The sequence below is a fragment of the Lycium barbarum genome, chromosome 8 (assembly GCF_019175385.1).
Source record: "Lycium barbarum isolate Lr01 chromosome 8, ASM1917538v2, whole genome shotgun sequence".
Classification (NCBI taxonomy): Eukaryota; Viridiplantae; Streptophyta; class Magnoliopsida; order Solanales; family Solanaceae; genus Lycium; species Lycium barbarum.
Genome location: NC_083344.1, coordinates 66,691,618 through 66,763,706, shown reverse-complemented (window position 1 = coordinate 66,763,706; position 72,089 = coordinate 66,691,618). Strand labels below are relative to the sequence as shown.

Sequence of the window (72,089 nt, the reverse complement as noted above, 5' to 3'; positions counted from 1 at the left end):
CTCCTAGGGAGGTGCGGACCCTAGTGCAGGTGTGCGAGCCAAGTGTTCCTGTAGCCATGCGCGATACCCTGGGTCACACCCTGCTTCGAGCCTATCGAAAGCTAGAGTATCTGGGCCCCAGCTCACGCGGTCATTCCATTCCTGAGGATCACCCCCGCATGCTTGATTTTTTGTTCTGTGTACTCAATGATGAACTGCTCGGAGTTTCCTACTTGAGGTATCACTTTCCTTCTACCAAACTAACTCAAAACCAGGACGGATAATAAGGACGGACCTCTCGAACCCCAGCTAGTGGCACAAAATGGCAATTCTTGCCTCGGACTACCACAAGTTCAGATATAAAGTAAGGAAACATCCAATGGATCCGATCTTCAGTCAAGTCAGTGAAGAAATCAACCCGAGCATATTTGGACATGAACTCGAGAGTTGGACAGTAAATCACGAGGCGATCTATCTGATTTTTTCGACTCCAGCCCTGAACCTCTTTGGCCATGTTAAGGTGTTTGATAATGTTATATCCCGCATTTTGTACATCCGGATAATTTAAGATAGTTGCGAGAAGTTAAGGACAAGGCCATATTGTGATCTTGTTTAACACACAAGTTGTTTATGAAATTTTTTGAAGTGGAAATGTTAAGAATGGCTAGGGCTAAAAAGGGAAATTCGCAAGATGACTCATAGAAATGTGGAGGAAGGCTAAGGGCAAATTTGGAATTTGAAAAATAATTTTCATGAATTACAAAAAAAAAAAATGGGCTTGTACAAATAGCCAAAGTGGCCAGCCAAGGGGGTATGGGAAGGCCCATATGGAAGCTCAAAATAAGTAATAAAAAGATGACCCAATTCTTCATATTATCATCTTCAGCTTAAGAACTTTCAAGAAACTTTGAGAGAAAAAGAGGGAGGCCTATTCGGCCAAGGGGTCCAAAAATTGAAGACCAAGAATCTTGATCAAAAAAATTATTTATTCTAGTATTCCTACTAATTTGAAGGTCCTCTTTAACATGGTATAATTGTTGAAGCAAGAATCCCTCTTATTGTTGCAAGTTCACAACCCTAGCCAAGTGAGAAGTTGAAGGAAAAAGGTAAGATTTAATCTTCTTTTTATATGTTATGGATGGTTGTGTATGTTGTAGTATGTAGAAATGGATGAAATTTACAAAAATATGGATATTATGTTGTGGCCGTGCATATATGGTATTGTGGCCGTGTGTGTTGTGTAGGATTAAGGGACCAATTTTACTTAGTATTTTTGTTGTTGTTATGGATTCCATGTTGATAATGAAAGTTTAATGATCCTAGTGAAGTTGTAATGGTTGGACACTTGTTTTAGAAGTTAATGTGAATTGAATATAGTGTTCTTGTATTTATGGAAGATAATGTTGTTAGTGTGAATTGTTGGTGTAATTCATGAAGTTGAAAGAAAGAAATGTGTTGTCATTATTCTTGTTGAGTTTGGAAGATTCCAGGTAGTGTGTTGGTTTGGCCGTTTGAAATGTCGAGCGGACTGTTTGAAGCGTTCTTGAATATTGTTTGAATGGTTTCGGAGTAGTACTTGAATCTGTGAGCAAATATGAATTGAACATAAGTGAAATGTCGTTGAAGTTTGTAGAAAGAATGTTGCTAACGTTGGAACGCGTTTTGAATTGATTGTTGATGTTGTTAGAATGACTGTTGGTATTGTTGTCGATAATTTGGCCGAGTTAAATTCTCGGATTTGTTGTTCATGATTGGCCGAGTGGAATTCACGGGGTTGTTGAATTTACAGGGGAAATGCTGCCAAAATTTCTGTAAATAAAGTCTTGGTTTGGAATTGGACTCTTAAGTGTTTATGGATAATGTTTGGTATATACTAATATTGTTGTAGATCTTGCGAGCCAAAGACTCAAATTTGGATTAGCGTAGAAAGCGGGTAAGGTAAGTAAGGCTTACCTTTTCTTTCTTTTGGCATGATCTCTATGAAACGAGCAAATGACGTATATTTATGAATTCAAAGAAATTCCTATTCTTAGAGCCACTAGGATGGCTAATACCCTGGATCTCCATAAGCCACTTCATATGGTTTCGATAAATATCCATGATTCCGAAGCTCTATTTGATGAGCTTCCGAGTTTGTTTACGATTCTTATTGGCCTATTGATATGAGTATACTTAGTATGGTTGACATTATGACATAATTGGATAATGAGCCAAGTATAAGAGTTCCTGTCCTTAAAAATGGTTCTGTAAGTATTAATGTTTCTAACTTTTGCATACAGTCTTGGATCGGGCCGAATGTTCCTCGGCAGGAATATATTTATGGATCAGGCTGCACGTTCTGCAGCAATATATTTATGGATCAGGCTGCACGTTCCGCAGCAATACACTGTATGATGTTCTATGTGTATGCATGCATGAATCGGTTATATGTATATATGATGTCGGCATATTGACTTGATCCCTAACGATATTCGAAGGGTGCCTAACAAGATTGTTGCTTTGATTTTCCAAAACTGGCTTCTGAAACGTTTGTAGAAAGTTCTGTACTTCAAATGCTCATAACTTTCTTATACTAAATCCGATTGATCCGAAACTTGTTCTGAGCCTTCAGGTTTCGGTAAGTATACTTGTCTATCGAGTCTTGTTTTGTGTGCATATGGTTTCGCACTACTCTGTTCGTGCAAGCCTCAGTATGTCCTTCACTGAGCCTGGGCCATGATATGTTCTCGTGCGTACTTCTATGCATTGTTCACCGCGTCCCTCTCACTTGCGGGCCGGGGCACGATATATATGATATGATGACATGATGATGTGATGACGGGGCGGTGGCCAAAATGGCATATGATGATTCTATTCACCGCGTCCCGCAAAAGAGGGTCGGGGCACGTTACATGCTTATATGATACATGACATTGGCATACATGATATATGATTTACCGCGCCCTCACTGGAGGGCCGGGGCACGTTATATGCATACATGATATATGATTTACCACGTCCCTCACTAGAGGGCCGGAGCACGTTATATGCATACATGATATATGATTTACCGCTCCCCTCACTGGGGGGCCGGGGCACGTTATATGCATATATGATATATGATTCTGACATGCATGATCCGTGTTTGGAAAGTAAGCTCTTTTGGCACTCTGGATGATTCACTTATTTTCTGTATTTCTTCTGACATACGACATCGGTATACATGATTGTGTCAGGAAGGTAAACATTTTGGTATTCTGGATAGTGTACTTACTCTGGTACTGGTTTTTTTCGGTTATTGTTCTGCTTTCTGTATTTCATGCCTTACATACTCGGTACATATTCCGTACTGACCCCCTTTCTTCGGGGGCGGTGTTTCATGCCCGCAGGTACAGACTCTTATTGTGGTGATCTGCCAGCCTAGGGTACCCATTCTGCTACTTTGGAGTGCTCCTTTGGTCCGGAGCCCACACTTTTGGTACAGATCTTTCCGTTGTACATATTTATGTGTATATGACTATTCAGGGGTACGGCGGGGCCCTGTCCCGTCATATGATTCTGTTGTCTTTGTTAGAGGCTTGTAGACATGTATGCGGGTCATGGGTCGTTGTCGTTTGGTTATGTCCGTGTGATATGTTTCATAAGCGATTCCATATGCTATGACGGCCTTAACGGCTTGTATGTGTATATACGTATATATATTTTGGGCGATATGTTTTATGACAGCCTTGGTGGCTTCTACATGATATGTAGGTTATATAAGACCGCTTAAGACGACATCCTCTCTTCGTGTCTACATAAATTAAGGTATGCTGAATATGGATAAGTCGTTGTTTTGTCGATTTGGTAAGTGAGTGTGTATGGGTGCCCAGCTCGGGCACTAGTGACGGCCCACGGGGTTGGGTCGTGACAAAAGTGGTATCAGAGGTGTTTATCCTCGGAATGTCTACAGGTCGTGTCTAGTAGAGTCTTGTTTATCGGTGTGTTGTACACCACATCTATAAACAGGAAGCTACAGGACATTTAGGGTGTTACCTTTCTTTGGATCTTAGATCGTGCGATAGAACTGTGCTATTAGGGTGGCTGTTTTCTAACAGACTGTTATGTTTTCAGCGATGCCTCCAAGAAAAGCGACAGCTGCCCAGAAGACCAAGTCAGTAGTAGTTGGAGAGACTAGCTAGGCCCAGAGAGTTACCAGGGCCCGTGCCCAGACTATTCCTGAGATTATGCCCCAGTCAGCGGGCTCTTCTACGCCGCCATCATCAGAGGAGCTTGGAGCAGCAGCAGCTGCCGCTATGGATTAGGGGGCGGCTCCACCGTTAGCTCCGGAGGCTCCAGCGCCCGAGCCTCTAGCTCCTCAACTAGGGGCGGAGGATAGGGAGATGAGGGATGTCGTACACTTGCTGACTAGACTAGTAGCAGGGCAGGCTCGCAGACGCGGGCTAGGGGGTGATGATGTGGATAGACGTGATAGCTGGAGGGTTCGTGACTTCTTAACTTGTAATCCCCCAGAGTTCTACGGGTCAAAGCCCGAGGAGGATCCCCATGACTTTGTTCGACAGATGCAGCGTACGCTGAGGTTAGTCAGAGCTTCTGAGACTGAGTCTATCGAGCTGGATTCATATCGATTATGTGATGTAGCTGTTAATTGGTACGAGTCCTGAGAGCTGTCTAGGGGTGAGGATGCTCCCCCTGTGGTGTGAGATGAGTTTACAGAGGACTTTCTTGGCCATTTTCTGCCTCCAGAGATGCAGCGAGCGAGGGTCGACAGATTTTTACAGTTGAGACAGAGGGGTAGAAGTGTTCGAGAGTATAGCCTAGAGTTTGACTCCCTAGCCAGATATGCACCCACCATTGTAGCTGATATGACTGATCGGGTGCATCGATATGTGATGGGGTTGGATGATTATCTGATCGATAGCTGTATGGCGGTGGCATCCCAGCCCGGGATGGATATTGCTCGGGTGCAGGCATATGCCCAGGGGATGGAGGATAGACGTAGGGGGCGTCAGCCCGACAGAGATTATGACCGGGGCTAGCCCAAGAGGGCTATATCAGCTGGTTATTCTGGGGAGTTTCGAGGCGGGCAGCCTTAACAGTATGTTAGACAGTCTTCTCAGCCAGCGCGAAGTGCACCCCCACAGTCTACCGGTGAGGGATTTGATAGCATCAGATATTCAGGAGCTGGTGAAAGCTCTAGGGCTTCGGGTTCGCAGGCGAGTAGAGGGGTCAGCCAGACGAGGCCACTTATGCCTCAGTGCCCTCGGTGCGGCAGGCGCCATCTGGGAGAATGCCGTCGCACCACCGGTGCTTGTTTTTCCTGCGGCCGTCAAGGCCATGTTATGAGGGAGTGCCTGTCTAGGGGTTGTACAAGTGGTTCAGCCCAGCCCACTGGGTCAGTTGCCGTTTCATCTTCCCCTTCTGTAGTCATGCGCCCTACAGAACAGGGTATGCCGACACCAGTAGGTCGTGGTAGAGATCGTGGCGGAGCTCCCAGTTCCAGCGGTCCTTCGAACCGCTTATATACGTTGGCCAGCCGACAGGACCAGGAGGCTCCACTAGATGTGGTTACAGGTACATTACTAATCTACTCCCGAAGTGTATATGCATTGATAGATCCAGACTCTATTTTATCATATATATTTTTCCCCTCTGGTTGATAGTAAAAATGGGATAAAACCCGAATCGATAGAGCTAGCTGAGGTAGTCAAACATGCAGATGAAAAGTGAATGTTAAGGATTTAAAAGGCTAACCCGATAACTGTATAGTCGTAAGAGTAAAAGATTCTCTCTAGATCGGAGTGAGGTATGTTACGAGAACCTTTCGGAAGTTGTTAGGACCCCGACTTACCCTAGATTACGTGATAAAGGTCGTGTGGGGAAGTGGATGCAATTATACCAGCATTAACGCACCGAAATTCATCAAAGTTTCGAGGTTAAGCGTGCTAGGGCCAGAGAAATTTTAGGATGGGTGACCCCCTGGGAAGTATACAAATTTCTATAAATGTAGATATAAAAGACAGATGTGAAAGTTGGGTAACCTGAAAGAAATTAGAATATATGAAGTAGTTAGAAACCTTAAAGAGGTCGCGTAGGCTGAAACGGACTAGACTAGTGAAAAGGGAGAAAGCGCAACACAGCTCTAGAATCGGAGTAAGTTTGAATAGTATTAAATATGTGTGTATGCATATGATACCTCATTTATGACTGTATCGGTCGATAGGTGAAACCTAGCAACTAGTGTTGCGATATACGAAAGACATTAACGGAACAGAATTTAAGAGACAAAGCGAAACATATGGTACAGATGCTACAAAGTAGACTGATACTGGTTCCACCACTAGTTAAGGCTGGAAAGTCCTAGTACAACGATGTTCGGGAATGGAAAGAAAGCGAGTACGTAAAAGGGGATAGCAATTGTAACGTTTGGAAAATTTTGAAGGAAAAAAAGAGAGACCTCCCCAAAGTATGATGAGACCCCATAAGGTCAGCTGAACATTCGAGGACGAATGTTCTAAAGGGGGGGAGGATGTTATATCCCGCATTTTGTACATCCGGATAATTTAAGATAATTGCGAGAAGTTAAGGACAAGGCCATATTGTGATCTTGTTTAACACACAAGTTGTTTATGAAAATTTTTGAAGTGGAAATGTTAAGAATGGCTAGGGGTAAAAAGGGAAAATCGCAAGATGACTCATAGAAATGTGGAGGAAAGCTAAGGGCAAATTTGGAATTTGGAAAATAATTTTCATGAATTACAAAAAAAAAAAAAATGGGCTTGCACGAATAGCCAAAGTGCCCGGCCAAGGGGGTATGGGCCAAGGCCCATATGGAAGCTCAAAATAAGTAATAAAATGATGACCCAATTCTTCATATTATCATCTTCAACTTAAGAACTTTCAAGAAACTTTGAGAGAAAAAGAGGGAGGCCTATTCGGCCAAGGGGTCCAAAAATTGAAGACCAAGAATCTTGATCAAAAATATTATTTCTTCTAGTATTCCTACTAATTTTAAGGTCCTCTTTAACGTGGTATAATTGTTGAAGCAAGAATCTCTCTAATTGTTGCAAGTTCACAACCCTAGCCAAGTGAGAAGTTGAAGGAAAAAGGTAAGATTTAATCTTCTTTTTATATGTTATGGATGGTTGTGTATGTTGTAGTATGTAGAAATGGATGAAATTTACGAAAATATGGATATTATGTTGTGGCCGTGCATATATGGTATTGTGGCCGTGTGTGTTGTGTAGGATTAAGGGACCAATTTTAGTTAGTTTTTTTGTTGTTGTTGTTATGGATTCCATGTTGATAATGAAAGTTTAATGATCCTAGTGAAGTTGTAATGGTTGGAGACTTGTTTTAGAAGTTAATGTGAATTGAATATAGTGTTCTTGTATTTATGGTAGATAATGTTGTTAGTGTAAATTGTTGGTGTAATTCATGAAGTTGAAAGAAAGAAATGTGTGGTCATTGTTCTTATTGAGTTTGGAAGATTCCGGGTAGTGTGTTGGTTTGGCCGTTTGAAATGTCGAGCGGACTGTTTTAAGCGTTCTTGAATATTGTTTGAATGGTTTCGGAGTAGTACTTGAATATGTGAGCAAATATGAATTGAACATAAGTGAAATGTCGTTGAAGTTTGTAGAAAGAATGTTGCTAACGTTGGAACGCGTTTTGAATTGATTGTTGATATTGTTAGAATGACTGTTGGTTTTGTTGTCGCTAATTTGGCCGAGTTAAATTCTCGGATTTGTTGTTCATGATTGGCTGAGTGGAATTCTCAGGGTTGTTGAATTTACAGGGGAAATGCTGCCGAAATTTCTGTAAATAATGTCTTGGTTTGGAATTGGACTCTTAAGTGTTTATGGCTAATGTTTGGTATATACTAATATTGTTGTAGATCTTGCGAGCCAAACAGTCAAATTTGGATTAGCGTAGAAAGCGGGCAAGGTATGTAAGGCTTACCGTTTCTTTCTTTTGGCATGATCTCTATGAAACGAGGGAATGACGTATATTTATGAATTCAAAGAAATTCCTATTCTTAGAGCCACTAGGATGGCTAATACCCTTGATCTCCATAAGCCACTTCATATGGTTTCGATACGTATCCATGATTCCGAAGCTCTAGTTGATGAGCTTCTGAGTTTGTTTACGATTCTTATTGGCCTATTGATATGAGTATACTTAGTATGGTTGAGATTATGGCATAAATGGATAATGAGCCAAGTATAAGAGTTCCTGTCGTTAAAAATGGTTCTGTAAGTATTAATGTTTCTAACTTTTGCATATAGTCTTGGATCGGGCCGAACGTTCCTCGGCAGTAATATATTTATGGATCGGGCTGCACGTTCCGCAGCAATATATTTATGGATCAGGCTGCACGTTCCGCAGTAATACACTGTATGATGTTCTATGAGTATGCATGCATGAATCGGTTATATGTATATATGATGTCGGCATATTGACTTGATCCCTAACGATATTCGAAGGGTGTCTAACATGATTGTTGCTTTGATTTTCCAAAAATGGCTTCTGAAACGTTTGTAGAAAGTTCTGTACTTCAAATGCTCATAACTTTCTTATACTAAATCCGATTGATCCGAAACTTGTTCTGAGCCTTCAGGTGTCGGTAAGTATACTTGTCTATCGAATCTTGTTTTGTGTGCATATGGTTTCGTACTACTCTGTTCGTGCAAGCCTCAGTATGTCCTTCACTGAACCTGGGCCAGGATATGTTCTCGTGCGTACTTCTCTGCATTGTTCACCGCGTCCCTCTCACTTGCGGGCCGGGGCACGATATATATGATATGATGACATGATGATATGATGATGGGGCGGTGGCCAGGATGGCATATGATGATTCTATTCACCGCGTCCGGCAAAAGAGGGTCGGGGCACGTTACATGCATATATGATACATGACATTGGCATACATGATATATGATTTACCGCGCCCTCACTGGAGGGCCGGGGCACGTTATATGCATACATGATATATGATTTACCGCGCCCCTCACTGGGGGCCGGGGCACGTTATATGCATATATGATATATGATTCTGACATGCATGATCCGTGTTTGGAAAGTAAGCTCTTTTGGCACTCTGGATGATTCACTTATTTTCTGTATTTCTTCTGACATACGACATCGGTATACATGATTGTGTCTGGAAGGTAAAAATTTTGGTATTCTGGATAGTGTACTTACTCTGGTACTAGTTTTTTTCGGTTATGGTTCTGCCTTCTGTATTTCATGCCTTACAGACTCGGTACATATTCCGTACTGACCCCCTTTCTTCGGGGGCTGCGTTTCATACCCGCAGGTACAGATGCTTATTGTGGTGATCCGCCAGCCTAGGGTACCCATTCTGCTACTTTGGAGTGCTCCTTTGGTCCGGAGCCCACACTTTTGGTACAGATCTTTCCGTTGTACATATTTATGTGTCTATGACTATTCAGGGGTACGGCGGGGCCCTGTCCCGTCATATGATTCTGTTGTCTTTGTTAGAGGCCTGTAGACATGTATGTGGGTCATGGGTCGTTGTCGTTTGGTTATGTCCGTGTGATATGTTTCATAAGCGATTCCATATGCTATGACGGCCTTAACGGCTTGTATGTGTGAATACGTATATATATTTTGGGCGATATGTTTTATGACAGCCTTGGTGGCTTCTACATGATATGTAGGTTATATAAGACCGCTTAAGACGACATCCGCTCTTCGTGTCTACATAAATTAAGGTATGCTGAATATGGATAAGTAGTTGGTTTGTCGATTTGGTAAGTGAGAGTGTATGGGTGCCCAGCTCGGGCACTAGTCACGGCCCACGGGGTTGGGTTGTGACAGATAATCCACCACTGCCGCAACATGTTTGATAATCCACCACTGCCGCAACATGTTTGATAATCCACCACTGCAGCAACATGTTGCATCCCTGGAAGTAATGAAAATGATTTTGACATTTGTCTAGAGCCCAGAAGATGTTGGCCAATATGGTGGGTGCTAGGTTAAAATACCTCGTCTCTTGATCTTTGGTTATGTCATGGAAGATTGCATGGGCCAGGTAGATTACTCGGGTGTCTATGGCCAATGACCCATCCTGCAGAAATATTATAGTGCCTAACAAGGTCTATGGCGAAGGCTAAAGGCCTAGTGGTCTCCCATTCTTCTTGGCTCTTGAATTTCCTTTGATATAGAGTGTACCCGGTGATATCTCCAAATCTCTGGTATAGATTTCTAAAGGCTACGATGGGTCCTTATGCCCAGGGCACCTCAGTCAAAGCAGGAAACCACATGATTTAGTTGACGGTGGGCCTCTGTGGAAATAACAGATTGCGATTCGGCTTGTGTCGCCTCCTCACAGGTTCCATTGTTGTCTATGGCACCCCTAATTCCTTCTGGGGTAGGATTCATCTCAATCACACCGAAATGGAACAACATTTCTTTGTCATCCCAATATCCCGCCAATACCTCTATCAGCTCCGGGCGACCTTTCATTTTCATTATATAGGGAAAGTGTCCTAAAGTACAATTGATCATTCTCTGGTGAGTATTACCCAACCATTCATACCAAGCCCTTAGCAACTCAGGTGCCTCTGTGATGATGTAAAAATGGATTCTTCGTTCCATGTACAAAACAAAACACGATTAAGATTTCCCCGTCCTCGTAGGATCAATGGTTCATCACATAGGCATGAACATGTTTCCACATAGCATATAAATGAGATGCGGTATTCTTCGGGTCATGGACCGTCCGAACACAGGGTAGACGCTCTTAATGAGCCTTAGGTAGGTCTGAGAAACCCAAGGCCCATCTAAGTATAAATGCTCTAGTCCACTAGGGATTTAGCTTAGCTCTATCCTAGTTTTCACTAGAGTGGCTTTTTCACGAAAGACCGGGAACCCAAGCAGACGACTGGGCTTGAACCGTTATGGATGTTGGATGACCGCGTACCAAACCCACCTCATAACAGTTCCAAAAGAAATTTTTGGTTTTATAGTGAAGGAACGACGGCATGCTCCGCGAAGTCGCCTTTGGGACAAAGTGTAAATAAATGCCAGGAGTGGCAGAGTTATGATATGCATGCAATGATAGTTAATAATTACGAGGAAGTAAACAAATAGGCAGTTAAGGAAAATATACTCTTATATTAGAATCCTTATGGTTAGAACCTTTAAGTCCCCAGCGAAGTCGCAATCTATAACGGTTCGCTTTTTTGAGCGAGTTAAGGTATAAAAGCTACTACGCACTCGTTGGTGCTCTTTCAGACTTGTTTTGAAAAAGAGTCACCACCTAATTTTAGGAAATTAGGAAAACCGGGGATGAAGGGTTTAGTCAAATACAGTGAAAAATCCTTCGTAATCCAGAGTTCTAGTTAAGGGTTTTGATGATCCCCTGGGGAAGGTGTAATGCACCCAATATTAAGGATCCGTACTATACGGTTGACCTTCGAATTCCAATGTATGAGTATTTGCATGAACTATTTATTTAGTGTTTATTCGCGCAAAAATATTTTCATTTGCATTTCATTTGAGAAAAAGAATTTGAATATGTTCCCTTTATATATAGGGTACGTAGATTTGGATTTATGATATCCGGATAAAATAATTTCCCCTTTTATATATAGGGATGATGTATTTCGTTTGAAAAATGAGTATAAAGTTATCATCTTTATTTAAAAATATAAACTTATTATGTTTTGCATCTTTATTTAAAAATATAAACTTATTATGTTTTGCATGTCTAATTTTTCCCATGCTTAACTCATACTTTATTTGGTTCGATCTGTATAATACATTTGGAACACTTTATCCGAGAACTTATGTATACGAATGTTTTTTGGGAAATACGTTATTTTATGACAAGTTATGAAATTGGTCCCGTGTTTGGGCTTTGTAGCCAATATTGTAATTTTGAAAGAGGTCTGCCTATTTTTGGCCCAAATGAGTTTGTGTTAAACGGCTTTGGGAAGTTTACATCATCTCTTTTTATTTGTGAATGGGCTTTGGCCCGAAAGATACTTTTTTTGTTTTGGCCAGTTCTGGCCTTGTCCAGTTTCTACTAAAATTAACGGAGTTTTGGCCGCAATACACCCGTTTTGGTCATTTGAAATTGATAAAAAAAACTTATCTATTTTAGCCTTAATTTGAAAACAAAACTTGGTTTGTTCTTTACTAAAATGCTTCAACTTTTGAAAATCAGTCCGCTTTTCTTGACACATTCCAATATTTGTGGCTTTTGAAATACTATTTTGTTTCTTGTTTTTGAATTTTAAAACCTTGTCAAATAGTTTAACTAATCCTCTCGTTAAGTTATAAAAAATCCTTACGCTAAATCTGGGTTTTTGAAAGAAAACGGTTTTAGAGACTTAGAGTCAATCTAAACGGCATAAGTACCGTTTTCCTAAGACTACTAGTTCACATAATAAGGATTCCACTATGACCTGAGTTTTTACAAGTTTACAAATACATGAAAACTGAAAAAATGGAAGAAAGACAATAAGCAAATAATGTAAAGACTAGGGGCGTACCAAGCCCCTAGCCAGCCATTTTCACCCATAGCTGGGCCTTCTGCGCACCAAGTTATTTACTTCGTCTTTGCGGACCCAATATCTTCGAGGAAAGACTTTTCCTTATTGGGCCTGAGGCCCAATAGGAAGGCTGACCCAACCTGAGTGGTCATGTGGTGAGGGAGAAAAAAAAAAGGGAAACAAGTTATTTTATAATCTTCTGAACTTATCACGATTGTAATGAAAAGAGGCAATGTATGTCAAATATATACATATATATCAAACAGATTCTACAAGTCAAAGAAGTACGGCGGCTGTGCTAATGCTTATATTTGAATGCCACTAGGCCTATTGGCTGGTCTTTGATAACAGGGAGGAAGGGTAAGTCGTTGTCACGACCCGACTAGGGGCCATGACGGGTACCCGGAGCTAACTACCGAGCACCACTCATTCTACTACCCATCATGATTATCCTGCATTCATTTATTATTCTCATATTTCTAATCATAGGGAAACCCATTATCACTTCTAAAAACATAACTACTTTTATATACATAAGCCCTTCGGCTATCAAAAATAATAAATCATACTATGAGGAAATCATGAGACCATATTACCCACACATATGTATCTACGAGCCTCTACTAGATTATTAGACATAAGGACGGGACAGGACCCAGTCGTGCCCAAATATGTACACAAAACAATAAATCAAATAGCACCTCCGAAATAATCGAGTGCTCTCGTGACTCTGCTGATCAGCTCTTATGAGTCTGGGTCGCCTCCCTGTCTACCTGTGGGCATAAACACAGTGTCCAAAAAGAAAGGACGTCAGTACGAACATTATACTGAGTATGTAAGGCATGAATAAAATCGACATAATAAAGAAATCACGAAACATAAGACGAAGATATAACCTGCTGAACCTTTTAAAGAGAACACATGCTATACATATCATCTATATCAACATATCCTGTATACCGTCATCGTTAACCCGCGTCTGGGTAACCACGATACGCTGCCCACCAGTGGTGTCATGTCCGGCCCTCTAGGCACGGTGTAATCATAAGTAGCCCGCCTTAGCGGTGTCATGCCCGGCCCTACAGGCTAGGTGTAATCATAAGCAGCCCGCCTTAGCGGTGTCATGCCCAGCCCTATAGTCTCGGTGGATTCATATCATCGTATACCCATTATGACTTATCATCATCATACATTTGTCATAAAACATGCATTAGAACCTAAAGATAATCTATAACCATATCGGGGTGACATAAGGTCGGGAACCCCTGATGGCATTATGGAGTGATCATATTCATCATACCTCACCTTGAAGGAACTAGCATGGTAAGGTGAGTGTAACACAATAAACAACATCGAGGGATCGTAATTAAGGTCATTAGCTTTGTAGAAACATCATATCATGAACTTTAGACTAAGGCTCATCATTATCATTATCATACTAGCAACATATCTCTTTTCTTTATCTCATGTGAGGCTCTTTATAATCATAGACTCATAATTTCCGGAATGTAAGAAAGTCATGGAAAAATAGGAGGATTCATGCCATAGGAATCATGCCTTAGAAGGAAGGCTAGCCTTACATACCTTTTCATTTAGCTACTCTATCACTTGAACGTTCTCCTCCAATATTCACGTTTCTACCTTCAAGAGAGTTCATACTAACATTAGATAATCGATAGCTTAAGCATACTTGACCAAAGCTAGAGAAAATTGGGCAGCATCTGCTTTGTTTATACAACTTTCTCCATATCATATGTCAACTCCCAAAACGTCAATTATAACATTCATAATATCATAAGCAACAATCTTCATTCACCTTACATCATCCAAGTCTCCCAATTTCACTTCAAATCATCCATAACCATGGCCATAGCGCAATGTTACATTCATTCTTATATAATGTTCCTCCCATGCTCTTAATATCATTTATAACGTAATTATAATCTCAACATATCAAGAATCATGATTCATATTAAGCTACTACTCAACTCTGTCACTATTCTTATATTTGTAACCTATTTCCTATTCCCTTCCATAATCCAAGTCTTTCAACCTCTCAATACTTTAAATGACATGAATTGATCATAAAACTTACCTTGGATAGTGTGGGAATGAGCTTTAGGTGGAAACACTTCACTTGAGAAAAACCCTAGTTCCACTTCCAAAGGGATTTCTTGTCTTGGATGAACCCTAGAGAGCTTTTTGCACTTAATTTTCTTGGTTTGATGAAGTTGATCCTTAAATTCTCTTGGATTCTTGTAGAAGAAGTGTAGAGAGTGTTCTAGAGAGTTCTTGAGGTGTGGAGTGAAAAATGAAATGAAATAAATGAGGTTGGGGTCCCTTATATCAACTTAAAAATCTGTCCCGACTCGGTTATACGGACACACATACGGTCCGTATAATTTATATGGGCTGTATGTTTGACCGTATCTTTAGTCCAGTGAAGGCTCCAATTCTGGGCAGCTTATAGGGTCTAATATACGGCCAGCATCTTTTATACGGTCTGTATAGTGGATCGTACGATCCACAGTTTTCTGAAACTTGTTCTCGTCGACTCGTTTGATCTCCAATCCTTATGGAACCTTCTTAACACTTGTTTAACTCTTCATTAACAATCTAAGGGACATTATAACTCTTCTCTAAGACACCATTAAGCTATCATTAACTTGGTACTTTGCAAATCCATTCCGATACACAACTTATACCTCGCCTTTCTTGACGAACTTTCTTCTCTTGCGTCAAACATCTTTAAAATCTCAATTAGGAACATTAAATACTATTTCTTACTTATGGAAACATCATATACTTCGTACCCTTCATTATTCTATTCACTACACAACGACATGAAATTTTTCGACGTGTAACAGTCGTCGCCCCCGTATTCCTGATACCGCACAAGTTCCAAGGGTTTTCACGAACCCCAGGCATGGCTAGTCACTAGGGAAGGCTAAGACTAGACCCCACTCCAAATTACATTGTCCCACACCAATTAGCCAAAAAACATAAGCAGATCCCAGGTTAAAGTACTACATAACTGTCCAGGTTCGCAACACAATGCAATTCAAGAACCAGAGCAAATAAATTCATAGACTTGCAGTAGCAAAATGTGACCGAACACACACAGATGAAATAGGCCCAAAGCAGACTGAAATAAATCAAGGAGGCAAACAGCAAAACACACAATCATGGGGATAACACAACTGCATCTTACCAATGCAACATAATTAAGACAAGGAACCGAAGAGGTAAAAATAGGACACATAATCATAGAGGATTAACACAAATACAGCCTACCAGTGGACCATAGATGGGACAAGCAGTAAAGTAGCATGATCATGGAGAGATGGCATGAATTGCAATATACAAACATGGGATGAGCAAGGATAATAAATCAAAGACACACCAACATGGGAAAACAGACAAGCTGTGACATACAGGGGAGGCAGATAAGCACTAAAACATGCCACCATGAAATGAACCAGAGCATTTTTGCATCTTGCCAGTCAAAAAAGCATACAGAACCAAAAAAAGGATGTGGACATGGCAAGAAAAAGGGGGAGGGGGGGGGGGGGGGTTCAAGACTGAGGTCCTCCTATGTCTGAGTTTTATGTACTAAACCTGGAGTCAGCTAAAGGCAGCTAGCGCACTTTTAGGAACAACTAAACAAGACCAGGTCAAGGAAAATGAGCAACCCAGTTTTACACTTCTGCCTACCCTTCCACTTTGTTTCTAACTTGAACACATGTGCACAATTCGTCACTTGGTCAAAGTCACAATTAATATTGCTAGGACACCTAACTCTATCCTGGAGGGTGTCACTAGGCATAGGAGCAGAATCCATGTGGTTCCAAAGTTCATAGCAATGAACACCCAACCCCACAAACCACAAAAGTGCCATGGGACCTCTTATCTGAAGGAAAATGTTATGAGCCAGGCTGGGCCTGGCCTTCCTTTTCTCCTTTCCCCAAGGCCCCTTTAAAAGGCTTTTCTAGGGTCATCTTTAAAGCTACTTAGCCTAGAATGCAATCAAAAGGGTTTCCAAGTGCACCTGTTCAACTAAGAAGACCTATCCATTTGTACTAAGATCGGGACCATTTCCTAAAATCCAGGACAACTAAACTAATTCCAGTGATAGTATGGACCAAGTTCAGCCACTACAAGTAATTCAGGTTCTCTTGGCTTCCCAGCTTCATCCCAGGTAGGTCTATATTCCTCATAGATTCAAACCATGGCATATGTCTCATTCAAACTAGTCCCAAGGGTACACACAACCAAATTAGTAAACAAAGCAGATAGAGCATTCTCACAGAGGCCTGATGCCCAAGACAAGCAAGGAATGACACCAACCACATAGGCAAGTCACTAGGACCCCCGATCAGAGGTACAAAAGGGCCTAAGGAAGACACACTAAGGAATTGAGACTTTAGACAGTATTTACTTATTCCAGATGAAGAAAAAATCTTGGCAGAGCCTATGACTCGGAGCATACATTTAAACCTGGTAGCTTTAAAAAGTTACCTCTACTTTATCAACCCAAGCACACAACAGACATGTTAGCTAATTAGGATTACTGCTAATTCACATATAGATGAACTCTTAAGACCTTTAGTAAAAGAAAAGGGATTTCAATAGGCATGTTATGTGAGCAGTTAGTCAAAAAGGTCTTGAGACAATTTTGGTCCCTAATAATGGCCCTTCAAATACTTATTCTAATCAGAATCTTTTCAGAAAAAAAAAGACAAATTTAAGGCATGATCTGGTTCTGGTAAGCAAGAGGATTCAATCATCATAAAGGAAAAAGGCTACAATAGCAAACAACAAACCACGGGGACAGATTCGCAGGTGCAGGTCAGGGATGAACAAGCTAAGAAAAATTAGAAAAAAAAAAAGGACACATGATCACAAACAAAAGCAAATGATAAGCAACAAAGTTGGCACTTAGTTTCTTGTGTAGTTTCTTGTGATATGGACTTAGACCAATACCAATACACTATTCAGTCCTACCTCCTTACAAAAAAATCAGTTCAAAACAATAAAAGACTTAAACAGGCAAACTCTCCAAATAAGGAAAAAAAACCTTTCAGGAGACATAGTGAAAATCATACAACACTTAGACTTTACAAATGTTGACTCTAGGTGTACCACCCCCCCCCCCTCTCTCATTTTTAGATGTAGTTAAGTTCTTCTAACCCACCTGAGCCAGGATCATGAGGAAAAATTCAAAAGGGATGAGAAAACAGTCTCAGGTTCCTGAAAGGGAAACATGACAGGGTGGGGTCATCACCTCCCCATCTCCTTTTTCTTGAGTCTCCTATTAGTAAAAAGGAATCCTGGGTTCCACTGGTCACTGCTTCCAGTTCATGCCAGGCTCACTTTTTACTCACCCAAGACTCTTCCCTTGTCCCATGGCCCCATCTTCATATTCCAGTGACAGCACTAAGAACCATAACATGGTTTGGAACAACCTAACTCAATCACAGAGTTTCCCTAGTTGACTCATGAAACTATGTCCAACCTTTTAAAGACTCTTATTGCTAATTTCCAACATAAGAACTAGGATAGTCCCAACATAAGCATTTTAACACTAATATCAGGCTAATGTTCATAAGCAACTTCAAACAAAGGTTATAATTATGAAAGGAGTTTTTCTCTTAATACCACACTGCATCTCAAAAGAAACACGCATTTTCTTCTATCAGGACCAATTCACACAGAAAAAAGCAGAAACTGACTCAAATCCCAATTACTCAAGCCTTAGAAAATCTTGAGACATTATCCTTGTCACGACCCAGCCCCGTGGGCCGTGACTAATGTCCTAATTGGACACCCAAACCCATTCGCTTACCAAATCGACATATCAAGGACTTATCCAAGTTTAACATACGTTATTTTGCACAGATACTGAGAACAGACGTCATCTTAAGCGGTCACCTGTAACAGAAATATCATACAAAAGTCGACAGGCTGGCGGAATACACATCGCCCGAATATACATACATATATAAATATATGGGCCGTTTCGGCCATAATATCAAACGGGACCGCTTAAGGCACAAGTCACAGACATAATCGGACAAACACGACCCATGACCCACATATATGTCTACAGGCCTCTACAAACCATAACAGAAACATATGACGGGACAGGGCCCCGCCGTACACCAAATAGTCATATATATAGAAACATGTATAACAAAAGATATGTACCAAAATATGAGCTCCAGATCAAAGGAGTACTCCAAATAGCAGAATAAGTGTCCTACACTGGCGGGTCACCAGAACGAACGTCTGTACCTACGGGCATAAAACACATCCCCCGAAGAAAGGGGGTCAGTACGAAATATGTACTGAGTATGTAAAGCATTAAATACAGTAATCCAAATCAGAATTGAAATAAGGAGTATGGAGAATGGATACAGAATTAGTATATCAAAACCTGTACTGAAAACATAAATAATGCAAATAGAAATCATGCATAGGGCTCAGGAACGTGGTCGCCACTCCGACGCTGACGCCAAAACACATCATACTCCAAAAGGTTTCAAATCTCCGTACAATCCCTGAACATATCGTATCATCAAAACATATCACAACGTCAGATCATATCATATGCCATATCACATCATAATGCCGTATATAAGCGGTACCCGACCCTATGGCGAGGAGCTCGGGAACCGTAACACATCATACTGCCGAATATATCATAGTGCGCACGATCACAAAACCGGCCCGGGATCCGGCGAACTATGTAATAGTAGTATGCACGAGCGGAGTAGTGAGAAAATCATATGCATATAAATAAATAAATTTCAAAACTCGAGGGACAAATATATTTACGACAACCGAAGGCTCAGAAATCAGTTTCGGGTCAATCGGAATTAGTATACGAAAATTACGAACTTTTGAAGTACAGAATTTCTAAAAACGTTTCAGAAGCTCTTTTTTTTTGAAAAATCAAGTAACCATCATACTATGGAACTTCCAACTATCGCTATAAAGCAAATCAAATGGAGCCTTTTGAATAATATGTACGTATCAAATATATATCCAAGACTTTAGCCATATCAAATATTTTTCGAACAACATTCGGAAACATATCAACTAGAATCTTCGAACATCATAAGTGCGTATCAAACCATATGGAATAGCTTATGGAGGTCAAAGACATCGGCCATCCTAGTGGCTCTAAGAATAGAATTTTCTTTAGAAGCATACATATATGTCATTTGTTCATTTCATAAAGGTCATGCCAAAAGAAAGAAAGGTAGGCTTTACATACCTCGATCGCTCGCTAACCAAATCCAGACTCAAGTCTCGGGCTCCCAAATATCTACAATAACGTTATCAATTACCAAACATGAGCTACAAGTACTTAGAAATTCAATTCTAACTAGTACTTGTCTACAGATATTTCGGCAGCATCTCCCCTGTAAATTCAACATCCCCGAGAATTTACCTCGGCCAAATTCATCAACAACTATACCAACAATACCAACAACCATACTAATAACATCAAGAATCAATTTAAATTGCATTCTAACATTAGCAACCTTCTTCTCTACGTAGCATATCACATTCAATCCAACTACGTACATTCAAGCCAATATCAACGCTCACATATTCATTACTAATCCAAGATCATTCAAACACAATTCAAGAGCATTTCAAACAATCTACAAAATATTCAAACGATTCCACCAACACCATACTCCACCCGAAACCTCTACAATTGCAACGAAACTACAACAACGCATTATCTTTTTCCAAATTCATCAACAATAACAACAATTCACACTTTAACAACTCCACTTCCATAATTACATAAAAACTATATTAAAATCACATAATTTCCTACAACAACTTACAACCAATTTTCATGCCAACTTGAACCATTAGTCTTTCACTTACATTATAAAGGCCACAACAACACAACTAACATACTAAATAAAATTAATTCATCCTTCCTCCACCAATTTACACCACACGGCCACACACACAACACACCCACATGGCCCACACACAACACCTAACAATTCCGTGATTTTCATTCAATTCTACTCACTATAACATATATAAATCTTCCATAACATGTAAAAGATTAGAAATTCTAACCTTTTCTTCAATTTTTCCACTTGAGTAGAATTTTTACACTTGTCACCAAAGAAATTTTCTTGCTTCAAAAATTATACCACGTTGAAGAGGGTCTTTGAATTAGTAGAAATACAAGAAGAAATAAATTTCTTGGATCAAAGATGGAAGACTTCAATTTTTTTTCCTTTTCTTGCTCTTGGCCGAATTCTCCTTCTTGTTTTTGGTCTAACTTTTGTTTTTCTTGAAAGTTCTAATGGATGACAAATGCTAGGCCCCTCTTTATTTATTTATTTCATGGGTCAAATTTTCCACATGGGCTTGTGCCCTTTTTTCCCCATGGCCGGCCATCCACATAGATTGGGACTCTCCTTTCTCTTTTTTTTTTTTCATTTTTCCTAGCCCATTTGCTTTAATTAATATTTGTAATTCATGAAACTAATTTCAGAAATTCCAATTTTTTCCCTTAGCCTTCCTCGATATTTCCGCATCAATATTTTTCATGAACAACATATGTATTAACTAAAATCAAAACATTGTCTTATCTCTTACAAGTCACAATTATTTCAATTTATCCGAATGTGCAAAATTACGGGATATAACATCCTCCCCCCCTTTAGAACATTCGTCCTCGAATGTTAAACTAGCTTTATAGGGTCTTGCAAGCATTTCGGGGGAGTTTCTTTTTATGGACAGCACATATAATTTATTCACCGATCAATATAACCAGTTTAAGGAATTTAGATTACCTGTGGGCATAGGAAACAAGTAAGGGTACTTCTTCTTCATCTCGTCCTCCGCTTCCCAGGTCATTTCTTCTCGGTTATTGTTTCGACACAAGACCTTAACAGAAGGCACATCTTTGGTGCGCAATCTCCTCACCTGGCGATCCAAAATAGCTACAGGCTGTTATTCATAGGACAGTTCCTCTGTTACTTGGATATCCTCTATAGGAAATATTCTTGAAGGATCACCAATACACTTACGGAGCATTGATACATGAAATACCGGATGCACTGCTTCCAGATCAGATGGTAAGTCTAACTCGTAGGCGACCTCGCCTATCTTTCGAATAATCTGATAAGGCCCAATATATCGCGGACTGAGCTTCCCTTTTCTGCCGAATCTCATTACACCTTTCATAGGTGACACTTTCAGAAATACCCAGTCACCAATCTGGAACTCTAAAGGTCGACGTCATTTATCTGCATATGATTTATGTTGACTCTGGGCAGCTAATGACCGTTCTAGGATGAGTTTCACCTTATCGACTGCTTGCTGGATCATATCTGGACCAATCAATTTAGTTTCACCCACCGGGCTTTTGATGCTTGATCTTAACCTGTTGACAATTTGGACACTGAGCAACGAACTCTGCGATGTCCCTTTTCATACCATCCCACCAATATAAACATCTGAGATCATGGTATATTTTTGTTGACCCCGGGTGAACAGAATACCGAGCATAATGTGCCTCTCCCATAATCTGTCGCCGCAGCCCTGCAACATCAGGTACACATAACCTGCCACTATATAATAATACCCCGTCAGATGAAATCTCGAACTGGGTCTTCTCTTTATCAAGGGCTGCATCTCTATACTGTACCAGAATAGGATCCTCGTACTAACGTCGTTTTACTTCTTCCATAATAGATGATTCAGCAACTCCTCGGACAGAAACCCCAATATTTCCCAGAATCGGCCAAACGGACTCCAAGACTGGCTAGTTGAAGAATTTCACGAACTAATTCTTTCCTTTCTGGCTGTACGTTGGTCAAACTGTCCATAGACTTGCGGCTAAGTGCATCTGCTACAACATTGGCTTTTCCAGGATGATACAAAATATCAACATCATAATCTTTCAATAATTCGAACCATCTCATTTTTTTTGCCGCAAATTCAACTCCTTTTTTTAAAAAAAAAATGTACTGAAGGCTTTTGTGATCCGTATAAATATCAACATGAACTCCATATAAGTAATGTCGCCATATTTTCAAACCATGAATTACCGTTGCTAATTCTAGGTCATGAGTAGGATAATTTCTCTCGTGCGGTCTGAGCTGCCGGGAGGCATAGGCTATAACTCGACCATGCTGCATTAATACACAACCTATTCCCACACTGGAAGCGTCACAATAAATAACATACCCGTCTGGCCCCTCGGGGAGAGTCGAAACTGGAGCTGTAATCAACTTTTCCTTCAGCAACTGGAAGCTGCGTTCTTGCCGCAACTTTCCTCGTTTCCTTTCTTCAAGAAGTTATTAACTACCATCCGTGGTTACTTTATTGTGACAGTTGTCATCTGAGGCGCTCTTGGGATTTGTTATCCTCTTCATTGCCCTTGTGGATTTGACTTGTATACTTTCCTTGCTCTCTTTATTACCCTCTTGGGCACATCTTTATATATCTAGATACTACGCAAGCTCCGCTCTGTACGGGAAATTAAAACCATGATTGAGTAATATCGAGGCTCGTGTCAGCATAAAGTATTCTCTCCACGTATCTTCCATATTTTCTCCCTGTATCTACCCCTTAGTACACTCGTTGTCAATTAATTTCTATGTCCTTTCGTAACCTTTACGATATGCCATCATACCCCGAACTCTGGCCCCGAGTTAATAAGTCTCCTTTTTTCTGGAGTTCGAATCATCATAATTCATTTTAATTCTAGTATGTTCTCCCCTCCCCCCCCCCCCCCCCCCCCCTTTTTTTTTTAAGAGGGTCCACACACGTCTATGCCCTTTAAGTAACTGTCGCTTTCCACGACCTTCTTACAATTGAAGCTCTTTTATTGCGGAGTCTGTCTTGTCTATCTCCTTGCTAACTACGTTCTCGTATTTAATCGGAATACTCATAAGGGCTTCCATTCCCAACACTTACTTTTCTTTCCATTCTGACATATCTCTGCCTTTTACGTCTATCAATGTCATCAACCTCTTGATGCATATCCGTTTCCGCTTATTTTCTTCCTAGCCACTCTCTTTTCCGTTAATCAAGCCATCAGTATCTTTAATCTTTCTTAGGGAATAGCTTTCTTCTCTTGTTGTTTGGTAGCATCGGCTTCGAAGCTCGCAAGGTATTCTTTTATACACGCGAATCGATCCCATTCCTATGTCACCCTCCAGGAAAGCTTCGCTTGTTCAAAGCAACTGTATTGATACGGCTGCACATTTATCTTTTAGTTATTTTATATCCTTCCTCAATGGAAGGTTCGGCCAAGTCATCCTTTCCTTCATATTCGTTCTGTTTCCTCGAAAATCAAATTCCTCAATCTTCACATGATTCATCATTCCATGTCATAAGTTTTCTTATCGACTGCGTCAACTTATTATCTTAGTCCTTCCTTAGACAAGTAATCAGTTGGCTATCGCCAACTTATTAGAGTATCCTCCGCACTCCCATATGCTTGTCCTATTTCCTCCGTTAACCTTTTTCAGGTTTGTCCCTCTTTTGTCCTATACTATTTCATTCTAATTCCTTTACAGATCTGTCCTTCAAATTTCTACGCAAATAGTTTCATGATTTGCCCGTCGGTTCTTTTAGAGGCTTTGCTTAATTATATTATTACTTTTTCACTTTTTTCGACATTTTAATCTCTTTGTCTTCCATTTACTCGCTCTCTTTTCTTCCCAAATATCGTTGTATTAAAATCTCCCACTCTTAACCGGTAATGAAATCAGTATTCGTCTATTTCATGATATCTGTACCATACCTTTTGCTTGTCTCTTAAATTCCGTTCAGTTAGTGTCTTCTATACATCGCAACACTGGTTACTATAATTCACCGGCCAATCGATCGATATGGTCATAAATAGGATGTCATATGCATACACATACATTTACTACCATTTCGCTTACAAAGCATTTCCCAAATGCTCATTCAAACTTATTCTCATTCCAAAGCTGCGTTGCGCTTTCTTCTTCTTTACCAGCCTATTCTACCTTAACCTACTCGACCTCTTTAAGGTTTCTAATCACTCCGCATACTCTAATTTCCTTTAGGTTACGCCAAATTCCCATTTGTCTTTTATATCTATATTTACGAAAATTATGTATATTGCCCAGGGGGTCACCCATCCCAAAATTGCTCTGGCCCTAGCACGCTTAACCTCGAAACTTTAATGCATTTAGATGCGTTAATGCCGGTATAATTGCATCCACTACCCCACACAACCTTTATCACATAATTTAAGACAAGTCGGGGTCTTAACAACTTCCAATACGTTCTCGTAGCGGGTCCCCACCCCGATCTAGAGAGGATCCTTTTAGTTTTCTGACTATACAGTTACCGTATTGCCCTTTTAAATCCTCAATATTCACTTCCATCTGTACATATGATTACCTTTCATCCGGGGTTTCTAGATTCACACTGGCGGCGGAGACATCTCAGTCGCCGTTACTTATAACCATTGGGTCATCGACCCTTTTTTTTTTAAATTTGCGTTTGCCGCCATCAAATGATACTCTACAGAAGTTACATATATATAGAAATTCCAAAGAGAACTCATATACCTGTAGCCGATCGGCCTCGGGGCTAATCTAGGGAGCTGCCATGCGAAGTGTGCTCCTCATCATCGTCTGTCTGCCATCCGCCCGTCTGACTCCCATCATAGCTCGCATCTGAATCGGAGGAGTATAGATAACCAGGCAATTCCTTGTTTACTGACGGCCAGGATAGGGGACTGGAGTAGTCCGTAACACTCACCGGGGAGGCCTGTCTAACATAGTGCTCCACCACAGGAGCAGCTGGCATGGGCCCAGAAATCTCCTCCTCCAGTGTCACAGAGAAATGCTCAGACGGATCTGTATCATAACTATCCCCCTCCCTAGAGGTAAGAAACTCTGGAGGTATCGTCGTCGGGTCCTCCGAGGGATCTGTATCATAACTGCCCTCCGTGGGATCCTCTGCTCTGGGGGCCAAGAACTCTGGAGGAATTGTTGCGGGGTCCTCCGAAGGGTTAGTCTCAATCGAATAGCTGAGGCTCCTCTTACTTGGTCCTGGAGATACCCTAGGGGCCTTCTTAGCACCTCCACTATCAGAAGCTGTCCTCTTCATCTTGTGTCCATCCACAATTACCTGCAGGAGGAGGGTCAGAAACGATTTCCCCATAATACTGACGCTATCGCTCTTTGGAGCCTTGCTGTAGACGCAACAGTTTATCAGAAAGGAACCATCCTAACCATACAGCTCTATCGCACGATCTAAGATCGAAAGAAAGGTAACACCCTAAATGTCCTGTAGCCTCCTGTTTATAGATGTGTTGCACAACACACCGATAAACAAGACTTTACTAGACACGGCCTGTAGACACTCCGAAGACAAACCGCTCTGATACCACTTTTGTCACGACCCAGCCCCGTGGACCGTGACTAGTGTCCTAGTTAGACACCCAAACCCATTCGCTTACCAAATCGACAATCAAGGACTTATCCAAGTTTAACATACGTTATTTTGCACAGATACTGAGAACAGACGTCATCTTACGCGGTCACCTGTAACAGAAATATCATACAAAAGCCGGCAGGCTGGCGGAATACACATTGCCCGAATATACATACATATATAAACATATGGGCCGTTTCGGCCATAATAGCAAACGGGACCGCTTAAGGCACAAGTCACAGACATAATCGAACAAACACGACCCATGACCCACATATATGTCTACAGGCCTCTACAAACCATAACAGAAACATATGACGGGACAGGGCCCCGCCGTACCCCAAATAGTCATATATACAGAAACATGTATAACAAAAGATATGTACCAAAAATATGAGCTCCGGATCAAAAGAGTACTCCAAATAGCAGAATAAGTGTCCTACACTGGCGGGTCACCAGAACGAATGTCTGTACCTACGGGCATGAAACGCAGCCCCCGAAGAAAGGCGGTCAGCATGAAATATGTACTGAGTATGTAAAGCATGAAATACAGTAATCCAAATCAGAATTGAAATAAGGAGTATGGAAAATGGATACAGAATTAGTATATCAAAACCTGTGCTGAAAATATAAATAATGCAAATAGAAATCATGCATAGGGCTCAGGAACGTGGTCGCCACTCCGACGCTGGCGCCAGAACACATCATACTCCAGAAGGTTTCAAATCTTCGTACAATCCCCGAACATATCGTATCATCAAAACATATCACAACGTCAGAACATATCATAAGCCATATCACATCATAACGCCGTATATAAGCGGTACCCGACCCTATGGCGAGGAGCTCGGGAACCGTAACACATCATACTGCCGAATATATCATAGTGCGCACGATCACAAAACCGGCCCGGGATCCGGCGAACGATGTAATAGTAGTATGCACGAGCGGAGTAGTGAGAAAACCATATGCATATAAATAAATAAATTTCAAAACTCGAGGGACAAATATATTTACGACATCCGAAGGCTCAGAAATCAGTTTCGGGTCAATCGTAATTAGTATACGAAAGTTATGAACTTTTGAAGTACAGAATTTCTAAAAACGTTTCAGAAGCTCTTTTCTTTTGAAAAATCAAGTAACCATCATACTATGGAACTTCCAACTATCGCTATAAAGCAAATCAAATGGAGCCTTTTGAATCATATGTACGTATCAAATATATATCCAAGACTTTAGCCATATCAAATATTTTTCGAACAACATTCGGAAACATATCAACTAGAATCTTCGAACATCATAAGTGTGTATCAAACCATATGGAATAGCTTATGGAGGTCAAAGACATCGGCCATCCTAGTGGCTCTAAGAATAGAATTTTCTTTAGAAGCATACATATATGTCATTTGTTCATTTTATAAAGGTCATGCCAAAAGAAAGAAAGGTAGGCTTTACATACCTCGATCGCTCGCTAACCAAATCCCGACTCAAGTGTCGGGCACCCCAATATATACAATAGCGTTATCAATTACCAAACATGAGCTACAAGTACTTAGAAATTCAATTCTAACTAGTACTTGTCTACAGAAATTTCGGCAGCATCTCCCCTGTAAATTCAACATCCCCGAGAATTTACCTCGGCCAAATTCATCAACAACTATACCAACAATACCAACAACCATACTAATAACATCAAGAATCAATTTAAATTGCATTCTAACATTAGCAACCTTCTTCTCTACGTAGCATATCACATTCAAACCAACTACGTACATTCAAGCCAATATCAACGCTCACATATTCATTACTAATCCAAGATCATTCAAACACAATTCAAGAGCATTTCAAACAATCTACAAAATATTCAAACGATTCCACCAACACCATACTCCACCCGAAACCTCTACAATTGCAACGAAACTACAACGACGCATTATCGTTTTCCAAATTCATCAACAACAACAACAATTCACACTTTAACAACTCCACTTCCATAATTACATAAAAACTATATTAAAATCACATAATTTCCTACAACAACTTACAACCAATTTCCATGCCAACTTGAACCATTAGTCTTTCACTTACATTATAAAGGCCACAACAACACAACTAACATACTAAATAAAATTAATTCATCCTTCCTCCACCTATTTACACCACACGGCCACACACACAACACACCCACACGGCCCACACACAACACCTAACAATTCCGTGATTTTCATTCAATTCTACTCACTATAACATATATAAATCTTCCATAACATGTAACAGATTAGAAATTCTTACCTTTTCTTCAATTTTTCCACTTGAGTAGAATTTTTACACTTGTCACCGAAGAAATTTTCTTGCTTCAAAAATTATACCACATTGAAGAGGGTCTTTGAATTAGTAGAAATACAAGAAGAAATAAATTTTTTGGATCAAAGATGGAAGACTTCAATTTTGTTTCCTTTTCTTGCTCTTGGCCGAATTCCCCTTCTTTTTTTTGCTCTAACTTTTGTTTTTCTTGAAAGTTCTAATGGATGACAAATGCTAGGCCCCTCTTTATTTATTTATTTATTTATTTATTTATTTCATGGGTCAAATTTTCCACATGGGCTTGGGCCCTTTTTTCCCCATGGCCGGCCATCCACATAGATTGGGCCTCTCCTTTCTCTTTTTTTTTTTCATTTTTCCTAGCCCATTTGCTTTAATTAATATTTGTAATTCATGAAACTAATTTCAGAAATTCAAATTTTTGCCCTTAGCCTTCCTCGATATTTCCGCATCAATATTTTTCATGAACAACATATGTATTAACTAAAATCAAAACATTGCCTTATCTCTTACAAGTCACAATTATTTCAATTTATCCGAATGTGCAAAATTACGGGATATAACAATCCTTAACCCCTTTCTTAGCCTTAGTTAGTTTTCCCTTTAATGAACTCAATCCAAAACATTAAGAAAAAACAGCTTCACAAAGACAAAATAGACAGACTTGAATCAAGGTTTCCCATTATCCCCATTTTCTCCTATCATTATAATTGTCAGAGGTTATATGATCAGTCTTAAAAGAAAAGAGTTTCCTACATATAACACATGCATAGGAATTTCCACACATGGTGAACCAAAACAGACTTACACACACACACACACACACACACACATTTTCCTATCAAGCTACCAATCCTTAAAGTTCTTTTCTTTTTAATGCCATTTTTCAAGATAAATGCATATCATTACTAGGTTAAAGCAAGCATAACAATTATCCCCTTAACAAACCTATTTAACTAATTAATTGACCATTTTGGACCAAGCAAAGACCATCTCAGGGCTGCCCTAAATTCAGTTTATTATAGCAGTGTCAAAGACCCTTTAAATCATCCTAAGCACATGCATATTCTATAAATTCCACTCAGAGGTTGATTCAAAAAGTTTCCAATGCTTGCTACAATCAAAAGAAATCAGACAAATGCAAGCTAACTGAACATTTTTTGATCAAGTTCAGACCCCTTCCCCCCAAAACCATTATTTAAAGGCTCCAATTCAGCATATTGTTAATGTGGAATAAAATACCAAGTTTTGACCCTTCAAACCAACCTTTCAACCAAGTATGCTACTAAATGGGATAAATAGAATTAGACCAAACATCTCACTTGACCAATCTGCAGCCTTTAAGCACCCTTTAAGACAAACACATTACCAAGTCGGACAAGCAAAATCAGACTGAGCACAACACATAACAAAACTTCAATCTTCAAACCAAACATGCTATTAAGTAGGACAAGCAGAATTAGACTTAGTATATACACCTAACAAATCTTCAACCTTTCAGCCAAACTTTGGAGCAAAGCATACTACTAAATGGAACAACCAAGAATTGAACCAAACGTATTACCTAAGTCAAAACAAGCAGAGTCAGACCAAGAACAATCTCTAACCCAAGCACACTACCAAATAGAATACTCAGAACCAAACCAAACACCTCACTTGACAGACCCTTTAACCCCTTTAATTAACCTTTAAGCCAAGCACACTTCTAACCAGAACAGACAAGAACTTAAGCCAAACATATTACTTAATGACCCTGTAACCTTAAGCCAACCTCTAAACTAAGTACTATTAAATGGAACATACAGTATTAAGCCAAGCATAATGCACAACAGACCTTTTCCATAATTCAAAACACACAAGTCATTATCCACACATCAAATGTGCATACCAATCTGAACTACAGTCTAAACCACATATATAAGACACTTAATCACATCAAACTACATTAATACGGACAAAAATTTAAATGGAAGCAATAAACTAATAAGTGATTACCTTTTTCAAGTGCAACTGCGGCAAGCAATGGACTTGGATGCTTTCTTGCTTCCAACACCAAACTTAGCCACCAAAACCAAGCGACAAATAAAAATATAAATATTTTTAGAACTAGGGGAACTTAAACCTTTCAGTCAAAGCTTAATAATAACTGAGGGAACTTAAATCTTGAAAAAAAAAGTGAAGTTTCAAGCCTTTAAAAGTACGAACCTCCTCTTTCTTTTATTTTTAGTGAAAATGGGGTTCTATTTATAGATAGAACCCCAGAACTCAACTCATTGCTCGAAACGCCGATGTGGGACTTATGGATTTCCACAAGTCCTCACTTGAAAACATTAATACATGGCCCAGATTAACAGCAAAAACAAAATCAACGGTTCAAATCACTCCTATACTACTCCAAACGACGTAAATCATAAAAAAAGAGTAAGTTGTGCCTTAAGAGATTGTTTGGCCAGATTTTCATGGAGAAACGAACGAAGCCATTAATGCTTCGTCCTCCTCCGCGTTATATGCTCAAAATGCGATTGGACATAACGAAAACAGCAAGGGGGGGGGGGTAGTGTGGCAACGGGGCGACGCTAGGGTTCTTTTGACCCCCTCCCTCCTATGTTGTCTTTAGGTTAAAATCCCCTATCACTTAAAGCCACTCCTCAAAAGTGCCAGAAATCTCCTCATCAATGGCATAATTAGCTAGGCTATCTGCCACAGCATTTCCTTACCTCTAGCCGCCTCCCCCTTTTTCTCTTTGCATATATGACCCTCCCATGGACTTAAATAAAATGGGGGAGGGGTATATGTATTCCCCCCTCTTTAAAACGTTTAGTGGACCGGGTCTGGTCCATTATGGACTTGGCCTGGTCCCTTTTAAAAAAAATGATGGGCCTGGTATATATACACACATATATATGCAAAATGTATATTTGTATATACATGGTATGCATATATATGTATGGAGGGTCGAAGATAAATATCCCAAATAAAAAAACAATTATTAGCCTATTAGGACTTAATTAATTTAAAAACATGACTTGTTAAAAATCATTTTGCAGACATTGGCCCAAATAATTTGTTATATCCCGTATTTTTGTACGTTGGATTATTCGTAAGCTAATCGACATGAATTCAAGGATAAGGTTATTTTTGAGATATGAGGCAAGGACTTTTTAATCCCGATTTTAATAATGCACGGCTTGCTAGCTAATTACTATTAGTATGGAAGCATTAATGAAGATTGGGGATTAATTAACCATGATTAGATTATTAAGTGGGGATTAGTAATTAATTAAGATTAAGTTAGCTAATTAGATACTTAAGTGGGCCCCACCGAATTAAAAAAAAACAAAACAAAACAATAAAATTGATGAGTCATTATAGGGGGGGGGCACGTGTCCTAGGGATGGACACCATATATATAGTCAAGTTAATGACTAATGTTGGCTATTCACTTTCATTTGCAAATTGTAAGTTAATTGAAAAAGAAAGAGGTGCATAGCCATGGTTGCCAAACTCTCGGCCATGGCAACCCCTTTGTAAAAAAAAAAATCTTCTTCCTATTAAATTCCAAGGTATTTTACACGTCCAAGGAGGTGGTAGCAACATAAGGGATTGAATTGAGGAAGAGGAAATAGTGCAATTTGTGCAAGTGAGTGTAGAATTTGATCCAATTAAATTAAGGTAAGACCTTCTCTTTTTATGGTATAATTGGATTAATGGTGTTGTAATGGAAAGATTAAAATTGTATTAGACGAAATTGGAAGTAAGAAAATTGCATGAATTCGTTGGTATTAGGAGTTGGGTTGAATTGGAGTCGTCTCGATTTAATCGAGTTTAATTGTTGTTGGTGTCGTTGATTGCGTGATAAAAGTGAAGGAATTATGATAATTAAGGTTGTAGTTGTTATATGGAATTGTTGAGATATGAATTGGATTAAATGTTCATAAAGTTGTGGGCTGTTTTTGTTGAGTTGAAAGATTAAAAGTGTGGTTTTACGTTTATGTGTTGTTGTTCTTGATTGTTGCCGTGTTGTTGTTGCTATGGCTCCTAAATTTGGAAGAAAAAAGTGTATAACGTATCGTATACAAAGCGTATGTTGGTCTGTTTGGTGTATAATCTTAGATGTTAATGATTTGGATTGGAAAAGGATTAAGAGAGGTTATTGGGTTGTTTGAGTCGTTTATGGGCCGGATTTTAAGGATTTGATATGAATATTTTTATTATTGTGTTGTTGGTATTGCTGTGATAACAGGAGATTAATTGGAAGTTCGGGTTAGGCGAGTTATATAGAGGAAATGCTGCCCGATTTCAGTTAAGTTCTTAACTAACCAAAATCCTAATCAAGAAAGTATGAACTAAAGAACGATTCCTATAAGTGATTGGTTGTAGATTTATAAGCTATAAAGTATAGTTTACTAACAATAGTGTTACTTTAATATTAAAATAGGTTAAAGGGGCGACAAAGCGAACTTGGGTACGGTTAACCTATAACAGGTATGTAAAGCTAACCCTTCTTTCTTTTGGCATGATTCATATGAAGCGAACAAACGACGAATGTATAAGTTCCTATTCTTAGAGACACTAGGATGGTTATTGTTCTTGATTTCCTCAGCTATTTCATATTATCTTGATACGTGTCTATGATTCCTGAAGTTCCATTTGACATAATCCATAATGACATACGAGGGATACTTGACATGATTGTCTCCGCTGATGTTCAAGTGTTAGTTCATTCTACCTATTCTATTGAGTCTCAGATGATGATTTGATTTGCATATGGTTACTCACTACTCTGCTCGTGCATACTGTTAATATATCTTTAACCGAGTCCCGGGCCGGGGTACGTTCTCGTGCACAGTTTCATTGCATTGTTCACCGAGCCCCTCACTAGAGGGCCGGGATACGGTATATATATATATATATATATATATATATATATATATATATATATATATATATGATGATATGATGATATGATGATGTGATTGTGGCGCCAAGGGTGGTATGTGATGACTTTATTCACCGAGTCCCATAGTGGGCCAGATATGATATATGATATTGATATGCATGTTTTACATTTTATAAGGCAAGTGTATTGATATTTTGAATGTCATACTAGTCTCCTGTGATCCTTATTTCAGTCATGATCCTCTTTATTGTATTTTATGCTTTATATACTCAGTACATATCTCGTACTGACCCCCTTTCTTCAGGGGGGGAGGGGGGCTGCGTTTCATGCCTGCAGGTACAGATACTCGATTTGGCGATTCCCTAGCTTAGGACTTCTACTTAGCTGTCTTGGAGAGCTCCATTGTTCCGGAGCCTAGACTTTTGGTACAGATCCTTTTTGATGTATATATATGTTTACCCAGGGGTACGGCGGGGCCCTGTCCCGTCATACTTCACTATCGATACTCTTAGAGGTCTGTAGACATATGTGTGGGTTGTGTATAAGTTTTGTTCAGTTTATTCTATGGCTTGCGTATGGTATTGATATGTAATGACAGCCTTGTCGGCTTACGTATGGTATTGACATGTTGTAGCAGCCTTGTCGGCTTGCGTATGGTATTGATACGTTGTGGCAGCCTTGTCGGCTTGCGTATCATATTATATTTTGATTAGTTGTGACTCCTCAGGAGACAAGTTATCTAGACACCTATATATGATGACGTTGTGAACCTTTGAGGTTCTTTTGCAAGTTTCCATATTTCTTAAGAATCAGTTTGTCTATATTTAACAGGTACGTATACGAGTGTCCAGCTCGGGCACTAGTCATGGCCCACGGGGTTGGGTCGTGACATAATTTACCAGATTAATTATCATAATAATTTATTAATTAAACAACTATGCAAACACATAGAATCAAAGTTTGAGGGGTAAAATGGTCAATTCTTTTAATTACTCAAATTACCTTGGATGATAAATAGAATAAGTCGATCATTAATCTAATTTTCCTTGATTTAATCAATTAAGTAAATAATTATTCAAAATTGTTTTTCCTTTGATTAATTCCAATAAAATATTCCCTAAATGTTATAGAACCCCAATTATTCACACGATTCATAATATCCTGAAAATCTCTTCATCAATTTAAAGAGGTGAAATATTATCCCAAATAATCTTCATAAAAATTATTTGGATCCTTTGAGGGTGCACAACTTATTTTATTTATCATCCAAGGACTCTGAGTACTTAAAATAAATACGTGAGGTCAAACATTAGGTGTCAACAGTGTTCATCACCCACTTCATATCCCGAAGTGATCCATTGAGATATAGTTTCCGACAACCATTGCCCATGGGAAAGTTAGCTAAATGGCAGATTCTATTAAGTGAATTCGACATCATATACGTAGCGCGAAAGGCAATCAAAGGACAAGCCCTGGCTGACTTGCTGGCAGAAAGCCCCGTATACGACGAGCTTGAACCTTTATGGACTTTCTTTCCAGATGAGGAAGTAATAGCTATGGAGGAAGAGGTGACAAAGCCATACTCAGGTTGAAGACTGTTCTTTAATAGGGCAGTCAATTATAAAGGGTCAGGCATCGGGGCGGTGTTAATATCAGAAAAGGGAAAACACTATCCGGTGGCCCCAAAGCTCAACTTTAGGTGTACCAACAACATGGTCGAGTATGAAGCATGTGTCCTCGGCCTCAGGATAGCATTGGACCTGAACATACAAGAGTTGTTGGTAAGCGGGGACTCCGATTTACTCATAAATCAAGTGAAAGGGAATTGGGCGACCAAAAACGATAAGATACTCCCATATGTAAATCTAGTGCAAAGACTGTGTGGGAGATTCGGGAATATCGATTTCAGGCATACCTCAAGAGCCCAAAATGAGTTTATAGACGCGTTGGCTATGATAGCCTCCGTGATCTAGCACCCCGAGAGTGCACACATTAACTCTCTGAATATCACACTAAGAGAAGAACAGGCTCACTGCACTCACGTCGAGGCTGAGCCAGATGGCTAACCATAGTATGACGACATCAAAACATACTTGTAGCAGGGAGATTAGCCCCCAGGAGTTCAGCAAATCAAAAGAAGACCGTCAGGAGGTTGGCTAAAGGTTTCTTCCTGAACAAGGAAGTATTGTACAAAAGGACACCTGACCTTGGGTTGCTCAAGTGTGTAGACGCTAAAGAGCCTACGAAATTATTGAAAGAGGTGCACGCAGGGGCATGCTATCCCCACATGAATGAATTTGTCCTCACAAAGAAAATCCTAAGGATAGGATATTACTGGATGATAATGGAGCATGATTCGTGCAGAAGTTCCATCAGTGCCAAATACACGGAGATCTGATCAAGGTTCCTACCACAGAATTACATGCGATGACCTCACCATGGCCATTTATGGCATGAGGAATGGACGTCATAGGACCCATCAAGCCTCCGACCTCCAATGGATATCGTTTCATTTTAGTTGCCATCGACTATTTTACCAAATGGGTAGAAGTAACTTCACACAAGTCAGTAACTAAGAAGGTGGTGGCTGACATTGTCAAAAACAATCTGATATGCCGCTTCGGAGTACCAGAACCCATCATCACAGACAATGGTGACACTCCGAACATCCATTTGATAAAGGACATCTGCGGACAATTCAAGGTAACCCATATGAACTCTACCACTTATCGGCCGCAGATGAATGGAGCCATAGAGGCTGCCAAAAAAAGCATCAAGTGGATCCTGAGAAAAATGATCAACAACTACAGGAATTGGCACGAGCAGCTGCCTTTTTCTTTGTTGAGGTACAGAATGACAACCCGAACTTCCACCGGGGCAATCCCCGTACATCCTTGTTTACGGTACAGAGGCAGTCATACCCGCAGAGGTAGAGATCCCTTCACTCAGAATCATCCAAGAGGTGGAGTTAAATAATGCAGAATGGGTTAGAAACCGCTACGAGCAGTTGGCCGCGATAGATGAAAAGAGAATGGTGGCAGTATGCCATAGACAACTGTATAGACAAAGAATGTCTCGAGCCTTCAACAAGCAGGTCAGAGTCCGACTCTTTCAAATTGGACAACTTGTACTCAAGTGAGTATTCCCTCCCCAAGAAGAATACAAAGGAAAATTTGCACCAAACTGACAAGGACCATACATGGTAAGAAAGATTCTATCAAGAGGAGTCATAGTCCTAGCCGAAATGGACGGACAAGAGTGGCCCAAAGCTATCAACGCAGATGCGCTCAAGAGATATTACGTTTAGGATTCCATTTTCTTGTAATCGCAACATTATTCCCATGTAATCATATCTTTTGCTTGTAATCGTACCTTGTAATAGAACAGGAAAAAATAAATTCGCAATGTAATGAACTATGCAGTGACCTGACTTCCCCATAGTGGGATACGTAAGAAATCCACATCAGACCAGGTCGCTTTATTAGTAAAAAACCAAAATTCAGTTACTTTGTTTCCGATCTAAGTTCGACCCGAATTTCTACTGTGATAGGATACGTAGGCGGTTTCAAGCTCGGTCGTTATAACAAAAAAACCCAAGAAGCCATTAGGAAAATCTCATAGACAATAAAGCAGGAAGATTCGATGAGATAAGATACAAGGACCGGTGCCAGAGTCAGCCAGCGCCAACTTTACACTGGGGAAGGATTTTTTAGAGAGTCTCAAAAATTCATACCAGAAACAATCAACAAGGAAAACGACAAAACAAAGGTCATAAACTGGTGCATATGTTTTTAGGGAACCTCAAAAATTCCTGAATAACATGATAAAGCAATGGTGGCTCAGAAAAGATCCAGAAAAATTGGGGTGGAATTTTCTAAAAAAGATCTAAAAAAACCTTGTCCGTTCAGAGAGTCAGCAATCGTACCTCTTGGGAGAGTCGGAAGACCTCATTCAAAGACACATGTCATGACAAAAGATTTTTTTGTTCAAATAAAATGACGCGCACTTTATAAATTTTACTTTAGATTTTCAAAATATACCCATTGGTATAAGTACGCTCTAAACCATCTCTCGAAATACCGAGCCCAAGAGGGTTCAGAAGAGCATCAATAGGAGCCGCCAGATGGGAGGACAATGACACTAATTGGCCCTTTAGGAAACTCACGATTTTTCTGTGATGCAGGGTTGTAATAGGACAGCAGGCGTGCCACCAACCGTTTTACTCACAGCAAAGCCGAAAGGCAAAAAACTCACCCCAGCAGAGAAGGACCAAAAAGGTCACAACAAAAATGGGTAATAAAGACACATCTGGCCGCAAGGGACACGAAGCAAATGGGCGTAAAAAATTAATCCGACCAAAAGGGCCATGCAAAGAGTGAATAATGAGGATATATCATACTAAGAGGGTTGCAATGAATGAACATAAATATATATACGACTAAAAAGGGTCATGACAAAGACAAAGGGGGCATATTCGACCACGAGGGTCACAGCCCATGCTACGGATGAAAGAAAGATTATCTAGCCAAAAGGGCCATATGTGTCACCCCCATCATATTTTTGATTTCCTATTGCCAAGGGGGAAATTGTACATTTACTTTCCTGCTGTCGAGAGAGCCATTCAGTCATACAAACTGCCGAGAGGGCCATTCATTCATAAAACCTGCCAAGAGGGCCATTCAACGTTTATTTTCGCATTGCTGAGAGGGCTATTAATTCATAAAAATGGCCAAGAGGGCCATTGCACATTTATTTTATCGTTGCCGAGAGGGCCATCCATACAAACTGCCGAGAGGGTCATTCATTCATAAAAACTGCCAAGAGGGACATTGCATGTTTATTTTCCCGCTGCCAAGAGGGCCATTCATACGAACTGCCGAGAGGACCACTCATTCATAAAAACTGCCAAGAGGGCCATTACACGTTTATTTTTCTATTGCTAAGAGGGTCATTCATACAAATTGCCAAGAGGGCCATTCATACAAATACCATGAAAAATATCTGCAATATTATCGAATTTCAGAAGCAGGTGCACAACCTCCAAAAAGGAGCTAGCTTACTAAACCAGATCCAGACGAATTACAGAGGAAACATGGAACTTTTTCTTACGCAACCGATCAAGATAGGGTGCCCATGAGAGTCAAGATCTCCGGCCAGGACTTGGAAGCCATCCAATCTCATACTTAGCCATAATCTGTCTATTTTTACTAAAACCCTTGATTGGTCGGATACACACCGAGGAAATCTGAAGGTATTCCTGCAAAAGGGGGGTGCTCTTCTCCAGCGAGTTGAACTACATGTGGCTTGATTCCCAGAGGCTAAGGATATGTAGGCGGGCTCAAAACCAGAGAGTAGGCCACACTCTAACCATCGTCCAGGGAAACCCTAGTCACAACACTGGGAATCTCATGACTTTTCTGCCAAATCACTTAAAAGTCTTCAATCGAGTCGAACTACAGGTGACCTAAATTCTCGTATAGCCCGCGATATGTAGGAAACTCAAAAGCCAGGGTATGGCCGCATATGTAAATTGCATGAAATGAAAGGGTAGGATGAGTCGGTTCGTCAAAAATTAGGGTTAGTCAAATTTCGTTGCTCAGGGATGGTCCCGCCATCCCCCAACACTGAAGGAGCTATTTTTGACACCTAATTTTTGACCTCCCATAATTTATTTTAATTACTCAGAGTCCTTGGATGACAAACAAATAAGATGCGCATCTTAGAGGGTTTTAATAATTAAAAAAAAATATTTGGGATAATATTTCACCCCTTTAAATTGATGAAGAGATTTTTAGGATATTATGAATTGTGTGAAAATTAATTGAGGTTTTATGACATTTAAGGAATATTTTATTGGAATTAATCAAAACCAAAACAATTTTGATAATTATTTACTTAATTGACTAAATCGAGGAAAATCAGATTAATGAGTGATTTATTCTATTTATTGTCCAAGGTAATTTGAGTCATGAAAAGAATTTTCCATTTTACCCCTCAAATTCTGATTCTAAGTGTTTACATAATTGTTTAATTGTTTAATTAGTAAATTATCTTGGTAGTTAATTTGATTGATAGGGCCATATCTGCGAAATGGTTTTAACAAGTCGTGTTTTAAATTAATTGACTCCTAATGGGCAAATAATTGGTTTTTTAATTTAGGACATTTATCCTCGACCCTCTATACATATATATATACACCATGTATATACAAATATACATCGTGCATATATATATATATATATATATATATATATATATCTGTGTGTGTGTGTGTGTCAAAGGCCCATACTTTTTTTTTAAAAGGGACCAGACCCAGCCCATAATGGAGCAGACCCAGTCCATTAAGCATTTTAAAGCGGGGGACTACGTATATCCCCTCTGCCAATTATTTTTCGGACCCTAGGGGTCTTGTATGCAAAAGAGGGAAAAGGGGAGGCGGCTAGGAGCAAAACCCTAACGCTACCTCCACCAGTACACCCCACCCCGCTGGTCCTCATCGTGTCCCATCACCATTTAGAGCGTGTAACGTGGGAAAATTAGAGGAGAGGATAAAGCATTAATGGCTTCGTCCTTTTCTCCATGAAATCCGGCCAAACGACCCCTTAAGGTACAAACTTGCATTTTTTTATGTTTTCCATTGATTACAGTGGTATAAGAGTGAAAGGAACTGTTGATTTTGTTTTTTCTTTAAATCTGGATCGTGTAATGCTGGTTTCAAGTGAACACTTGTGGAAATCCACAAGTCCCACATCGTTGTTTTTAGCTTTGAGACAAGTTCTGGGGTTCTATAAATAGAACCCCATCCTCATTGAAAAGAGAGGAAGAGGTGAGAACACTTTTAAAAAGCTTGAACTTTGATTTTTGTTCAACATTTGAGTTTCATCAGTTGTTATTAAGCTTTGACTAAAAGGTTTAAGTTTTCCCTAGTTCTAAAAATTTTTGTTTTATTTTGTCGCTTGGTATTTGATGGTTGAATTTGGTGTTGGAAGAAAGAAGGCATCCAAGTCCATTTCTTTCCCTTGGTTGCACTTAAAAAAGGTAACCACCTATTAGGTTATTTCTTTCATATAAATTCCTGTCCATATTAGTGATAATTTGATGTGATTAAATGTTCTATGTGTAGTTTAGAATGTAGCTCAGTAATGGTATGCTTATTTGATGTGTGAACAATGATTTCTGTGTTTTGAATTATGATTAAGCCTCCATTATGCATTATGCTTTGTTTAATTCTATTTGTTTCATTTATAAGTATACTTGGCTTAAAGGATGATCTAAAGGTTACAGGTTTATTAAGTAGGGTGTTTGGCTTAATTCTTGTTTGTTCTATTTAATAGTATGCTTGGCTTAAAGGTTAAAGTTAGGATTAAAAGTTTATCAGGTAATATGCTTGGTTCAGTCTTGATTGTTCTATTTAGTAGTATGTCTGGTTTAAGGTTGGTTCAAAGGTTGAAGGTTTGTTAGGTATTGTGCCTAGTCTGATTCTATTTGTTCTGCTTGGTAAGGTGTTTGGTTTAAAGGTTACAGGTTTATTAAGTAAGGTGCTTGATCTAATTCTGTTTATTCCATGTAGTAGTATACTTGGCTGGAAGGCTGGTTTGAAGGGTTAAAACTTGATATTGTATTCCACACTAGTAATGTGCTTAGTTGGATGCCTTAACAATAGTTTTTTTTTAGGGGGGGGGGGGGGGTGCGGAACTGGATTAAGATGTTCATTAATCCTCCACTTGTCTGATTGTTCTTGATTGTAACAATTATTGGGACCTATTTGAATTAACCTCTGAATGGGATTTGTGGAATAAGAAGGTGTTTGGGATGGTTTGAAGGGTCTTTGACACTGTTAAAATAAATTGAACTCAGGCCAGCCCTGAGATGGTCCTTATCTGGTCCAAAATGGTCAACCACTTAGTTAAATAGGTTTGTTAAGTGGTGATGATTGTTATGCTAGTTTTAACTTAGTAATGAGAAGCCCAAATCCTGAAAAAATGGTATTAAGATAGAACTTCAAAGATTAGCAGGTTGATATAAAACATGTGTATGTAAGTCTGTTTTGTTTTACCATGTGTGGAAATGTCTATGTATATGCTATGTGTAGAAAAAGCATCTTTCCAAGACTGATCACATAACCTCTGATAATTATAAAGATAAGAGAAAAGGGGACAATGGGAAACCTTGGCACAAGTCTGTCTAGGTTGTCTTTGTGAAGCTGTTTGGATGTTGTTTCTTTTGTTGATGTTATGGATTGAGTTTCTTTAAAGGAATAATTAACTAGGGCCAAGAAAAGGGTTAAGGGTAATGTTCAAGACTTAAATGATCTGTTGTCAGTATTTGTAAAATCCAAGTCTTGTTTGCTTTCACTATGTCTCCTAAAAGGTTTTTTTAAATCTAGGGAATTTTTCTGTCTGAGTTTTGTTGTTTGAACTAGGTGTTTGTGAGAAGGTGGGACTCATAAGTGTATTGGTAATGGTCTAAGCCCATATCACGGGAAACTGAATACCAACCATGTTGCTTGCCATTTGCTTCTATTTGTGATGTTTTTTTCTATTTATTTTTTTAGCTTGTTCATCCATTATTTGCACCTGGGAATCTGTACCCTTTGTTTGTTGTTTGTTGTTGTAACATGTCCTCTTTGTGGTGATGATTGAATCCTTTTGCTTACCAGGACCTGATCATGTTATAAACCTACCTTCCTCTCTTTCTTCTTTCTTCCTATGAAAAGGTTCTGATTGGATTAAGTAGTTGAAGGGCTATTATTAATGACTAAAATTGTTTTAGGACTGTTTCGACTAACTGCTCACATAACATGCTTCCTGAAATCCCTTTCCTTTATTAAAGGCTTTAAGTGTACATCTAGGTGTGAACTACAATAATCCTAATTAGCTAACATGTTTGCTATATGCTTAGGCTTGTAAAAAGGGGAGGTAAATTTTAAAACTACTAAGTTTAAATGTGTGCTCTAAGTCACAGGCCCTACCAAGGTTTCTTTTTTTTGTCTTTATCTGAAATAAGTTAATACACTGTCTAAGGTCTTAATTGCCTGATGTGTCTTCCCTGGGCCCTTTTGTACCTCTGATCTAGGGTTCTAGGGACTTGCTTACATTGTTAGTGTCATTCCTTGCTTGTCTTGAGCATTAGGCCTCTGTGAGAATGCTCTGTCTGCTTGCTGAACTATCATTTGTTTGCTACTTTGGTTTTATGTATCCTTGGGGTTGGTTTGAATGAGGCATATGGCAAGGCTTGACCGGTGAGGAGTATAGACCCACATGTGGTAAGACTCGGAAGTCAAGGGAACTTGAATAACTTGTAGTGCTTGAACCTGATCCATGCTATGACTTGAATTAGTTTAGTTATGCTTTAGGAAGTTTAAGGGATGGTCATGACCCTAGTCTAAGGTGACTGTGTCGTCTTAGTTGAATATGTATGTTCTAAAACCCCTTTTGGATTGAATTATGAGATGTAAGTAACTTTAAAGATGCAAACCTCCATGTGATCACAAGGGGGGATGGAAGATAACCAAGGCCACATGACCTAAGAAAAACCTTTTAAAGGGACCCAGCCTGGCTCATGACATTTTTCCTTCAGATAAGAGGTCCTATGGCACTTTTGTGGCTTGTGGGGTTGGGTGTTCATTGCCAAGAACCTTGGAATCACATTGATTCTGCTCCTAGACTTAATGAGACCCCTAGGTTAGAGTTAGGTGTCCCGACAAGATTGATTGTGACTTGACCAAATGAGGAATAAGTGTGTATATGTGTTTAAATTAGAAACAAAGGGGAAGGATTGGTAGAACTGTAAAACTAGGCTGCCAATTTTCCTTAACCTGGTCTTGTTTACTTGTTCCTGAGAGTGCATTAGCTGCCTCTAGTTGACACTAAGTTTGGTACATAAAAACTTAGACATAGGAGGGCCTTAAGTCTTGCCTCTTTCCTCCCGTGTCCACATCCCTTGATTGTCTCTGCATGCATTCTCATTGAGAATATGTCCACTGCTTTAGTTCATTTCATGGTGGTGCATTTTAGTATTGGCTTGCTTCCTTTGTGTGTCACAGTTTGTGTGTGCTCTACCATGGTTGTGTGTTTTCACTTCCTATCCTTGGCCATCCCATATTTGCATACTGCAGCCTATGTTGTCTCTCCATGATCTTGTTGCTTTATTCCTTGTTTCATTTATGTTACGATGGTAGGCTGCAATTTTGTTAATCCCCCATAACTGTGTGTTTAGTCTTTGCCTCTTTAATTCCATTCAGTTTGCTTTGGGCCTCTTTCATGAGTGTGTGTTTGGCCATACTTTTGCTACTTCAAGTCCATAAGTTTTACTTGATTGCCTCTAGTTCCTGATTTGCATTGCGTTGTGAACCTGGCCAGTTGTGTGAGGTTTTATCCAAGAATCTATCTATATTATTGCGGCTATATTGGTGTGGGATAAGGTAATTTAGGGTAGGGTCTAGTCTTAGCCTTCCCGCGGTGACCAGCCATGCCTGGGTTCAGGAAACCCCTTGGAACTTGTGCGGCATCGGGAATACGGGGGCGACGACTCTCCCTTCCTCTTTGTTACCAAATACCTACCAATGGGCCTTGTGGTATACATGTATAATCACTTGCATAGCTGCCTTACTTCATTGACTTGTAGAATCTGTTTGATACATATGTACCTATTTGATATATGTCTTCTGCTTTTTTGTAAGTACAATCGTGATAAGTTCAGAAAATTATAAACTAACCGGCTTCCCTTCTCCTTTTCTCCCTCATCACATGACCACTCAGGTCGGGTTAGCCTGCATATTGGGCCTTATGCCTAATAAGGAAAATTCTTCCTCCGAAGATATTGAGTCCGCGGAGATGAATTAAATAGCTTGGCGCGCAGAAGGCCCAGCCATGGGTGAAAATGGCCAGCTAAGGGCTTGGTACGCCCCTAGTCTTTCCATTTCTTTATTTTTTTCTTGTTTTTCTTTCATTTTGAGCTTTTGTGCATTTGTAAACTTGTAAAAACTCATGTCATAGTGGAATCCTTATCGTATGAACTAGTAGTCTTAGGATAATGGTACTTATGTCGTTTAGATTGACTCTAAGTCCCCAAAACCATTTTCTTAAAACCCGGATTTAGCGTAACGATTTTGACAAACTTAAATAGAGGATTAGCTAAACTATTTGACATGGTTTAATTTTAAACAAGAACAAAAAGAATATTTCAAAACCACAAATGTTGAAACATTGTTAAAGAAAAACGGACTGGTTTTCAAAGCTGAAGCATATTTTCTTTGTAAAGAATAAACTAAGTTTTGTTTTCAAACTAAGGTTAAAATAAGTGTTTTCGATCAAATTAAATGACAAAATCTGGTAAATATCGGGCCAAAAACCCCCACTAATTTTAGCAAAAAATAATAAGGCCAAAACTGGCCAATTTCGACACAAAACAAAAAAGGGATTTTTTTTTGGGCCAAATCCCATTTACAGATAAAAGGGGATGATATGGACATCTCAATATCTTTAAACCCACAGCTTATTTGGGCCAAAAACGGACAGACCTCTTCGAAAAAAAATGAGATAATTATAGTGTTGGCTACAAAACCCAAATGCGGGACCAATTTCATAACTTGTCATAAAATGGCATATTTCCTAAAACAAAAACATTCGTATGTATAAGATCCTGGATAAAGCGTTCCAAACGTATTATACGGATCTAACCAAATAAAGTATTACTTAAGCATGGATAAAATTAGACATACTATCAGGACCCTATACTATCAATAATAAACCACTGATTTTGAGATCTTGGAATCCAGACTTTAATTTTGGGGATGAAGTACTCAGGACTATCCCACTCTGGATAAGATTGCCAAACTTGCCTATGAATTGCTGGGTAGTCATACTCTGAGTAGGATTGGTGGTGTGCTGGGGGTTCCCTATCTACGCTGATGAATGCATGACTAGCATTGAGAGAGTGTCCTATGGTAGAATTCTGGTGGAAATGGATGTTACAAGGGCATTACCCTATACTGTTAAACTACAAGATTCAGAGGGGAATTACTTTATACATAAAGTGGAATATGATTAGAAACCTAGTTTTTGTCCTAAATTCTTGAAGATAGGACATGTATGCAAGCCTGCACCAGAAAGGAAGGATCCTGCAAATGAGCGAGCTAGAGGGCCTCGACCAAGAGTTAACAAAACATGGGTGCCAAACAGGACAGTTGACCAGATCATTCAAGTAGCTACAGTAGCAGGGGACACAATGACTGTGCTAAAGGATACTCCGCAAACTAACGACCAAGTGCCTCCTACACAAGAGGCCAATGATGCAATGCAGATTCAACTTATAGCTGGAGGGGTGACACAAGTAGTTAGCAACTATGCACAGGTGCTATCTACTCCTCCTGCTCCACCTGAAAATGTAAAGCAGATTAAGGATGCAGCTGAGCTTATTTGGAAGAATGCCAAACACACCAATTTAGCAAGACAATTAAAGCCTAATACTATAAGCCAGGCCAATATTTTCAGTCCTTTGATGGATAAGATTAATAGATAACTACTGGACATTGGGCTGACTACTATACATGATCAGAGGACAAAAGGGGGTACCACAAACTCTCAAATTCTTATGTTATATAGATGAGGGTAGTGACATGGAATGTAAGAGGTCTGAATAATGGCCAAAAGCATAATGACCTCAAGAAGTTCATAGTAGATAATAAAGTAGATATTATAGCAGTTTTGGAGCATAGAGTAGCACTACAAAAAGCTACTCCTATAATATATAAAGTGGCAAGAGGGTGGGATTCAGTTTATTATTATTCACCTATTGGATAAGGAAGAATATGGCTAATGTGGAATCCAAGACACTGTGAGTTCTCAGTGCTACAAATAAAGGAACAATATGTACATGGGCAAGTGAGAGTCTATGCTACCAATAGAACTTTTTTATTCACAGCAGTTTATGGGCTGCACACTATAGTGGATAGGAAGCCTTTATGGGATGATATAATCACTCTTGCACAACAAATTACTATTCCTTAGCTTGTAATGGGTGATTTCAATGTTGTTCTTGAGATTGAGGGTAGACTTGTGGGATCTCCTGTACAAGCAATTGAAATGGTGGATTTCTCTAATTTTGTCCAGATTGCTAGTATGGTGGACCTGAAGGTTGTTGGCAGGGAATATACATGGACTTATAATCATGTATTTAGCAGAATTGATAGGGGATTAGTAAATGCTAGCTGGTTTCAGATGTGGGGTGCTTTGGAGATCAAAGTAATGGCACCTGATTTTTCTGACCACTCCCCTTTGAGTTTGACTCTGGAGGAGAGACAACCCATGATAGCTAAGCCCTTAAAGTTCTTCAATTGTTTAGCTGCACATCCAGACTTCAGAACTACTGTTGAAAGGAACTGGCAACAAATATGCAATGGTCAACTTATGGAGAAGGTGCGGAAGATAATCCATAGGATGAAACATGTTCTCAAAAAGCTAAGTACTAGAGATTTTAAGGGGGTGGATGAAATGATAGCATTAACTAAGAAGAAACTTCAGGATATTCGAGCCCAAATGCTAGCCCTTAGTGACCATCAGATGTATTTTGAGGAGCAACAAAGTGTGAAAGTAGAACTTGAGAAATGGTACCAGATTCAGGAGAGTGCACTGAAATAAAAGGTAAGAGTAAATTGGCTGAAATTGGAAGACTCCAACATAGCCATTTTCCATGCTTGCTTGAGGAATAGAATGGCACAAAATCAAATCCGAAGCTTAATAACTAGTGATGGGAGACTGATACAAACTGATGCAGAAATGCAAGAGGAGGTTGTTGGGTTCTACAAACAATTATTGGGCACAACTGCTTCATAACTTCCCATTGTCAGAACTGATGATATGCAACAGGGAAGGGTGTTATCAAGAGATCAACAACTAAAATTAGTAGAAAATGTGACCATACCTGAGATAGTTGAGGCAGTGATGGTCATTGAGGATAACAAAGCACCAGGGAGTGATGGTTACAATGCTTTCTTCTACAAATAAATTTGGGACATTATTGGAGAGGATGTGAGTGCTGCAATATTGGATTTCCTTAACTCTAATACTCTCTACAGACCAGCAAACTGCATATCTGTAACCCTTATTCCTTAAGTCAAACACCTAACATCTATCAAAGAGTATAGGCCTATATCTTGTTGTAATGTGTTTTACAAGATAATAGCTAAGATTATTACCAAGAGGATGAATGTTGTACTTGAGAATCTGATTGATAGGAGTCAATCAGCCTTTGTACCTAGAAGACAGATATCTGATAAAACAATACTGAGCCATGAATTGGTTAAAGGGTACTCTAAAAAGGGAATACCAGCTAGATGCATATTGAAGGTAGATCTACAAAAACCTTATGATTCAATTGAGTGTGTTTATTTAGAGCAAGTACTGGTGCAGCTTCCATTTCCTGATCTCTTGATCAAATGGACAATGATTTCCTTAACATCTTTGTCCTACTCTATCAACCTAAATAGTTATCCCACATCACCATTTGCTGCAAAAAGAGGATTAAGGCAGGGAGACCCGATGTCTCATTACCTCTTTATTATAGCAATGGAATACCTAAATAGGTTACTCAAGACTCTTCATAGTGATGGAAGCTTTCATTTTCATCCCAGATGTGCTAAACTCAAAATGATACAACTCAGCTTTGCTGATGACCTGCTTTTATTTAGCAAGGGGGATGTATTCTCAGTCCAAGATTTGTCAACTTCTTTAGAAATGCTCTATCTATTTTGGTGGGGTGAAGCAATCTGTACAGGATCAGATACTTAAGGTGCTTGGAATTCCTAAAGGGGATTTGCCCATTAGATACTTGGGGGTGCCCTTGAGTACCAAAATATTTTCTATTGCTCAATGCCAACCTCTGCTTGACAAGATGCTGGGCAGGATCACTTCTTGGACAACTAGATTCCTATCATATGCAAGAAGACTTCAACTATTAAAATCAGTCATATTTTTTATTCAGACTTATTGGTCAAAATTGTTCTTATTCCTAAAAAGATTATGAAGGTTATAGAAAGGATATGCAGAATCTTTTTATGGACTGGGGGAGTAGATAAATAAAAGAAGGCTTTAATTTCCTGGAAAAACCTGTGTCTGGCAAAAACTACTGGTGGTATGAACATTATCAACATTCAATTGTGGAACAAAGAAACCCTATGTAAAATGCTATGGAATCTCTGCCAAAAGAAATATGTGCTATGGATACAGTGGGTTCACATTTACTATGGGAAAACTGGATCTTTGTGGGATGTATGTCCTAAACAAGCTTGTTGGATAATTCAAAAAGTTCTCAAAGCACAGAAGTACATTAAGGAAGCAGGTATGACAGAGGCTGATCTAATAGCTCTGTCTAAGTTCTCAATAAAGAAAATGTATGATAAGTTGATAGGTGATTGCCTAAAAGTACCTTGGAGGAGACTCATATGTAACAATTCTAGAGCTCCAAAGTGGTTGTTCATCTTACCATTAATAGCACATGGAAGATTATACACCAGAGACAGATTGACAAAATGGGGGATGCAGGTGAATCCATTATGCCCTATGTGCGAGAAAGTGCAAGAAACAATGAACCATATACTTTTTGAAGGTGATATCTCTGCTAGCATATGGTCTAAGTTACTACAATAGCTTGGAATTAGTAGAAGACCTACACAATGGGCTGATGAGGTGCAATGGTGTGCTAGCAGATACAATGGCAAAAAATAGTGGAGCACTTATATATAGAACAGTCTTGGCAGCAGTTGCTTACCATATATGGCTGGAGAGAAACCAAGTTGTGTTCCAAGGAAGAAGAAGCTTACGTAATAATATTGTGAAGAAGATTATCCAAGAGGTCTATGTTAGAGCTAGCATGAAAGCAAAACTAGCTAGTCACATTAGTTCTCTTAACTGGTATCCTTGCTAGATTGAAGTAGGATAGGTGGCTATGTGTGAGTGTTGGTTGTTAGTAGTGAGGCAGATCACCTGGGCATGTCCAGGTGAATAGTATCCTATTTTCTTCCCCTGTTTTTTTCAGTTCTTGATTTGTAATGCTATACTTGGTAATAAATAAAATGTTTATTTACCAAAAAAAAAAAATTAGACATTCAAAACATAATAACTTCATATTCTCTAATAACATGTATAAAGATGACTACTTTATACTCATTTTCCAAACAAAATACATCATCCCTATATACAAAGGGGGGAATTATTTTATCCATACATTATAAATCCGAATCTATGTACCCTATATATAAAGGGACATATTCAAATTCTTTTTCTCAAAATGATATGCAAATGACAAGATTTTTATGAGAATAAACACTAAATAGACAGTTCATGCAAATACTCATGCATTGGAATTCGAATGTCAACCGTATAGTATGGATCCTTAATACTGGGGTGCCTAACACCTTCTTCAGGGGATCATCAGAACCCTTACCTAGAAATCTGGATTACGAAGGAGTTTTCACTGTATTTGAATAAACCCTTCACCTTCGGTTTTCCTAATTTCCTAAAAATTAGGTGGCGACTCTTTTAAAAACAAAGTCCGAAAGAGAACCAACGAGTTCATAGTAGCTTTTATGCCTTAACCTGCATAAAAAGCGAACCATTACACATGCCAAGAGGGCCATTCATAGAGCACCAACGAGTTCGTAGTAGCTTTTATGCCTTAACCTGCGTAAAAAGCGAACCATTACACATGCCAAGAGGGCTATTCATACAACCATGCCGAGAGGTCCAATCATACAAACATGCCGAGAGGGTCATCCATACACACATGCCAAGAGGGCCATTCATACAACCATGCCGAGAAGGACATTCATACAACATGCCAAGAGGGCCATTCATACAACCATGCCGAGAAGGACATTCATACAACATGCCAAGAGGGTCATTCATACAAACATGCCGAGGGGCCATCCATACACACATGCCAAGAGGGATATTCATACAAACATGCCAAGAGGGCTATTCATACAAACATGCCGAGAGGGCCATCCATACACACATGGCAGGAGGGCCATTCATACAAAAATATCGAGAAGGCCATTCATACAACATCCCAAGTGGGCCATTCATACAAACATACCGAGAGGGACATCGATACACACATGCCAAGAGGGCCATTCATGCAAACATGCCAAGAGGGTCATTCATACAAACATGCCAAGCGGGCCATTCATACAAACACGCCAAGAGGGCCATTAATACAACTTTCCGAGAGGGTCATTCATACAAAAAACTGCCGAAAGGGCCATTCATAAAAGCTACAGGGTACAAATCAAGACGGTAAAGCGATGTAAATCCGGTCGGGTGACCGCAGTATTCGCTCCAAGAGATAAAACAATATAAATTCGGTCAGGTGACCGCAATATTCGCTCTAAAAGATCAAGACGATGTAAATCCGGTCGGATGATCGCAATATTCGTCATCAAAACCAACCTACCTTACTCAGCAGTTGGAAGCAGATTTGCAGCCGCCAGACGAAGCAAACTGACTAAATCAAATCCAGACAAATACGGAGCAAACGTGGAACTTTTTCTTGCATAGCCGGCTGAGATAGGGTGCCCATGAGAGTCAAGCTCTCTGGCCAAGACTTGGAATATTGCTTCCCCGCTCAGCCACACAGGAACAATTATTTGCTTATATGCTTACTTGTTTTCTTTTATTCTGCAACCAGTTGGACACACACCGAAACACAGAAAGGCATTCCCACATAAGGGATACCCTTTTTCTCTGATCGAATCGAACTACAAGTGACTTGATTCCCAAAAACAGGAATATGTAGGCGGACTCAAGACCATAGATTCAGTCACGCTCCTACCAATCAGACCGGACTTTCTAATTTGATAGCTGGGGAATCCAAGAATTTGTTTTAATTTGCATTTAGAAGTCAAAATTGAGTCAATCTACAAGTGGACTGAATTCTTATAAAACTTGAGATATGTAAGAAACCCAGAGACCAGGGTCCGGCCATATATATGAAAATCGCATAAAAAAGAGAGGCGGAATGAGCCGGGTCAGTCAAAAATCAAGGATAGTCAATTTCGCTGCTTAGGGATGGCTTCGCCATCCCCGAACACTGAAGTGGCAATTGTTGACACCTAATTTTTGACCTCCCATAATTTATTCTAATTATCTAGAGTCCTTGGACATTAAACAGAGTGAAATATGTATTTTTAAAAGTCAAAATGATTTTATAAAAATTATGCTGATAATATTTTGCCACTTATGTGGTAAAATAATTTCCATAATATTTTAAGTCATTTAGAAATTAATTTGAATATATTAGATATTTACAACAATTATCTATTTAATTGTCTCAATTGTTAAAATGTCAATTTGCAAGTATTTTACTCTGTTTAATTCAATTAATCTGATTAACTAAATGAATTAATCATTTTTACCCCTCAATATTTTTTGTTGAATTTATTAGAATTTTATCATAATTAATTAAGTATTTAATTGTGATTAATTCTATAAATTTCCCATTAAATGGCTGTAATTGAAATAATCAATTAATAGTCCATTCATGACCCAATTGAAAATCAATTTGCATAATTAGGGTCATTATTGCGAAATTAGTCTTTAATTATTATTTAGTCTAATTGTGACCTCATGTAAGAGGGCCAAATTCATTGGTCTGATTAATCAAGGTCATTTTTGCAAATGTTACCATGGGACGGCTAATTGGACCAAAAAGGCCATAATTGAAATAGCCTGGTCTTAAGATCAAGTCAATTGAAGGGTATATTTTGCAAAAACTAGCCTTTATTGGTTTAATTAATCTTGTTTAATTATGATTAAGGGCCTAACTCAATTTGGTCCTTTTCTTAATTACGGTCATCTATTTAAATACGCATTTAAACCTCGTATATATACACATCTACATACTTGATATACATGTATATACTCATATATCAAGTGTATATACATGTATACATTATACAGGCCCCCTTTCCTTCTATTTTAAGCAGATCAGGCCCAGTCCAATCGGACCGCGACCCGGCCCAATTACTAATTAAAGAGGGGTAATACCCCTCCTCTTTCATTTCAATACCAAACACACCCCAACGCATCTCTTCCCCTCCCCCCCCCCCCCCCCCCCTCCCCTAAACCTTAGCCGTCATGGCCCAACCATCTTCTATCTTCTGGTCATCGGCCTGAAAATGGCAAAATCGCAGAGAGAATAGGCTTCGTAGTCTTTCTAAGGCCGAGAAGGCCAAGGCATTTAATGTTTCGTACATGTTTCCACCGAGGCTCTACCAAACAAGGTATAAACCTCCACTTTTCATTGCTTTTTCTTATTTCAATGGTCATACACTGAAAGACCATAACGGGTATTGTTGTATTTGATTTTTGAATGCTTGATTTTTATTGGTTCATGAAGAGCCCCACAGATTGACCGAATTAAAGTCAAATCTGACCCTTTATTTTCTTGATTACTCGATTCTCAAATGTCAGATACGGTTGGAGAGAAGTAATTTCACAAAATTGTTGTTCTCCCACATCGGCTGTGAGCTAGGGTTTGAGAATTTAGGGGTTCTATATAAGAACCCCATTCTCCACATTTTCAACAAGAGTTGAGCATATGGAATACTCACTATACTCAAAAAATTGAATTACTTAGGGTCTCTAATTTTTGGAGATCTTTAACTATTCGATTAAGTTCAAACTTTTAAAGTTTAGTTATTTTTCTTGCTTGTTTATGGTTGAGCATTGGGATTAAGGAAGCAAAGGGTTCTTCCAAGTCCAAATCTTGATCAATGCTACACAAGAAAGAGGTAATTCCCCCTTTCCCTTTTATTTTCTACATTTCTTTCTGTTTCTTTGAGCAATTACGTTTATTTTGTGATTTAAAGCATGTTGATTAGTTAAAGTAGGTTAGTTTAAGTAGAAATCCTATTTGTATGTTTGAATTTGGTTAGATTTGATTATTTTTTTATGATTAGTTTGAGTATGCCTATCCTATGCTAGTTCAATAGTCAAGTATGTCTGTATATGCTAGTTTAAGTTATTATGTTGTTATCAGTTTTAAACCTTGTTAACTACATGTTTTTCCTAATCTTTGTCTATTATCTCCCTAAGCATATGATATAATTCTATGTATGATCTAGTTTGCTCGTCTACTTTGTTAAGTATAGCCCTATGGTTTGATTGAATGTGATGAGGGAGCTGTAAATGTTCTAAACATGCTAGTATTGAGGGTCCAACCCATTTAGATTCTATTGCTTGTATTGTTGAGCTGAACTATATTCTCAATTACTTAAAATCCTGCTAAGATGCTTGCTAAAATGTTATGTTTGATCTAAAAAACCTGCTAAGCATGTTAAGTCTCCTGTGGCTAGTTGTTCTTTGCTGATTGGTTGTGTTAAATCTCCCCTCATGTTGGTCTGCTACATGTGATCTAAATATGTGCTAAGAATATTCTTAAATTCCTTATATGACAGAATGATTAGTACACGTAACTCCCTTTTTGAATCATAATGGCATGTAGACTGATATGGTATTTGAGACTTGTCTATATCCTATTCAAATGTTTAAAGTCACTTAGGGCCCCTACCTTGAGATAACAGAGTCTGTTCTCTCTGTAGTTGTTGCTTGAGTTCTGTTGACATCTAATTTTTGACCTCCCGCAATTTATTTTAATCACTCAGAGTTCTTTGATAATAAATAGAATGAGTTGTGCATCTTAAAAGGCTTAAATGATTTTTATAAATTGTTCAAGTCAATATTTTACTCCCTTAATTGATAAAAAGGAATTTTCATGGCATCATAAATTTATTAGAAATTAATGGGTACTTTTATGATATTTTATGAGATGCTTGTTAAATTTAATCAAAAAAAAAAAAAGATAATCATTTATTTAATTGTCAAAAATCAAAATTTTGCAAATACTTTACTCCTTTTAATCCATGCAGTTTGAGTAATTTAAGTAATTAACCATTTAACCCTCAAAATCTTCAATTTTTGTATAATTGCATGGTTTGTCAAAATATGCATAATTTGCCCATAAATATTTTAATTAGGCTGATTAATTAATTAGATGATCATTATTGCAAATTGATTTTTTTTAATTATTTATTGTCTAAATATTTTGCCATGGCCACAATTAAATTAATCAATTCATGATTTAAATAAATTAGGGTCTTTTTTGCAAAATTAGCCTCTTAATGGTTTTATTTGAAATAACCAGTTAATTGGTTCAAAGTTGTTAAGGTCACTAATGCAATTTAATTTCAAAGTTTGCTAATTAGGCCAAACAAGGACATAATTAAAATAATCAGTCAGATTAGAATTAATTAAGACCATATTCGTAATTTTAGGCCCATTAACACAATTCGGCCAATTTTTAAACTATTTTAATAAAATGATTATGTCCCAATTTTATCTATAATTAAAATCTCATCAATTTTGATCTTTATTTAATTATTTATCTTTTTATATATGTACCAGGTATACCTCTATACATATGTACATATATATATATATATATATATATATATATATATATATATATATATATATATATATATATATATATATATATATATATATATATATATATACACATATATAGGGCCCCTTTTAAATCCCTTTAAATTCGGACTGAGTCCAGCCCAAGCCAGGTTGAGACCCGGCCCAATCTCTTATACAGATAAGGAGGGTATACCCCCTTTATTTCATTTTCCATTTTTAAAAACGAACCCCACCCCCACCCCGTTTCTCTCTCTTCTTCTTCGGTGTAATCCTAGCCGCCACCTTGAGTTTTTTATCTTCTCTCTCTGCCAGAAATGGCTAAGTCATAGAGTATAGTAGACGAATACCGCTATTGCATGTCCGTTGTGGTGAAAACATTTAATGTTCCACTCGATTTCATTATTTTTAATCCAAACACAACAATAGATCTTTATTTTTATTCATTTTTTCAGATTTCCAGTCAAACTTATGATTTTTTTTTTGCTTTTAGATTATATTTTTTAATTGTTTCTTGCGATTTCCTATTGGTCCTTGACCATTGGTTCAGATCGACCCAAGAAGGGTTAGATATGACCACATGTGTTGCCAGATCTGGGTCGTTAATTTCATTTGTTGAGTGTTTAGTTGTGGAAATGGGATTTGTCCCACATCATTAATGTTAGTCTTGGATGAATTTTTTAGGGTTCTATAAATAGAACCCCACTCTCACAAAAAAAGGGGTCACAACAAGGAGAAAAAACAGGCAGATAGAAAAATTAAAAAAGAGAGGAAAAAGTTGGAAAGTTGAAGAAGCTGAAAATTTCAATTTTTAAAAGCTTCTTAGTAAAATTTTAATACTTCAACAGAAATAGTTCAGGTTTATCTCAGTTCTAAAAATATGTTCTTGCTTTATTTTTATTTCGCGTGGCTGAATGTTTAGGTTGGAAGCATAAGGCTCTCAAGTCCATTCTTTTCTTGGCTGCGCCCATAAAAGGTAACTCTTGATTCATTTTATTTCCTTATTTAGAATTTGGCCTAGCCTAAGTGTATTTGCATTAGTTAGACTGCTTGTCGTTTAATGTTTGTTAATGATGGTTCTTATTGTTAAAGGCTGTCCCATTTATTTGTGTGTTTATTTTATGATTCACTTGAGGCAAAATAGTAGAACCAATTTGAATGCTATGTTGAAACTCATCTAAGATAAGCTGATTGGTTTCTATGGTGGCTTGTTTGTTTATGTGACTTAAATGCTTCTATGCCAACTGTGAAATGGTGTGGTTGAGGTTCTTGAACATTCATTTTTTTCCCTTCCTTCTTAAATGATTTTACTCATGTAGAATAGAATCAAGTTAGGACTAGTTAACAGTTTGCTTCTTTTATCAACTAATATGCAGATTGAAAATGGAATCAGGTTCAGTTTGGCTTGTGGATTGGTAAACTATTAGTGGAAACACCTGTGATCATGTTCTCACTTAGTTTAGGCCAAAATGTGTGCTAAATTGCCTATGTTTTGTAGCAAATCGCAAAACTAATGTGATTAAGGATTTTGAGTATGAAATCTGTTTTCTTTGATTTGATCAATGCTTTAATCTCTTATTGAACTTGTGACATAAACATATCATGCTTATGACTTATCTTGGTATAATCCATGTCACAAGTCCTGCATTTTGAAAATGATCTATCTCTAAGTGTTAAGAAGTTCGGTAAAAGAATGAAAAGGAAAGGATAAACCTTTAGAAACCATAGGACATAGAATCATTACTTGAAGTTAATCAAGATCAATCTAATTAGTCTAATTAGCTAGCAAGATGATTATTATCCTTTAACTTGATTAGTGATTACTTTGGGAGTGAAAGATATAAAAATGTAAGGAAACAATTGTCAAGGATCTGAAAAACCTATTCTGTTACCGTTGATCTCTTGTTTGTTTTTCCCATCCCTGTTATTTGTCTTATGTAATTGGTGAAGTAACTTGTGTCATGAAAGTAGACTGGCATGCCATACATTCTTACATCTGCATTGATATTTACTCATGAACTGACCCTAGTTTAACAGAAGATCCTAAGTGTTCGAATATAACAAGTTTAAAGTATTAGGAGAAGGGTGAAGTGTAGTAGGTTGGTCATGTTTGTTAAGTCTTGAATAGTTTGGGGATTGAGGCTTGCTTTGGAAACATGAGGTCTGTTTTCTCTTCTTTGTGCATGAACAAAGAATATGGTTTGATGACAACTCATGATCATTAATTGTTTAAGCTTAAAAGATGGAGATAAGTTGGTAAGATCTTATAAGTCCTGTCAGAGTAAAAGAAGAGGGTAAAAAGAAGGAAAAGAGTGGGGGAAACTGTAGCTGAAACCTTAAGAAAGGTTGGCTTTGATATATGAACTGTCCAGTCTCCTTTAGGCATATGCACAAGGATAAGAAAAGGACCACAAGTGTAGATGTGTGAGTTAAAACCACTTGACTAATGGGGAAGTCTTTTAAAGACATCTTAGGAGAGGATTGAGAAAGGGTCAGGTATCACTTGGCCCATAGTATCTTTCTTGCCAAAATAAGAGATTGTCATAGCATGTCTCACAAGTCTATAGGGTGTAACTTGCTACATTTGCACACTTGGTGTTTTCTTTTTCATTTGCTGAGTTAAATGGATCCTAAAAATGAACTTCTTGTGAATTAATAACTGTTCACTTAGATTATTAAAACTGGTCTTAATGTTTGACTTTTGGACTTAAATGAACTCTGTTGGTCTGCTCAGATATGCCTTAGATATGGGTTGACTAGGCTAGATAATATATAGTAATTTGAAGATTATAGTCATTGCTTAAAAGTGGAAATAGGAAAAGGATTCAAGTAGGAATACTGGTTGTTGGAAAATAAGGCAAGAAACGTTTTATGTGGATAATATGATAAGGTATAACAGACTCCCTAATATCTGGTTAGGTTGGGTACAGGATTAAGATCTATATGGAAGTTCTGTGTGCACTGATTTGACTTCATCTGTGTTTGAAAGATGGTTTGTTTTTTCTTTTTTCCTAAGAAGCATTAAGACATTAAAAGAAAGGAAAGTAGTGTCTTACATCAACTTAGAGTGGCAGTATAGTGTCTTAGGGATATATTTGACTCCTTCTTTGTGACACTCTAGATAATATATCATATTTTCAACCTTAAGGTGTATCCTTGAGTTTGTTATTCTAAAATTCAGTTAGAAGATAAAAAATGAACCTAGTCCTATTGAATAGGTGTGCTTCCCCCTTTGTGCAATATTACAAACCAGCTAAGGGTATATTAACAACAAGTGAACTTAGAAATAATACTAGGTGAGTTAGGAATACTTGTACAGTTTAAAAAATGAGAAAGCTAGGAGTGAGCCACTACTTGTGAATATGTCTAGATCATGTGCATCTTCTTTTAAAATCAACCTGTTTCTTTCTGCAATAGAATAGGATCAGGGAAAGGGTCTAAAAGGGATTTCAAACTTTGAACTTTAAATATTGAATCTTCCGTGCATCCTTGGGACTTTGGGTCTTTCTAGTCGCTTAAGGTATGTGTAAATATGCAGTTGTTGTACTTAAAACTGTATACTCTACATAGAATCATTAGGACTTAAAGTCTTTTTGGCACTTATTATAGTTGATCTTGGCTTGAATTCTAGTTTGTTTGTGTCTTAACCTTTAACTGAACTCTGCTGAAGGTACTGCAGCACCTCACTTTTGTTTGTTAAGGCTAATAAAGCCATGACCCTTATTATAATTCCTTGGCATAATTATACATACATATGCTCTTGTTTCTGTTAATGTCATAAGTGATTAAGGAATTAGTTGCTTCCCTTGTGTACTGCATACTGGCTAATAACTGTCTCAACAAAAGAAACTCTGATTTCACCTATTTAAGTTTGTCCATATCATGTCTATTAGGATTATAGCTTTGTTATCCTGTTTATTTCCTGCATTCTGTGTGAGAATCACCTAGACTTTAAAATATGATCCCTAAAGAATGGCAAGAATATTTACTTGGGCTGTGCATAGGATAACTAGGCTTGTTTGAAGGTGTTGTATGAATAACTCTATATGTTGGCTGTAAATGCCAAATCTGCTGATCTTCTTTGTTATATTGTACCATGTCTTGAAGCTGGTTTACCCTATGTTCATATGCCTTTACACTTTACCATATCTACTTGATTCAACACTGCTTGGAACTATGCTACTTCTATGTAATTGTTTGGTTCAGTTCAGTTTTAGCCACATTATGTCCATGCAGATTACTTGCTTTATATGTCTAAATCATATTTGGTGCCTTGGCCTTGGTTCATAAGAGTGATATCTCTACTGAGACCATCCATCTCTTCCTCCCTATTCTAATCTGTTCTTGTTGACTTATAATTTCTCAATAACTGTGTATATTAGACTTGTCCTATTTATTCCAAGCCATGTATGTGGATATGTGGATTTGTGTCTTCCATGGCTATGTTGGTAGAGAGAGGCAGTTTAGGTAGTAGGGGGGCTTGGTTTGAACTTTCCCCTAGTGACCAGCCATGTCAGAGGTTCATGCAACCTCTTGAAACTTGTGCGGTATCAGGAATAAGGTGGGTGATGACTTTTCCTTCCCACCATCCAGGTTTGGGGATTGAGTTTAAAGACATGGAAATACATATGCACATTATGTGAGCTTGTGAATAAATAGGATGTTATGCTTGTATGTGTGTATATTTGTGTATATGATAGGATTTGTAAATAAATAGAACACTGTGTATGTATGTGTGTATAGTTATATATATGATAAGAGCAGTAAAAAATATAAACTAACTGGGGTCTTGGTTTCTTTCCCTCTTCACTGCATGGCCATTTGGGCCAAGGTCCAGCCACCCTATTGGGTCAAAGGCCTAATAGGGAAATTCTTTCAAGTTCGTTGAGTCTAAGAAGAAAAGAAAAGGGAAGATAATATATTGAAGGCCCAGTCATGGGTAACAATGACACGAAGGCCCAACCATGGGTGAAAATGGTTACTAGGGTTCTGGTACACCCCTAGTCTACCTTTCTTATATATTTATGCCCTCTTTACTTGCTTAAAATGTTTTTTCTGTATTGTATTCATACTTGTAAAAATCCACAAATATTAATGGAATCGTTCATGTTTCGAATTAGGCATCTTAAGCAAACAGTGCATATGCCGTTTAGATTGCCTCTAGCTCCTTAAAGTTATTCTTTTGAAAAATCTGGAAAAACACGTACTGATTTTGAAAACTTAAAAGGGAAGAAACTGTGTTTGTCTTAATAAACAACAAAATTAAAGAGGTTTTTAGGACAAAATAGTACACCGTATTGTTCAAAACTAAGGGGTGAGTAAATTAGACAAAAAAAATCCTTTTCAAATGATGGAACATGTTTTCTGGGTTTCGAGTTGGTAAATTATGGTAGCTTGGGCCATAACCCACCTTAGTTCTTCTTTTTTAGAAAACCAGGTGTTCAAAAAAATCTTCTCGGGCCAGAGCCCATGTAGTTTTATCTTTTTGAAAAACCAATGATGTAAATCATTTTTTTGGGTTAAAGCCCACTTGATTCTTTCTAATATAAATCTTTGGTTAAGAAATTTTGGGCCAAGGCCCACGTTTTAAATAGCTAAAATAAGGTGTTTTGGGCTAGAAAACAAATAGACTTCAAGTCAAACTTTCCTTAAATAAATATGAGATTTTACTCGGAAAAAAAAATAAACAAGCATCACTTTTCAAAAATATATAAGTCATTGAGCCATAAAACTCCAAATTCATTTTTAAAGAATAACGTTCAAAATGTTTAAAATTATGAAAAAATATCCCTTTTGGTAAACTAAAACAGTCCCATATTTTTACGTCCATAATTATAAAAGTTTAGGTAAGGGTGTTCTAGAATTGTATTAAACGGATTAACCCAGTCCACGTGTGAGTCAAGCATGAAATAAACCTATTCACCCAGACTATAAAATAAATAAACTTTCTATCTTTTTATAGAAAAACTACTATCCTTATATATAAAAGGGACTAATTATATCCGGATATTATAAATCTGAACCCAAATACCCCATATGTAAAGGGAATATATTCAATTCTTTTCAAAAAATGATGTGCAAAAATGACAGAATTTCTTTCGAGAAATAAACACTAAGTAAACAGTTCATGTAAATACTCACACATTGGAGTTCGAAGGTCAACTGTATAGTACGGATCCTTAACACTAGGGTTCCTAACGCCTTCCCTAGGGGATCACCAGAATCCTTACCTAGAACTGTGGATTAAGAAGGATTTTTTGATGGTGTATGAATAAACCCTTCAAAACTGGTTTTCCTAATTTCCTAAAAATTAGGTGGCGACTCTTTTAAAACAAAGTTCGAAAGAGCACCAATAAGTTCGAACTAGCTTTTTCGAGCGCTAACCCCGCCTGTGAAAATGCGAACCGTAACAAGTTCAATGTTGTTGTCACGACCCGGCTAGGGGCCGTGACGGGTACCCGGGGCTAACCGCCGAGCACCGCTCGTACTAGTACTCCTTAGGCTTATTTAACAATCATTTATCAGATTCATGCTCGATTTATAAGAAAAACCATTTTCCTTTAGAAACATAATGTTTTTATACACATGAGCCCTTAGGCTAGCAAAATAATATAAATATATATATATATATATATAGATATATATATATATATATATTGTGTATCTATTTACACAATGACCACGCCGTGAAACCACATGACCCACATTGAGTATCTACGAGCCTCTATGAGATGACATCTACAATTGTATACAAAAGAATCATCATAGGCACCTCCAGGACAATGGGGTGCTTTCAGTCAGCTAACAACCTCTAAGAATTCGGAGCAAGATCTCCTCCCTGTCTACCTGTGGGCATGAACACAACGTCCAAAGAAAACGTACGTGAGTATGAATATTGTACTGAGTATGTAAGGCAGGAATGAAATAACAAACATAATAGAGGGATCAGGAATCATGAGAGAAGGATATAACCTGAATGTATATCATGGACAATATACTCTCTGCATATATCGCATTTTACATAATCATAGTATACATGCTATCACATCCCATACATCATCATATACGTCATATACGTCATCACATACATCCTCACATCGTAATCCGCATCCGGGTAACCCTCATATGCCGCCCACTCGTGGTGATCATGCCCTGCCCTCTAGGCTCGGTGTAAACATAGCAGCCCGCATTAGCGGTGACATGCCCGGCCATATAGGCGCGGTGGAATCATACGCAGCCCGCATTAGCGGTGACATGCCCGGCCATATAGGCGCGGTGGAATCATATCATCACAAAATCAATCATAACACATCACTATTACACATCTCATGCCATAGCATCATGTTATCATTTCTTGGTATTCCATGCATCCCATAGTCATATTACAAGTTAGCATTATTCATCATCTTATTGTCATAGCATACATTAGGCTTTAAGGCAACCACACTATATCGGGGTGACGTCAGGTCGTGAACCCCCGATTGTATTATGGACATTGTATGAGTATCATGCCTCGCCTTGAAGGAAATAAAGCATAAGGTGAGTGTTAACAATAATAACATCATTAGCATTGTATTAACATCGTGCCACAATTTCTTAAATCTCTATACTCTAGCTCATTGTCATTATTATCATGCTTATAGTTCGATATATAGAAGGACTCATAAGCTTCATCTTATAGAAGGATTATGGAAAACTTGAAGGATTCATGCCTTTTGAAAGAAGATTTAAGCCTCACATACCTTTCTCGTTTAAGCAATCTAGCGTTCGCTTATTCTCCTTCAATGTCACGTCTCTACCTCCAAAAGAGGATTCGTACTAACGTTAGTTAATCAACTATAAGAACGCACTACTATTTCTAGAGACAATTGGGCAGCACTTCCTTTGTTTATACTACTTTTCCCGTATTCCATATCAACTCCCAACACTCACAACAATAATTACAATATAGCCATCAACAATCATCATTCATAGACAATGACCATGATCCACCATTTCTCTTCATTTTTCCCACATTTATGGTTTTGGGTTCGCTATCATATTTTCTCATGTATCACACTTATATCATGGTCTACATGTCATTTATAACGTATTCATACTCACAACACACTAACATTCATGATTCAATTCAACTACCATTCACTCATGGCACTATTCACTCATTTATGACCCATTTGCTATGCTTCTCTACATTTCGGGTATCTTAACCTTCCAATACCTGAAACAACATGAAATGGTCATGAGACTTACCTTGGATGATGGTTGAACAAGTCTTGAGTGGAGTTTCTCCTCTAGCACCAAAACCCTATCTCCTCTCTTTTGGTTTTCTTTGAGGAAGGTGAACTTTACTTGGGTTTCATACACTTTGATTCATGGATTATGTATTGTTGATCTTAGTTCCCCTTTGATTTCTCTTGTATTTGAAGAGTAGGGAGGGTTCTAGATGTTTCTTGAAGTGTAGAGTGAGAGTGGAATGAAAAATGAAATGAAAAAGGGGTCCTTATACTTAAACTTAAATCTGCCCGACCATATTATACGGACCAAACATATGGTCCGTACTATTTATACGAACCGTATGTGTGGCCGTATGTTTGGTCCAGTAGCTGGTGGCCATCTTGGCCAATTATACGGTCCAACATACGGCTGGTACAATTTATACGGTCCGTAGGTTGGGCCGTATAATGCCCAGTGATTCCGTTTTCGTTCTCGTCGCCTCGTTTGATCTCCGATCCTTATGGAACCTTCTTGGCACTTTTTTAACATCTCAATGTCAATCTTAGAGGTGTTATTACTCTTCTCTAAGACATCATTATGCCATCATAAACTATTTGCTCGAAATCCTTATCCAATACACAATATATGGCTTTGCTTTCCTTAACAATTTTCTTTCCTTGCATTACATGCCTTTAAAATCTCATTGAGGGTCATCTAATACTCTTTCTTACTCGTCAAAACATCGCATATGCTATGTCCTCTACTAGCCTATTCCCTGTACATATACGGGGGATTTTTCCAAGGTGTAACAGTTGTATTCATAATATTATGTTGATAATAAAAGGGAACCTCTGTGTTATCAGATTTGAAAAAATTGCCGCTTTAAAAGTAAAATGGTATTTGCCTGATTTGAAAAGTGACTAAACCTTGTGTATGTTCTTTCATGAACTTGTTTTCAAACTATGCTTAGGTCTGTGACACACTATCTTGGATTAATAATTGACCATGACCTTTGTATGTCCCCCTAATCATTCTATTGTGAAGTCTCTACTATGTTCTTTGATTGACTGATTTAGTGTACTGAGTCTCAGAGTGTGTTGAAGGATTTAAAGGACTTTTAATGCAACTTGTAGCCTATGTGAACCTATTAAGTATCTTGCGAAGCTTGTCATACATGTCTGAGGTCCTATTTTGGTCAAAATATGATGGATGCATGCTGTGTGATCCCTACCTGAACCTGTCTGCTCCCTCTTACCCAAAAGTATGTTATGAATCATGTTAAGAGTGTAACCTATGTGATGCATACCTGTATTTGTAGCAGCTAGGGTACAATTAGGTCTTAATTGGACTAAGAGTAACCTTGAGGTCTTCTGTTTGTTTGTCTATGTTATCATCTGTGACTCTTTGCATCTTGCTCTTTCTGGTTTTGTTTGTTTATCCAGAACTGATTGTAAAATGGGATCCCAGTATGGTATATAGTTAGCACATCACCATATGTTTGAAAGATTAAGTTAAAGAGGTGTCACTTAGGATGTGGATAAACATAAGTGTGACTTACCTAGGACTAAATGGAAGTGAGGAGAGCTTGGATTTTCTAGCTAACTCAGCTCAAATCCCTCTCCCTAAGTTGCTGGGTTTCTTTCATGTGAATCTATGTCTCATGGGACCATCCTAAAAGTAAATGAACAAGTGAAATAGGTGTATGTGAACTCTGAACTTTCCTTCTTGTTCAAAGTCATTGTCCCATGTTACACCTTAGCTGCCACAACTTTCTGTTGGACCCAGAATCTGTATATCATGAAATATTGCGCCGATATGTTATTTAATATTACTTGGATCCTGCTTGTTGATATCCTCTAAGTCTTTAATATCTTAATCATGATTACTTTTTCTCGCTTCTTCATTTTTGTGATTGGTTTTTCTGAGGTATACAAAAGGGATATACTAAAATATGCATAGTATATTAAGCTTTGTATATATCCAGTGTACATGAGCTAGTATACTATGTATAGGCAACATGTGTCTCTGTATAAACTGCTGTTAAGATTTCTTTCTTGGGCTTGCTTCATTTTTATGTTTGTTTGGGCCTTTGCTATATGGGAAGCTTGATATATGTTGGGCCCAGTCTATTTATTTTTGTTTCAGCAACTTGTTTTGGCCTTAAACTTTGATCTTTGCATTATCTAGTCGGGGCCTGTCTGTTTCATTTCTTTAAGTCATATGTGTTTTCCGGCTTTGTTTGATTCAAATCTCGTTTAATTACATGTGTTCTAGTGCTTAGGATAGTTAAGAATCATTATTCCTTTGTGTTCCATGTGAAATCCCTTCTGGGCCATTCGGGCCATCCTTGCATTAAACGATGTTGGGCTAGAGGCCCAACTATCTTTCTTGATCGAGTCTACCTAAGTATGGGAAGCAATATTGATACTTTGAAGGCCCAACTATGAGTGAAAATGGTGAAGCCCCAGCTATGGGTGAAAATAGCCTACTAGTGGGCTTAGGTAGGCCTACCAACCTAACTCTGCTTCATTTTACATTCATTTATGTGTAAATGTAATTGTAAACACTTGAAAAAATATTGAAACCCTTATGTATGTTTAGAACTTAGGAAAACACGTAGTATTTTAGGAAGACATTTAAAAACACTTTCAAACTCGGGTAAACCTCAATCTGGCATGATAATCAGTATTTGACTCAATTTCTTAAAATCTAAAACTGGTTGGAGATGTTTGAACCTGAATCATTTTTAAAAATTAGCTAATCTCTAAGATATGCATGAAATTGGTATTTAACCTTTTATTAAGTGTTACACCTCGGAACTTTGGGTTGCTGAGCGGTGAATGGACTAACGTAAGTTAAGGTGTACATGATGTCCCTACAAGTAAGAAGGGATGCTTAATGATTCTAATTAAGATTCCAAAGAATTTAGAGGCAAAGGAGAGAAGTTCGACAAATTAAACTCCACTGTAGTTCTATGAAAGGGGGCTTCGACGGTCGTTCTTTGTACCATTCGTCGATTGTGCCGTAGAATTGAGTTAGCGCGAAGACCATTCGACAGATCAGATCGACGCTCCGTCGATCAGTTCAACGGACCGTCCTTCTCACCGTAAAATGAAAGGAAACGAAAGGTTGCTCACTGGAAATTTAACGACTTCGACGATCAGATCGACGCCCCGTCGATCCGGTCGACGCTTCGTCGATCGTACCGTATATCTTGGTCGGGACAGATTTGGTTCATTAAATAAGGGATCCAAGTTTCACTTCATTTCATGTCCCTACCACACCCCTTCTCTCTAAAACATCTCTCTACATTTATTCCACAAGAATTCAAGAGGTATTAGTGATCAACAACATAAACTAAGTGAATCAAGTGTAGGAAAACCCATTGAGGATCATCCAAATCAAGAAATCTCATTGGAGATGAACTAGGGTTTTGGCTCAAGTGAAGTATTTCCACCCAAAGCTTGTTCCTACAACATCTAAGGTAAGATTTATGGTACTTCCATGTTGTTTACGGTATTTAAAAGTTGAAATACTTGGATTGTAGAAGGATATAGAAAAATGGGTCATGAATGCGGAATAGTGCCATTTTGGGTAATAGCTTGAATTGAGTCATGATTCTTGATGTGTTGTGATATTGATATGTTATAAATGATGTTAAGAACATGAGATAGACATTGTATATGAATCAATGTAAATGTGTGTTATCACCATGGATATGGGTGATTGGGAGTGAATCGAGAAATATAGATAATGTAGATGAATAAGGACTATTGTTATGATGTTGTGAACGTATTATTGACGTTTGGGAGTTGATATCCGATATGGAGGAATGTCGTATAAATAAAGGAGATGATGTCCGATTTTCTCTAGTTTTAGTCGTGTATGCTAGCTATCGATTTCTAATGATAGTATAACTTCAATGAAGGTAGAAACGTGAGCGTTGAAGGAGAACGTGCAAATGGTAAAATAGTTTAACGGAAAGGTATGTAAGGCTAACCCTTCTTTCATAAGGCATGGTTCTTTGGCCAATCTTCTAAATCTTTTATGAGTCTGTGATGTCCTCCAAATGACTCTATCTCCAAAGGCTGCAAAGCTTATAATCCTCGATATGTATTACGATTGTACTGAATTCCTCATATGACGAATAATCCTATAAGGATAGACGTAATGAATGACGATAATGGTAATAATGATAATGATGACGACGATAATAGCGATAACGATAATGATGACGATGATAGTGGTGATAATGCTAAAGATGCCTATGAGCTTATATGTATGTGTGCCTATGTATGGCTATTGTGAAACACCGAGCTTATATGGCCGGGTAGAATATATAGATGTATATGTATATATATATATATATATGTATATGACGATGTGCGCGCACCACTGCAGTTGGGTACGGATAACACTGAGTCTTGGTAGGGCCAGGTATGTGTAATACTGAGCCTTGGTTGGCTAGGTATGTATGATCACCGAGCCTAACCATGGTCGGGTACGTGAAACACAGAACCTTCGTGGTCGGGTATGCTATGTAAATGATATGTATATGATATGGATATATATATGAGTATGAATACAGACATGATATAAATACGAATAAGAATATGTATACGAATACGATTATGGATACGAATGTAAATGAGTAGGGATACGGATGTATGTACACAATCACGCACTAGAAATGGAAAGTTCCTATGAAAGGAAAGTAAGTGCTTATGACGACGATATTACTATCTCCCATCTCATGCTATTCCTTATGATGCTTATTATGCTTCCTTATTGATATTGATACTGCTTTACATACTTAGTACATTCTTCGTACTGACGTCCTTTTGTTTGTGGACGCTGCGTCATGCCCGCAGGTGTCCAGGGAGACAGGCTTGATCCATAGCTATATTTTCTCAGGGACTACATAGCGGAGCTCCACTTCATTCGGAGCTATAGCTTTTTGGTACTTATTCTTTTGTGTACATATTTATGGGCATAGCGGGGTCCTTTCCCGCCTATATGATGCGACATACTCTCCTTAGAGGCTCGTAGACATGTGTATATGGTTAGACGTGTTTGGCCTTGTCGGCCTATATTTTGTACATCATTTTGTTATCCTCGTCGGCTTATATACATTGACATCGGCATAGATGCCAATGATGATATAAAGATATTGTTGTCCGATGGGATTAGTTCGATTGATGAATAGAAATGCATGATATAATATGTGGCTCACCTAGATATAAATGTAAAGGTATGTTAAGAGGCGCCCGGGTGGGCTAGCACCGGGTGCCCGTCACGGCCCTCCGGTTGGGTCGTGACATTAAGTTTTCCTTTTCAAAGTTTAAAAACTGGTTTGAGGGCATGATTAATATGAAACTAACTTATATTTTGGGCCTTCCGTCCCTTGTGAAAATACGGAAACAGAATAACAAGAACAAATTTAACTTTGGGCCTTAAGCTCACCGATCGACTTTTTCTAAGCCAAAATGTAAAATTGTTTTGCCTTTTGGGCCACAGCATTAGATTGGACTAAAATTAGACTTCAAGGAAAAGACTTGGATATTTAATGAGACGGAAAAGCTAAATCTAGACCTGGAAAACCTGTAAAACGGACTGCCTTTGGGCCTGGAAGCCCAACGTCAAATTTGGACTGAAATGAGATTACTTGTTGGACTAATTTTGAGACTAAGTTGGATTTGGACTTAGAAATGGGTTGATCAAAACGGGCTTCAGTGATATAAAATTGGACTTGGATAAATAAAGATTGTATTTCCTATATATATATGTATAAAACGGATATATACTCCATATTTTTGTATATATACGTCTAATAAAACCCGTAAGAACTAAAGTCATTTTATTAGGACTAGAATAGCAGTGACTCTATTTGGGAGAAATCTCTGGTGTGTCCTAGTACGACAATAAAGTGAGTTGAACACTTATGCGGATTTTCAAACCAAAATCCCCTCTTATAAGGGGACATTTTGCCATTTTTTTTATTTTTTTATTTTGAAGTTATGAATGAAATAACAAGTTTGCGAAAACTTACACATTTTTAAGCAAATAATTATAATAATCACACAATGAAGCTCATAGGTCAACCGTATTCTATGGATCTTTAATACGAGGGTGCGTAAAACCTTCCCTAGGGATCACTAGAACCCTTACCTCGAACTTTGGTCCAAAAGACTTTTTCTCTTGTTTGAAGAACTCTTTAAACCCGGTTTTCTAGTTTTTCTTAAATAAATTAGGTGGCGACTCTAAAATACTAAAATCCAATTAGAGCACCAACAACCTCTTAGTAGCTTTTATGTGCCGGGGTAAAAATGAACCGTAACAAAGAGGCATGATTTTACGGTGGAAAACTCCTTGCTCACGAGCAACTTCCGATTACAACCTATTGCAAACTAGGAATTAACTCCCATAATCCCCCACCCTTACAATAGTTGCAGCCTAGGAACTAACTCTCGTAGTCCCTCAACCTTTGCGATACACCGATTGCAAACTCCTCCACTTGACTAACTCTAGCCAAGGAACCAATAAACCTATACTAAATCTAGCCTAGTGTACCACTCAAAAGCTTATGGAAGGATCTAATAAAGCTTGTGGAAACACACTTCCAACAAGCACACTTTGAGAATTTAAAACACCTACAAACAGTTTCTAAACAAGAAGAGTAGGTTTACAGTTTAAGCACAAATGAACAAAGATTTACAACAACTTAAAGAACATAAATGAAACTCATATCAGGATCTGGTTCTTCAGCTTGAAAGTAACTTTGTTCTTGCGATCACTTGAATTATTGCGGCAGCAGCTTTTGCACAAGTTAGATTAGGTTTTTCAAGTGATACCAATTATGTTGCAACATATTGTATATATAGTGGGAGCATGTGGGATGGATAGATACCACTCTTTCAATATTTCACCTAAAGCATGGGCCAACTCAATTGCTGTACTTGTGTGCAGTGAGTAGCTCAGCTTTACAGCTGTCTCTGTTGACGATGCAAGGTGAATAGAGAGCAAATCACAGACAAAGTCTCTATCTAGTTCTGAAACAGTTTAACAATTATCAAAACACGAATACACTTGGACTTATCAGACTGGAAACAGACTGTCTCACATTCTTAATAGTTCTGCACAGCTCTGGCAAACCCAGAGCAAATTGCCCTGGAATTAAGTTTAGAGAATGATAGTAAAAATAATTCAACTCGTTGAATAATGTATCTACTAGACATATGGATGTTATCATATCTAGAGTCACGTCTACCTTTCCAGATTTTTCAGTGGGTGAGAATCGGAACAACTTGAAGGAGATTAGCATGAACAAGGTTCATAGTCTTGGATAACCACCTAGACATCAATACTTGTATAATATCACCATATCGAGTAAGAATACGACAAGATTTCTCAATGAAGGACCGTACTCTTTTAGCCATATCACTGTCACAAAAATAAATGATTAATAATCTCTTCCTTATAGACTATACAACAAGAGCATCTGGATGTTATAGCCATTTTGAATCTTTTAAGGCCATCATAAGTGGGGATGCTTTTATGGAGCATTCTGTAAATAAAGAAGGAAATGCTATAAGAAAGTTTCTTGTGCCGAATCATATTAGAGGTGAAAGAATTAATCCATTGTGTCCTGAGACAGTGCCCAGTGCTTTTACATGAAAAATTATCAGAGTTGTCATTGGTCCAGATAGGTTTATCAACCTTATTTTTGGAGAGCTCAACTTTCAGAATATCTTATACTAAGTGATTAAGTTAAGCAGCATTCCATCTCCCATTTAAGACAAAGCTCTTAACCAATATTCTCCTGGGACCATTATTGTAATTAATAATCTTAGCCAGTGCACCCTCACCAGACCAGTTATCCTACCGAAAAAGATCAGTCCAGGGCCAAATAATATGCTTCTCAACATCTTCTCTAATATACATCAATCTATTCCAATTATGAGATTGTCCAAAATATCATCTCCGTTGAGCAGGATGCTAACATTTACAATATTTAGCTTCCAAAAACTCTCTGAGGAGACTATTGTTGGCTTTAAAATTTCACCATGCGTTGGTAGAGAAGATTCTACTATAGTCATTTAAAAATCTGAAACCAACTCCATCTTTAGAGGTAGGATCATACATGTCCTTCCAAGCAATCTAATATTTTCTGCCTCTTTTCGCCAGAAAATTTTTAGACGATCATCTCAATTTGGTATAGTGTTGTTCTAGGAGGATACAGAGTGGAGAGAAGGTGAAGAGGAAGTAATTGTAACAGTGACTTAATAAGAAAAAATTTACCACCATAAGATAGAAAGTTCCTTGCTACCTTGCATCATGTTAGAGATTTTAGCCACCAGTGTTGAAATAAATCAATTTCTTTCTCGCGGTATAAATAGGGCACTCTAGATACTGCATTAGGAACTGAAGGTGGTTAAAGCCATTTATAGTAGCAATGTCCCTATTTTTATCATTAATTAAGTTGGAAGAGACACAAAATGTAGATTTGTTCTTGTTCACCATCTAACCAGAAATATGCTCATAGAGATCTAAGTTCTTCATCTTTGTTATATCCCGCATTTTATGCAATCGGATAATTCAAGACAATCGCGGGAAGACAGTAACCAAGGCCATATTTTTACTTTGCCTGGCATATAAGTTGTTATGAAAATTTTGAAGTGGAAATAATGAGAAAGGTTAAGGTCATAAAGGGAACTTGCAATATGACTCGTGGGAATATGGAAGAATACGAAGGGTAAATTTGGAAGTTGGAAAAATGTTTCATGAATTACAAGCACTAGCCCAAAAATAAGTGGGCTTGAATTTTTAAAGAAATGGACAAGGCCCAACCGGCCATAGGGCATGGGCTAGGCCCATGATTAATTAATTCATGAGGTTAAATAAGATGACTAAGTCATCTTTATCACAATAAGTTCTAGAGTTTTCAAGAAACTAAGAACAAGAGAAAGAAAGGGCAAACATCAAGGCCATTCGGCCATAGAGAAAATTCCCAAGAAAAATTTGCAAAATTCTCTTAAAAATCATTTCCTACCAAGCAAAGGGTGCTTAACAAGGTAGAGTTGTTGTTGGAGCAAGAAAGATTCAAAATCATACAAGTTGCCAAGAGATAGGCAAGTGAGGAGTTGAAGTAGAAAGGTGAATTTCAATCTTGTTTTATGTGTTATACATGGTTTATATGTGTTGTAGTATGCTAAATGAATG

At 38.3% G+C, this 72,089-nt stretch overlaps 2 protein-coding genes across 2 annotated transcripts; both read left to right on the top strand.

The window, feature by feature from the left end:
• The first annotated feature begins 46,190 nt into the window (after window positions 1–46,190).
• On the top strand, window positions 46,191–46,814 carry LOC132607851 (uncharacterized). Its single transcript, XM_060321928.1, has one exon. The coding sequence runs from the start codon at window positions 46,191–46,193 to the stop codon at window positions 46,812–46,814; it is 624 nt and encodes a 207-aa protein (XP_060177911.1).
• A 564-nt stretch (window positions 46,815–47,378) lies between these two features.
• LOC132607850 (uncharacterized) lies at window positions 47,379–47,963 on the top strand. Its single transcript, XM_060321927.1, has one exon. The coding sequence runs from the start codon at window positions 47,379–47,381 to the stop codon at window positions 47,961–47,963; it is 585 nt and encodes a 194-aa protein (XP_060177910.1).
• The last annotated feature ends 24,126 nt before the right edge of the window (window positions 47,964–72,089 follow it).

What these genes read in the sequence shown, in the direction of transcription:
- LOC132607850 (XM_060321927.1), top strand. Translation starts at nt 47,379, where the DNA reads ATGAATGTTGTACTTGAGAATCTGATTGATAGGAGTCAATCAGCCTTT.
- LOC132607851 (XM_060321928.1), top strand. Translation starts at nt 46,191, where the DNA reads ATGGGTGATTTCAATGTTGTTCTTGAGATTGAGGGTAGACTTGTGGGA.